The 72,089-nt window shown below is 46.0% G+C and overlaps 1 pseudogene; it reads left to right on the top strand.

Moving 5' to 3' along the window:
• Positions 1–15,267: 15,267 nt before the first annotated feature.
• Positions 15,268–21,642, top strand: LOC147822586 (DNA-directed RNA polymerase I subunit RPA43 pseudogene; annotated as a pseudogene).
• The last annotated feature ends 50,447 nt before the right edge of the window (positions 21,643–72,089 follow it).

Below are 72,089 nucleotides of genomic sequence, written 5' to 3'. Positions count from 1 at the left end.
AGAAGAGCCCTCAGGACCTTTCCCAGCACCTGCTGGGTCTGCAGCCATGGGGTACAGTGTGCAGGGTCCTTTTGCCTCCTGTGAGGTCAGCTTGGGAAGCTCCCTCCCACACTCCCGCAGGATACAATCTCCCTGCTTCAGATCAGCTGCTGCTGTTCTGGATGGGTACAGGGCTGTCTATAGGAACAGCGTGTGGAGGATTTTCTTCTGAAATGAATACATTGGGGCCAAATTAGCCCTTGCTTTGTCATGGTCTACAAGTTGGTTTCTAATTCTTTGGGTTTAAGATTCCATCCCAAGCACATAATTATTTCCCCCAAATATGGTCTTATGCTCCTGAGGGGCCAGACCGCATGTCTCTGATCCTGTATCTTGATTAGAAGTGGACCCCACACTTCAGTGAGTTTGTCAGCCAGCCCCGCACGCTCTGAATTAGCTGTCTTGATCCGGCAGTTGTGGTCATAAGCCCTTGGGTCCCGAAATAGCTGTGTGTCTCTCCCCGCCTTTCTGTCTCCACGGGCGTTTGTAGTGCAGAGCTCAGCAGCCACCATTGCCCTTTCTTTCCTCATCCACAGCAACTCTCCATGGACTCTGCAGGGCCTGGGCCCTGTGACCTCCAGGACCGTTTCCTCTGTGCGTTTGGGAGGGTGAGCCTCGCTGACCGGCAGGAAGGCTGCTGCAGGATGTGGTGCTAGGAGAGCTTTGTTCTCAGAAGGTGGCCCTGGTCAGACCCAGTTTTAGCAGAAAAATCAGGCCAGCGAGGCTTGTGTGCTGCTTTAAAACAAGCCCTGTGTGCATGGGATCCTGAGCCCCTGCAAGGCCAGCATGCCTCCTCCTGAAGAGAGCAGGGCATCCCAGGTGCCCCTGCCCAGGGCTGACCACCCTGGGCCGGGCTTGGGTGAGGAATCTGTTCCAGGGTGCAGGGCACCAGCTCACTTTTAAAGAGTTCCAGGGTAGGATTTTGGCTAAATCAAGATTTCTGTGACTGCAAAAATTACCAAGATCTCTGATTAATGCAACTACTCTACTTTGTGAGGGAGGACACAGACTCAGAGAGCTCAAGGTTTTCCCAGTCAAAGGTCCAGTTTATGGGGCCAGGACGTTGTGGTTTCCTCGAGTGACTGGGTCTAGGGCAGGGTGGAGGGAACATTACTGTAGAGGCGAGAAACCCAATGTGGCATCCGAGGGATCTGTGGCCAGAGGGAGAAGGAGGGAGGGAGGGAGATGTGTGACAGGCCCTGCTCAGCCCTCTGCAGCTCAGTATGGCAGTGGTCTCAGGCTGGGGAGGGTCCTGCTGGTTTCAGGTCCCAGGCTTCAGAGCGCTGGCCTCAGCAATTCTCCTTGCCCCTGCTTCGAGGCCCTGCCTAGGGGCTGTCTCCGCCCTGGATGCAAATCCTGAAGCCTGTGGCAGAACACAGCTCCTGAAGGGGCCCGACTGCAGGAGGCCCACACCCCAGTCAGACTGGGGGACATGGGCATAAACACAGTGACACCCCTCAGCTCTCTGAATACCAGGCAGATGGGAGCCGTGGTGCCACAGGGCACGCACAAGAGGACACACAGTGGCCCCAGGCACCTCTGACTGACGGAGGATGCAGAGGATGGTCTCTGTCCTGCAGAGTGCCTGCCTTCCCTTGGCTGTGTCTTCCAGCCTTGTTCTTTCTCTTTTTTTCTCATCTTATTTTTTTTAAAAAATTAATTTTATCGGTACATTTTAGGTATACAATATGATGACATTCATCATTGGGAATTTGTACCTTTACTTACTATATCTTGATTCTTATTTTTTCCCCAATCCCCTGCCCTCCCTTCAACCCCTCCACCCCTCCCTATTTACAAAGACTTTGTTTCCAGTTTTTCATTTTCTCATATTAATTCCATTCCTTTCTTTCCTTTCCCCTACCCCTCCCACTTCCCCTTCCCCTTCGCCCCTTTTCTGTCATGGGGATGAGTAACTCGAGGGACTCCTGGCTGGGGGAGGATCCCGGGGCTTCTGAGGAGCCAGGAGGAGGGTGGGCATGGAGCACAGCATGGTGGTGTCTGGTGGAGACAGCCCACTGAGGCATTCTGGGTTAGGCCCTGGATCCCACAGCCTCTTCCCCCTGGCCTCCAACCACCATTTTCACAGAGCTGTGGGTGGAAAGAGTCTCAGTCTGGCTCCCAAGGATCCCTGAGATCAAGAGGCATGCTCTGAGGCTGGGAAGGAGCCCAGCACTGGCTCTGCTAAGTAGATGGATCTTCAGTCTGCATCCTCCAGTCTCTGAGATGGCCACACAGGTGCTCAGCTACTTTGTGAAGAGAAGGTCCGAAGAAAGTGCTGGAGAGGCAGCCACGAAGTTCCTGCTCTCAGGAACACAGCCCTGCCTCCCAGTGGGGCTGACCTTAGGGAAGCAGGGTTTACAGTATGTTGTTTTCACAGTGACTAGCCTTTCCCTATGCTGAGAGTAGCCAAAAGCAGGCCCCAAACATAACCAAAGGGGGCTCCAGCTTGCAGACAATGGACAGGGAACAAATGTAAGGGGTTCTAAGGTAACCATGATGGGGATTTAATCCAAATGGAGCATTTTTGAAGGAAGGTTGCTGCTCAGGGAGGAACAGGGCTCCATGGGGGCTGAGGGCATCCAAAGAACTGGTGGGGGTGGTGCTCATGGGCTTCGCTCCTGCCTGGGCTCCTCTGCCGAGGTTTTTTCACTGTGCCCTGTGTGCTGCATGCTGGCTGGCTGTAAACGACATCTCAGTTAAAGATGTGAAAACACAAAACCACATGAATGTTAGGCAGAGGAAGCAGTGGGGTGCTCAGCTTGGCCTTTGTGGAAGCTAGTGGGCACAGGGCTTCCCTGGGGGCTGTGCTGAGTCTGAGTGAACAATACCTTCGTTCTGGCTCACGGTAGGGTATATGGCTGCTTCTGTTCCAGGTCTAGGAAGAGCTGGCTTTCCAGGTCTTATTTATTCATTTTATTAGTATGTGTTTGAGGTACCTGATGATTGCACTCATTCAGGTACATGTGCATAACCTGTCTTAATTCTTTTTATTCCCCTTCCCTTCCATCTCCAAATTCCCTTCTTATTTACTAAAGATTACTCTATCCTATTGTGTATCTTTTTTGTTGCTCTTTAAAGTATTTACGGATTTCTTGGATTTCTCATACAGGAGAAGTTATGCAATATTTAAGCTCTTGTGTCTAGTGTATTTCACTTAACATTATGGTTTCTTTTATATAAGTACTTCAGTAAGTGAAACAAAGCCCTTGTTTCTCACCTGGAGATAGATAAGCAAGGGGAGAAGCTGACTTCTGTTGCTACCAGAGACAGCAAGAACATCTAACCAAGCAGTCCCAGCCCCGCTCAGTAGCAGGAGATGGGGAAAGGGTCTGAGACAGCCCTGAGGTCTCAGCCCCAACAGGAAGATACACAGGATGCACAGGTCCAAGGCATTTCTTGTCCACACTGCCTCTGTCTCTTCTTCCCCAAGATTTTCTAGTTCTTAGTTGTCTCCTGTGTACCTAGAGCTGTCCGCCAGCCCTGGCCTTTTACTTCTCAGATACACTCCAGATGGCCACGATTTTCTCTCCTGCCTGCCCAGAACCTTTTGCACACTGTAACCTTTTAGGCAGCAATTGGGCAATCGGTTCCCTGGGGCAAGGTTGCGTTAGGAGACATCCGCTTCCTGCTACTCACAGGGTGTTCTGCTTAGCTGGGAAATGGCTTTGCCTTACATGAATTTGTCACCCTTGGAATTTTCCTTCAACATTTTTTTCTTCTTTGTAAAAAACTGCCAGGCTTCTGTTAATTTCATGACTGGGGCCCCACAGAGAAAAGCAAATTGTTGAATCAGCAATGTGAAGTACATATTGAAAGCCACACGTCATGGGCACTGAGGGGAGGCCAATGTGAACATCCAATCCCTAAGGAGAAGCAGGTTGGGTGGAGCCCTGGGGCTCCCTTCCCAGGGAGCATTTCTGTCTTGCCTCTGTTGTGTGCACTTCACAGAAATTCACAGTGAGACAGAGGCTGAAGATTAAAGCAACTCTACAGAGTGCATTTTGCTTTTGTATGTAGCAGTCCATGCAAGATGGTTTGATATGTCTGTGCTGACTCCTAGGGCCACCTCCATCATCTTCATCAGTGCCCAGGAGGTGAGGAGTCAGAGGAGCTTGGCAGGTGGGGAATCACCGGAGGCGTTCCAGGCAGGGCCCAGCAGGCACCCCTGGCCCAATCGACCCTCACTTGCCCACTGCTCCGCCTGTCTGTCTTCACTGCATGTGGGGATTATGGAGATGATGTCATGGAACATTCTGGAGGTCCCCAGTGACTCCCAGAGGGGTGCAGACGCTTTGTGTGGTATTTATTTGCAGCCTGGACTTCTCATCCAACAGCTGCTGCCCACCTGCCCTCTCCAAACACTGGCCCTTGGGAGTACCCGGAGGACAGGGAGAGGGATCCTCCTGTCCCAGATCCACTGGCTCAGAGTAAGTAAGTCATGTCTATAAGGTGACCAAGCTTTTTGCAATGGCTCAAGGTGAGTGAGATTCCATTGGCACTGGCTCAAGGTTAGTAAGCTTTTTATACCGATGCTTGATGAATGAGTTTCCATTTACACTGGTTTGTGGTGAGTGAATCTCATCTCCCCTGGCTCAGAGTGAGTGAATCTCATTCACACTGGCTCAGGGTGAGCGAGTCTTTCCTACATTGAAGAGGAACTGGAGACACTGGGCCTAAGTTTGGTGGGTGGCTGCTGGGCTTGCGCCTTTGCCCTCTGTGCTCCCTGCGGTGACTGTGGTCCTGCCCTTCACCAGGTATTTAAATGAAAGGAAGCCTCCGGGGTGCAGACAGGAGCTGCTGAGTCAGCGGGAGCTGGCCCTCACCCTTTCCCTGCTGAGTTTTCCTTGTGCTCCAGGTGGACCCAAGGATGACATGGCCATGGCAGGGTGACTCTTCCCCAGAACTGTGACAGGAGGCACTGGCCACACTAGTGTTCCTACAAGGGTTGAGGCTACCCCTGCTCCTCTATGTGGACAGGCTCCTCTTTCCATCCTAGCCACACTAAAAAGACACCAATGCGTCTGATTATATGACCTATGATATTGAGGTACTTGAAGAACTTAAAGATTCTTTTCCCCGTTGGTTATGACTTTACAGGACAGTGTTCAGCCATTTCCTCGGGTAGGCAAATGGGTATGTGGAGGGTCCTAGCTGGCCCTGGAGCTGTGAGGAGAGGGAGTCTTGAGGGTCAGGGTCCCTCTGTTGTTGCATGTTTGGCCGGAGTCCAATCGGTGGAACCTGTCTTCCTTGGCGCCTGGCTGGTGCAGTCCCCAGGAGCTCTGTGGGTGGATGAGACAGCATTGGGACATCAGGTGCCAGCCTGGAGCAGGCTTCTCCTCCCCATGACATGTCCTTCATTGCAGGAACCAGGCCGCAGTTCCCCAGAGACCACACATGGACAGGCTCATGAGAGGCCTGACCAATTCCCTTTGACTGATGCTGGGTGGCTTGGGATCCCAACCTGAGCTCCATAGGGAATGGGTTATTCAAGTCGAAGGAGCTTGTCCACGGTCACCCTGGACAGGGTGCCAACACAAGGCCCTCTCACTGCTACAGATCCCATGGTTTGCTCATTCCCCCTTCCCCATCCTGGTGTATTCCTTCTGCTTTTCCCAAGTTAGTTTGAATTTAGAAACAAAGTAGAAATAAGAAAAAATCACTGGCTCCCCAGAAAGACAGCCCTTTGGGAGTGTACAGCCCCATAGGCAGGCCTGGGTCGGCGTCGGCACGTCTGGTCAGGGCCTGTGTTCTTGGCCTCCATTCCCACCAAGATTGGTCCAGGATCTTGTTTGTGGAGCTATGGGGCCTTTTCATCTGGAGGAAGCACTTTGTTGCCTTGTCCCAAAATAGCTGCTGCAGGAATCGGCTGTATTTTTAGGGACACGGGAAGTGTTTGGGATGGGCCATGTGCATGCTTTTTTTTTGTTGTTTTGTATTTTTTTTCCTGGGCTGCTGGTTTCCTATTGCTTCTCAGAAGCAAGCCTTTCGTTACAGTGTGAGAGAGAAAGTGACCACCTATAATAAGAGTTTCCACAGAGCAGAAGCACCCCTGGTAGGGGCCCTCTGTACTCCTGAGACATCCTCCTCCATTATTTGGGGGAGGATTCATGACACTGGGTTACCTTGCTTTTTCACCTACAGTCCTGGGCATAGCAATATCATCCAGCAAAACTAGAAAACAGTCTCATGAGAATTTAAGAAAGATCTTGTTCTATGATGAGACTCAAGTGAGAAGAGAAAATTAACATCCCAGGAGAGAGGTTCAGAAGGTTCAGGGTTGGAAGGAACTTGGTTCATGGCTAAGAACCAGGGCACACGCAGGGTCCCTCCTCAGTCGACAGTGGGGCATTGGGTGAGGAGGGTTAGAATTCAAATGTCCAGACAGCAGGGACTGTGCCCTTCCTCACAGTCTGAGCGACAAGGAATTTGGTTCCAACAGTGACTGTGGTCTTCTGCACTGGGCCCTGAATAGCACAAAGAGGCTTCTGCTCACCAGGTGTCCTGCTTGTCTCTAGTACCCACTGTGACCAACCAGCACATGGCTCACTATGGGGGCATCCTCACTGTCAGTGTGGTTGACCATGAGGCCTCTGGTACCCTTGGTGTGGTATACTATGAGGGTAGTGTTGGCATCAATGTGATTTAGCTGCCTATGTGCCAAGCCAAGTACCCACAGTTGGTTCGTTGCCCATTGCTGTGCCTTGTATATAGATGTCCCCCCAAAGCCTCATGCATTTATGGGTGGCACTTTTTGGGAGTGGCTAGATCTAGAGTGTGGGAACATGGAGTAAGGGTGTGATATTGGAATTGAGGGTGTGTATTTCAGGATTAGGCCACTAATTGCTTTATCATAGTGCTGGGTATGGATAATGGGAGGACCCATCCTGGTTGTGGGTGGCACCACCTAAAAGGCTTGTAGCCTGGATGGGATAAAAGGTAAAAGGAGGCTTGCTGCTGCTGCTTGCTGCCTCCTGCCTACCTTACCATGGACTGGTGTTCCTATAATGCCCCTCTGCCATACCATCCTGCCTTGGAGCTAACTGATTATGGACTGAAATCTTTACAAACTGTGAGCTAAAATAAACCATTCCCTCTTTAAATTTGGGTGTTAGGTATTTTGTCTCAGCAATGAGAAAAGTAACCAAGACACTCATGCTCACTGAGCAACCAAAGATGTGAGCTTCTTGGGATGAAGTGAGTCCAGGGACCTTGCTGGAAATAGATTCTCTCTTGGGAGAGAGTAGATTGTGGCTCTGTGCTTCTCACTGGCTCCACACATTGCTGAGGCTAGTCTGGGGTAGTGGATATGTAAACAGTCATGCTTGAGTTATGTAAGACACAATTCCTTCTTTTTTTTTTTTTTGGTACCAGGGATTGAACTCAGGACCTTATACTTGCGAGGCAGGTGTCAGAACCACTGAGCTAAATCCCCAGCCCAAGACACAATTCCTTTTCTCAGGTCCTTTTGGTCTAACCAAGGAAGTTGGACAACAACAGGAGGGTGGATTAGTTGACTCCAGGTTGTGTTTGAAGGCCTGCTTTGTGCCTAGTGCTCTGGATTAGCATGGCAGACAGATCCCTGTTCCTCTGAAAGGTGCTGGCCAGACACAGAGCAGGACACAGGAGTGAAGTCAGAGCGCTGGCCTGGGGTATGGCATATGTACCTGTGACACACCCACCAATTGAGAAAGGAAAGGTCTGAGTAGGGCCCAGTGCTTGGGAGTCATTGCTTTGAGTGGTTTGAGCTGGTGACAGGCCTCTCCCAGAGAAGGTCCTATTGGGGACATGGACCTTGCCTCATGTTAACTTTGAAAAGTGAAGGGTTTAGGCAGATGCAGTGGGCAAGAAATGGGTTTCCCAGGAGGCAGGTTCTCCGCTCTACCTGGCAAGCGACCAGGGTAGAGAAGACACCAGCAAAAGTCTGTGGCCATAGGCTTCCCTCAATCTTCAAGATGAGCAGAGGCCTCATGCACTTCCTCTTCCCACTTCTCTCAAAATCAGTCACTTCTGGTTCTTCCAGTGCATCACTGAGCAGAAGCTCCCTGTGCACGGATCACAATTCTCCTTGTCACCATGGGGGTGGACATCTTCCTTGTGAGGTTTCCTCCAGGCTTCTGCTGAGTCTAACCCTGTTCAGTGCTTTCAGGGCAGAGGGAATTTTGCGCAGCCTTTTTGGTGTGTTTGAGGCCTCCTGTGCTCAGAAGCTGCCTGGTCTCTCTAAGAGCAGACACAGGAGGCTCTGGTCTGTGCAAGCAGGTGGCACTGAGTCAGGTGTGCTCAGGGAGTCAGGGCAGGAAGCCAGCTCTGGCAGGAAGCAGAGGCATTATTGGGGTTTGGGGGATACCTGCCTCCCCTGAAGAGGAAGAAGGAAAAAGTCTACTTAGACCTAAGGTCTTAAGATTGGAGGAGAAAGTTATTTTCATTAGATGGGAGGAAAAAGCATCCTTCTATATCAGGGATCAGTAGATGAAGGCCCTAGGGCTAAACTGCCTATTTTGTAAATAAAGTTTTATTGGAACATGACCAAGTTTAGTGTTTCATATAGTATATGCCTCATCCAAGCTGCAAAAGCTGAGCTGAGTAGTTGTGAGAGATGGTGGGGCCCAAAATTTAAGATACTCTCCATCCAGCTTTCTACAGAAAACTTATGGAGAGCCCCAGATCTGGATCCAGGGAAAATCAAAGGATTTAGCACATTCACACTTGGGCACTTGGGTTTTATTAGCTTTATTGAAAACACATTGGCAAAGTGCACAGAGAGGTGGGTTGCTGTGCATCTCCTTGTCTATAGGTGGGAAGCTGTGGTCTCCCACATAGCAGATGCCCTGAAATTAGACTTCTGGCTCTTTCTAGCACATGGGGCCTGGCCACAGAGTGAGTGGGGTGGGCACCCTGCTGTGAGTAGTTCCGAAAAGCTCCTGAGAGATGTGGAGACAGTCGGCTTAGTATAGTATTCTTGGAGTCACTGGCCTTGAACAGGCTTGTTTGCCTCTTGTCCTGTGATAGCTGCCAGTGGGGCAGGGCAGTTCTGGAACATTTCCACACACACCCAAGCTGAGCTGTTGAGACTGCTCAGCTTGCTCAGATGCAGCCAGGGTAAGGCCACCTTGCATGTGTGTGGCTACATCCTCTGTGGTACACATGGACTGAGGGGCAACCTTTGGGTAGAACATTCTGGAAGAGCATGGCAGTGGCTCCTTCTGGCTTCTCAACTTTCTGGGTGCTACTAGGCAGTAGGATTCCCAGATGTGCAGCCTCCCGAGGGGCCCAGTTGGGAAAGATGGCGAATTCCTGTCCTGTCCTGCAGCCTGAGCAGCCTGAATAATTGCACTTAGTACAGAACTAGAGGCCAGGACATCGGCCCAGCAGATTGCCTTTTCCTGACTCTAAAGATCCCCAAGGGGCCAGTTTTTATCCTCTCTCAAATGCCTGGCCCATAGCCCATGTGACACTGGGCCAGCCGAGCAAAGATCAAAACTGCAACTTCACCCAGAGGCCTGGATTTAGGTCCTCAACCGTGGTTTTGTGACCTTGGGCAATTACTTTAGTGATTCCCAGTTTTCTGTCTTTGCGATGGATCTGAAGAAGCATCTGCCCTTTGGTGCCTGCAGGAGCCACCTCTGGTAGATGCCGAGCCACTGTCCTGCTGGTCAGACATTAGCCATGTCAGTTACAATTGAGGCCCCTGGCTCCTCAGCAGCTGTGAAAGGGCAGATCAACTTCTATTAGCTGCACTTTTGATCAGTGTCAACACCACTCTAAAGGAAGGCTGGGATCACCTGTGTTCAGTGGCATGGCTATGCTCCAGGCGCTGGCTTACTCCAGGTACTGTGGTCTCCCATTACCTCATTTATCTGTGGGAAGGCCGTTTCCCAAGGCCATCGTCCTGCTTCTCTTTAATGCATCCGGGATGTTTTTCTTAGACAATGGCAGCATGTTGCCCCTGCCCCTGTGAGGCTGCAGTGTATTATGTTGCACTGGGGCTGGGTCCCAGGTACCTGGGAGCACTAATTACTGTTTCACAGACATTGGCATTAGGGGGGATTTGGTGGCTCACACTTTGCAGGTGGTCTGCTTGAGCCACCTCCAGTTCCCTTCATGTCTCATTTTTAATTTTTTAAGTGAAGTCTGGGTTTTCTTCTGCATGACTAATTTTGCTTTTAGCTCTTCTGGTCTTTATTGCCTGGGGAAGCAATTATGTAAGTTTTGGGCCCAACTCTGTATTAAGGTCCTGGCTTGGAGGAAGTGGGCCCTGAGGGCCTAGCTATGAGGACAGAGGAGGGTAAGCGCTGTGTCTACCTTGCCCCTGGACTAGAGGTGGACAGTGGCCTCTGAAGTCTGGACGTGTGAAGATGGCTCTTGCTGCCTGTTGGCCTCTTTGCCATGTGGCTGCCTGGGATCTCTTTGCACAGCACAGTTGGGGTCCCTGGTGTGGCAAGTTCCAAGGATCTTGTCCAGGGAGACTCAGGTGATTTGAGGTCATGTTCTGAGAAGCCCTTTGAGGGAGGCAGTGGCTCCTGTGTCAGCTGGGCAGGCTCCTCGGCCTCAGTAGCACCTAGTCTGAAGTGAGCACGGCATTGCTCATGAGCATCTTCCCTGTGCATGGCTCCAGCAAGCTGCAGGTCAAGGACATTGTAGTTTCCTCTATTTGGGTGACTTTCTTTGAAGGGTAACAGGTAAGATGTGTATTGGGAGGTTGCTTCTGCACAGATTGCATCCTGCAATTTTTCTCCACCTTAGGGCCAAGTGCCCTGTCCAAGGATGCATGCCATTGGGGCCTTGACAGGCCTGGATCTACCCCATGTCCCGAGTGGAACCACAACTCCAGCCTCAATTGGTGGCCCAACCCATGGGCACCCTGCAGGCCCTGGAGCCAGCCCACTTAGCCTTGGGTTGGCCTCTTCTCTCTGCCTTGGCTGTGTATCCACCATACTTAAAACATGTAAACGTGAAATTTATCCAGCATCTCTCTGGAGCTGTCATGGTGTATAGATTCCCTGAAAGTCAGGTCGAGCTCTGGGTACATGAGGGCCCCAGGCCACAGAGCCATTCCCGAAGAGAGCCACCCCTTGGAGGCCAGAGGACAGGTCCTCTCAAGTCACTTCAGCCTTGTACCTCATCATATGGCCCCTAGTCACCTGCCAAGGCTGCTGTTGTACACCAGGCTCTGCTCAGATCTTACTCATTCACTCAGCACATAGGTACTAAGTGCCAACTGTATGCTGAACAGTCACTAAGGCCTGGGCTGAAGAAGGGAATGAGAATGTAGCCCTTGGGACCACCTGCTATCTGAGATTCAGAGAAGCCAGGAGAGTGGTGGCTGGGGACAGGACCATCATGGTGATAAGGTGGATTGAGAGGCTGGTGTGACTGTTAACACTAATCTAGTAACTTCTTTGCATTAAGAAATGCTAGCAAGGGCTGGGGATTTAGCTCAGTGGTTCCGCTGCCTGCCTCACAAGCGCAAGGACCCGAGTTTAATCCCCTGTACCAAAAAAAAAAAAAAAGAAAGAAATGCTAGCAGATTAGTAGCACATGCTCCTGAGTGTGTCTGGATAGGTTATGGAGGCATGGAGGTTGTGGAGTTATGGAGTCTTTCACCCCTTCTTCTGTGGTACTCGTTCCCTGCTCTGTTTCCCTGCCACCACGAACTAAGAAGCTTTTCTCCACCACATCCTTCTGCTATGACGTTTTGCCTTGGAGCCAGCTGATCATGGACGGAATCTCCTGAAACCATGAGCTGAATTAAACTTCTCATCATTTAAGTGGTGGGTGCCCAGTCTTGTGTCTTAGTGATGTGAAAGCTGGCTGATGCAGCCAGTATCTCAGATACCAGCGTCTTCTCCCTTGGCACTGAGTCTGTCTGATTCCCTTGCCATGGGGGAGGACAAAGCAACCTCAGCTAGATCCAGGTCAGGGAGGTGCCCTGTGTGGGCCTCATGTGGCAGCTACTGAGTGGGGAGGGTAGAAGAAAACACTCTCCAGAGATGCCAGGTGAGGACAGGTGTTGCCAGGATCGGGTGCCGATGTGAAGCTGAGGCCCGGAAACGATCAAGGATCTCAGTGTCTGAAGCCAAGGCACTGAGGGCCAGGCTTAGAGTCCAGGGATTTTGGTAATTTGGCAGGTATCCCATGCCAGTCTGGGCTCCCGGAGAATGCTTTGCCCAGCACAGCCTCTGCCAAGGTTTTTTACTGGGGAACCTTCGATCACTCCTAGTCAGTGCTTTTGGAAGTTGACCCTGTCAGAGCTCTGGTCTAGTTGGATACCAAGCATTTCAGTCCTCTCTCTGACACTTTTCTGAAGGGTCAGCTGCTTCCCCTACAGCTGGAAGCCCAGAGAGCCACTTCACTGGGCTTTAGGGCTGCATGTCCAGTCCTGACCCAGGGAAAGTGCCCAACCAGTGACCCCTCGGGGCTTTCCCTTTTGTTTCCTGAAGCAGGCATGTGTGTCCTAGCAGCCCAGGGCATTGTCACCATGTCTGGGCAACCTGTATTCTGCAGGATCGGTCACCAGCACATGTCATTGTGACCTGGCATGTCCCACAGCAAACTACTGGGCTGGGTGCACACAGAAGCCCTGGGACAGGCACATTCAGGGTCTACATCCTTAGGGACCTGTGACAATCAGGCAGCAGTTTATGCAGGAGCAATGATGAGGGAGGAGGGTGGAGTGGAGAGCAAAGAGAATGGGCTCCATGTGCCCAGCTCCTGGGCAGACTGCCAGCACTCCTCTCGGAGCAGGTGGCCCCAGGCCAGGCTGGCCTTCAAGCTGGAGCCAGAGCATGCTCACCGGTCTAGGCCCCTGCACAGCTGGCTGCTGGAAATAGAAAGTAGTGTTCAGAGAAGCTGCCATGGTCCTTCAGGGTGTGAAGCAGAGGTAGGGAGAGTCCCTGCAGGAGAAGCATGGAGCACAACAACACTTGTGTCCTCTGTAAGTGACCCAGGCCTAAGGAGGGGTTCACCACCACCCTGACAGTGAGGGCTGAAAGCACTCTGGAGGAGGTAGAATGTGGAGTCTAAAAGGCATTTGCAGTCTTTAGATGAGCCTGCCATGCCCATTTCACAGATGAGCTCAGGACGAGCGGCCAGGATGCCACATTGTGACCATGGGCAGAACTCTGAAAGCAGTGTGGGCCTATAGCCCTGGCCGGTGAGACTTGCCAGGGTGGCTGGGTCCAGGCCCCACCAGGGCCACCATGCAGGATCCAAGGGGTGGCCTCCCTGCCTGGTTCCTCCTGCTGATCTGGCCATGGCATGAGTCCCCCTCCTACACTGGGTCCCCTCTCTGCCTTGGTCCTGGGAGGAGAATCCCAGAGCTCCCATCCATAGTTTTGCTGCCTCTTCTCTCTTTGCAGTTTATGTCTGCACATCTTTGCTGCCCTGCAGAGTGTTTTAGCTCAGCAGTTCAAGCGTCTGCTCCCCAAGGAAGTGTGCGCTGGTGTGCACAGCCAAACCTGTATTATGCCACAGCCATAGTTGCCTGTTCACAACTCCAGAGAGTCTTTGGGCTGGGATGCAGTCAGGAAAAAAGAGGACCTTTTTTTTTCATTCAAATGAGAATATTTTTATTGAGCTAATTGGAAAAATGTACATCTTGCAAGGTAAATTACCCACTCATTTGAATAGAAAGACAATAATGACAAATTCAGGTCTCTAAGATATAACTACCTGAGCATTAGTGTTTTCAATATAGATTTCTTATAACACATCACCATTGCAAAAAATTCAAATCTCATTCCAAAACAGCCTAGGGAAAAAATTCTTTAAAATACTGCATGTCATCTCAGAATTTTTAATGAGTATGCAAATATGAACTAAATAGTACTGTAAATGACAACTATTTATTATAAGTAACATCATTTGTACATTTTATTCTAGAATATGCTTGCTTCTGGATTTTTCTGACTGTAGAAATAATGCATATACCTTGTAAGATGTTTAAACTACTCTGAAAGAAAAATATCAAAGCACAAATGCAACATTGTCCCACCCCTCACAAGAGTCATTCTGAATAGTTTGATATGTATCCCTCTCGGATTTTTTCTTTTTCTTTTTGTTTTTGGTACCGTGGATTGAACTCAGGTCCTTGCACTTGCACAGCAGGTGGCAAAACCACTAAGCTAAATCCCTGGCCCCAAAGCACTTTTATATCAGAGAATTTCCTCATAAGAAATAATGGAAACTCAGATGATTCATTCTACAGCCCAAGAATATTCATATAAAATGATTACAATACTGTACCATAATACAAAATAAAGGAAATACAAAATATAAAGAAAAATGAACAAATTAACCTTTGCTTAACTTGGAAAGCCTTCATGGCTGGTGTGAGGGAGACAAGAGAGAGGAGGGTTATTGTGTAGGTCAACTTTCACTATCACTAACAGAATCGCTGCTGTCTGTTGGCTTCACAGAATCTTTTTCTTTTCATGCAACTTTAATAAGGAACCCATCCAATGGTACTTGTTTTTACCTCCTTCTGGGGATTTCATGGAAATGTGACCTTGCATTGTCTTTAAACAGATTGATTGCTTGCACTGCTACAGCCTTATTCAGGTGGTACTTTTTATAAAATTTTGCAGTTTCTCACATTTTACACATGCCCCTAATCTCATTTGATGTGAGGAAGTGAAGGATTCCTCCACCCTTTTTTCTCCTCTTCTGCAGATGAGCTCTCCTCCATAATCTCTCGCTGTTGGGAGATGATCACTCACAATCGGAGAGAGAGAGAGAGAGAGAGAGAGAGAGAGAGAGAGAGAGAGAGAACCACATTGGGTCAATTGTAATCATGTGATATTTAGTGTTACCTGTATTGCAGGACAGTGCTCATTTACCAAGTTAAAGTTTGTTAAAAATGTTTGTGTTTCTTGCAGAACACTCACAGAACAAGTTACTTGCAATATAAGCTTTTACTCTATAACAACACACATTATTTATTTTACAAAAATGATGCTATGTGAAGCATTCTGTCAACAAACTGGCTTTTCTGGTAAGGTATTATGTATGCCTTTGAATATTGTAACACATAGTTTTACCTAACTCTTTCTTATGACTACACTATATTTCATTTTATGGATATTGAATTGCTCTCATTTTTTTACAATTATGAACAATATTGTACAGATATTCTTCTCTACATCCATGTTCAATTTGTGCATATATTTCCGTGGCATAAATCTCCAGGAGTGGAATTGCTGGATCAAAAGAAATGAGTGTGTAGTATTTTGGAAGCTGTTGTTAAATGAATCTTCAGAGATCTCCATGGGCAGGTGGCTCCAGCCTCAGTGCTGGATCTCTGTTATTGTGATGTGGGGAAAGCTTGCTCCCTCTGTGCATCTCTGTTGCTGCAGAACAATGCAGCCAGGGCTTAAGCAAGAGCAGCAGTCTGTTCTGTGTGTTTCAGTCTCCAGGGGTGGGTTTAACTGGGCAGGGGCCCAGATTGTTGCAGGATGGCAGTGGTTGGTGGTCTACAGGGGTTTTGGGTGAGAAGGCGTGGCTCTCATCCTCCAGGGGCAGACCCACCTGTACACATGTTCTTACATTTCCAGCCAATTTCAGCAGGAGTGAGGTCAGGGAGGCCTGACCCTCAGGGCATGTTATTCCAGCACTACTATCAATCACAGTGTATTAAATGGCACTTACTTATTATTGGTGAGTTTGTTGCAATTTCTGTATGATTATTGCCTTTCCGGTGGTAGTTGATTGTTGCAATATGAAGGAGCCCTTTGTGTTTCTGCATGCTCGGTGCTGTGCTGTCTCATGTCTAAGGGTCACACTCTCCTCTGTAGTCCCCTCCAGTCACACAAGCCAGCCCCAGTCAGCAACCACAACTCTGTACAGGGCGTGGGCAGGGCAGAGTTATCAGGCACCTCTGCAGTTGGCCACCACAGATAGGCTGTGAACATTGACTGCCTTCCTCCTGTGTTCTTTACTGTCAGTCTTTTTTTTTTTTTTTTTGCTTAAATTCTTTTATTGGTACATTTTAAGTATACAATACATTTACATTTATCATTGGGTGCTCGTACCTGTACATGATGTATCTTGGTTCTTATTTTTTTCCCCATTACCTGTGCACCCTTCACCCCCTCTACCCTTCCCTATTTACATAGATTTCATTTCCATTTTTTTCTTTTCTCATAATTTTTCCTTTCCCTTCTTTCCTTTCCCTGTCCCTTCCCACCACCCCTATAGCTTTGGACCTTTTCCTATTTCAAATTATTGATTATTCATTTTAATAATTTTAATCCTTATTTACACTTTCAGTTTCTCACACTAGAGAAAGCATTTGGTATTTACACGTGTGTCCTATTTATTTCACTTAAGAGTATGGCCTCAATATGCATCCATTTAGCTATAAATGTCTCTAGTTTCTCATTCTTTATGGCTGAGTAGTACTCCATTTTATAAAAAAAACCCCACATCTTCTTTATCCAGTTTCCAGCTGATGGGCACTTGGGCTGTTTTCAAGCTTTAGCTATTACAAACTGTGCCACTCTAAACATGGGTGAACATATATCACTGTGGTATGATTCTTTTGGGAAGATACACAGCAGGGGAATAGCTTGGTCAAATGGGACCTTTAGTCCTAGCTCTTTGAGGTATCTCCATACTGATTTCCACAGTGGTTACACCAGTCTGCACTCCCACCAACAATGGAGAAGGGTTCCTTTCTCCCCACACCCCTGCTACCATCAGTCTTTAACAGGTCATTTTCTGAACATCTGCCATTTTTTGAATTTGTAGTCTCTCACTTGGTATTGTTTGGAGGAAAATTCCTAGGAACATTTGAGGACAGGCACCAGAGAAGCATTTTTTTTTTCGGTACCAGGGATCAAACTTGGGAATTTGCGCTTGTGAGGCAGGCACTAGAACCACTGAGCTAAATCCCTGGCCCCAGAGAAGCATTTTTCTGAGTTTCTTTATACTCGAGTAGTGATTACAGGTCCCTAGATAGTGTTCCCATGCATCATTTCACTTTATCCTCGGAACAAACACAGAAGGTGAGATATTCTGACCATTCCAAACTGTTGAAACACTGATTTGCACAAGCTCACACAGTGAGGGAGCCCGTGCATGGTAATCATCTCATAAATTGTCTGTTGACTGTTTGGATTTGGAGCTAAGCCCTATGTTCTCCTGGCTGTTGCAGGGTCTTCTCTCTTCTCCAGGCATCTCCCCGAGAATTACCCCAGCTGGGGCATCCAGGCCTCTGGAACACCACCCCAGCATCTGACTCCAGCTAGCCTTCCCTGGACCCTGGCGTCACTGGTCCCTGGCCAGCAGAAGCCCATGCCTGGGAGGCTGAGGAGTACTCTACTCTGGGTCCTGCTGCAGACACACACATTCCCTCTGCTCATTTCAGCTGTGCAGTAAGATGACTGGCATGGTGTCCCATGTTTCAAAAGGAGCCAGGCTGTGTGTCGCTGCTACAGCCTCAGGTCAGGTGAGGCCATTCCTGCCAGTGCCACAGGATGCAGACACGGAGGAGCCCTGAGCCTGCCTCACTCTGAAGCTGCCCAGAGGCCAGAGGCTGGGAACTTGCAGCCTCTGAAAGGCAAATCAGCCATGATGTCAAGGTGTCCAAACCTCTAATACTCTCTTGTGCAGGGGTCCTTTCTCAGGCTATAGAGGAATTTTATGTTCACTATGTGGAATTGTTTTTTCTTTACAAGGGAGCTTCCATACTATGTAAGATTCAAGCTCTCCAAACTCTGAAAAAAACCTCTGCTTTCAGATGAGAAAATCACTTTAGGTTTTTTCTTTCTTTTTTTTTTTTTGGTTACTTGATTTCTTCTGCTAGCCAGTGTCCAGAGTAGGTAAGGCAAATAATTGCAAAATTACTATGTTGTCTGTTAATTTTAGTTTTTTGTTTGGACCTACATGGAGAGTAGAGAAAGTTCTGAGGGGCCTGTGCTCTGCGAGGGACAGAGCAGAGGTAGATTGTTCATGTCTGCCCTGGGCCAGCAGGAGAGAAAGCAGAGATGGATTGAGAAGGGCTGAAATGGGCAAAACAAATTAAATCCTGTGTACAGCCTGGCCAGAATGGAAAAGAAAGGCAATTTCAATACAAGTCAGTGAAGAAATAATTTTACTGCCAAAATTCAATTTTGAACCTGCACTTGGGGTCTGCTCTGGGTAGGCTACCTCTTGCTGGATGTGCTGTTGAACTTGACAGAAGCTGGGTCAGTTGTGGCTGGCTGCTGTAGGAGGCCAAAATCCAGTTCACGTCTGGCTGGCAATGAGATGACTCCCCGTGGGTGTCACGGCTTTAATGAACAGAATGGCATACAGTGCGGATGGAGAGGACTGGGGTGAAGGGCTCTAGTCCTGGCTCACATAGTGCTCAGCTTAGGGGTACAGCCTGTATTTCTTTCTTCTTTCCTGTGCTGCATGGCATTGGCATTAGGGGAGCACACCAGATCTGAGGATGGGGCTGTCCCTTGACCCAGGGCCACGGCCCAAGGAGGGCACCAGAACCTGTTGCTTTGTCTTTGCCTGACCTCAGAGGCAGGATGGTGGAGGCCAGTGCTGAGCAGGGTGAGAGCCAGCCTCCTGTCTGAGGGACCAACAAGGGTCTGGGGTCTGGAGCACACTGAGGTGAGGCAAGGCAGAAGGAGCATGGAAAAAGCCACCTGAGGTTGTCCTGACTCATAGGCATGTCCCATCCTGTGCAGCATAGGCGTGGGTCTGGCACTAAGCAGCCTATGTAGACCTGGAAACCTGAACTGGGTAGAATACTCCAGTGCTATACAGATGGGGCATCATGGAAGGCTTAAATCTGTGTTCTGAGAGTCTGAGCTGCAACAGAGGGAGAGCAAGGTGAAAGACAAACATCAGAGAAATAGTAAATCACCATTAACTCAGTGGCTTAAAACAACACCACTTGTTATTTTGTTTTCTGTGGGTCAGAATCTGGGTCTGGCTTAGTAGGATTCTCTGTGTTGGGTCCCACATGGCCAAAATGGCCATAATTTAAGCTAAGAACAAATCTTAAGACATGGAAAATGTTGAAAATCTGCCATACATATTATTTGGCCATAACCGTATAAACTAGATATAAATAACGAAGAGATACACAAAAATCTCCAACCCCTTTTTACTAGTCATTTTCTTGTTGCTGAAACACAGTACCTGACACCTACAACCTAAAGGAGGAGAGATTTAACTTGACTCATGGTTCAGGGAATTCAGTTCAAGCTTGCTGGCTCCCGAGCAGAATAGGCATGGTGGGAAGACATGGCAGAGGCAAGCTGCTCACTTCATCACATCCAAGAAGCAGAGAGAGATAGAGATTGGGGAAAGATGAGGAGGCCCCTCTGTCTCCAATCCAGAGTTGTCCTGGGGACACTAGCCAGGGCGCTAAAGAAGTGTATGAGTAGAAAAGAAGCAACACTCTCCCTTTTCATGCATAACCTAATCCTCCACATGCAAAATCCCAAGAAACAACAAAAACTGTAGAACCAATGTTTAGCAAGCTTGCAGGACACATGGTCAACATATAAAAATCAGTACCATATAATAAAATAAAAATCAGTTCTATACAATAGTAATAAAAATTTGGCAATTGAAATTAAAAGAATACAACTAATAATACCACTGAAAAGAAAAATTAGGTTATAAGTATAACAATATAATTATAGGATCTTTACTCTAAAAACCAGAAAATGCTGATGAAATCAGAAAAACCTAAATCCATAAAGAGACATGCCATTTTCTTCACTGGAAAACTTAGCATAGTAAAGATGTCAATTCTCTCCAAATTAACCTATGTGATTAATGAAATTCCAATAAAAATCCCCATCAGATTTTGTATATAGAATCTGATTCTAAAATTTATACGGAACAGAAAAAATATATAATAGCCCAAACAATTTTGAAACAGAATAAAGTTGAAGGAATCACACTATCCAATTGTAAAGGCTGTAGTCATTAAGGCAGTCTGATATTTGCACAGAACAGAATAAGCAGCCCAGAATTAGACCTACAAAGAGGGACAACTGACTTCAGACAGAGTTTAAAGGTATTCAGGGAAGAATGGCTGTTTTTTGACAAGGTTTTCAGAACAACTGGATAGCCTTTTGCAAAAATATGAATGTTGACTTAAATCTTGTGCCATATAAAAAAAGTAATAACAATATATCATAGACCAGAATATATGTATAACCTTTAGAAGAAAGTCAAAGAAAATCTTCAAGATCTGACATTAGTCAAATAGTTCATAAAACACACATCAAAAGTATAATCTATAAAAACATTGATAGGAAACCTCAGCAGCCGCATGGCTGCTGGTTCCTCCGAGGCTCCGCTGCCCAAGGGGGCCTCGGAAGGGCTGATGGTAGGGCCGGCTGGCCCCCTGCCTTGCCTGGAGCTGCCGACCTATGCTGCTGCTTGTGCGCTGGCGAACAGCCGCTGCTCGTGCCTTGTGGCTAGGCCACACCGAAGGCACATCGCCCTGTTGCCCCGCTACCTCAACCGGAAACACACCGGGATCCAAGAGCAGCTAGATGCCAAGCTCCAGCGCTATTCTGAGAGCCTTTTAGGTGTCCCTATTGCGTATGATAACATCAAAGTTGTGGGTGAACTAGGAGATATTTATGATAATGAAGGACACATTCATCTTAACATTGAAACATTTTGTTGTTTTCTGCCCTGAACCAGGGCAAAAGCTTACAGGTATAGTTAATAAAGTGTCTTCTAGCCACATTGGCTGTCTAGTACATGGATGTTTTAATGCCTCCATTCCTAAGCCTGAGCAAATATCAGCTGAGCAGTGGCACACTGTGGAGGTAAACGTGGGTGATGAACTAGAATTTGAAGTATTTTATCTAGACTCAGATGCTGCTGGAGTATTCTGCATTCAAGGAAAATTAAGCATCATTAGTTTACAATCTGATTGCTTTGAAAATTTTGAAGAAGTAGCAGAAACTGTCACAGAGGAGGCTGTTGAAAAAATTCCAAAGAAGAAAAAGAAAAAGAAGAAAGCCTGGGAAATGGATAAAATGGATGTCAATGTAACAGAACTAGCAGATATAGTAGATGTGACTCCAAAGGAAGAGGAAGACCTGCAGATTAGTAATAATGTGAATGACCTCCGGGAGGAAGAAACAAAGAAGAAAAAGAAGAAGAAGAAAAAGCACCAGGAGTATCAGGATCAGGACCCTGTTTTCCAAGGCAGTGACTCCAGTGGTTACCAAAGTGACCATAAAAAGAAAAAAAAGAAAAGAAAAGAAAACACAGTGAAGAGGCTGAACTTACTCCAGTTCTGGAATGCTCACCTAAGAAGAAAAAAAAACCCTAATTTTCTTCAGGGCATTTTAAGTATGATAACATTTGTCGAGATTTACACAGAAAAGATAAATAAATGTTTTGAATGATATGAAATGCTTATGTGTGCTAATAGTTTATAAAACAGGGAATACTCAAGTAGTAGTTGGAGGATTTTTGTACTAAAATCACAAAACTGACTATAAATTGGTTTAGGTAATACCAATATTAAAGTACCACTTTACTGTGTATAGAAAATGGTAAGTGCTGCTCTCATTCTCAATTCTTCTATTTTTCCAGATGTTACACTCTATATAAAATTATTTTTATACCCTTAAGATTAACAAAAAGACTTTATGGAATAAATACTTTTATTCTGGTAATGGGATTTTTTCTTTAGTTAAACATTGTTTTTAGTTTGCTTTTTTAAAAAACTCAGTACATGGCCAGGAATGTAGCTCAGTGACACAGCGCCTGCCTGGCAAGCACAAGGTCCTGAGTTCCATTCCTGGTACAAAAAAAACCCAACTCAGTACATTTTCCAGTTTTTAGTTTTCCTTTATCATAGCTACAGTATTTCTGTTGTTTTAACATAAAGATTGCCAAAGGAGCCTCTGGAGTCTCTAGAGCTCTTAAATACTATACTACTGTTGAATGTCCGGTGAGAAACAGTATTCACTATTATATCTTTCCATGTTTGTCTACATGTTTTTTTTTTTTTTTTTTTTGGTACCGGGATTGAACTTGGGCCCTTGTGCTTGCGAGGTGGGCGGTGGCACCACTGAGCTAAATCCCCGGCCCTTGTCTACGTGTTTTAATTCTTGAGAGATGGATACAAGCAGTTCTTTACTGTTCATTTGTGCCTCAGTCATTCTGATTTTGTTGTGTGTTGGGGAAGAGAATATGATGAAATAAGATAAATAACATTCTGACTAGTGGGAAATTTTTGTTGCTTTTTGTTTTGTTTTGCAATACTGGAGATATAACCCAGGGCCTTTGCACCAAGCTCCACTGCAGCCCACCCCACCCCGCTTTTTGATACAAGGTCTTGCTGAGTTACACAGGCAGTGCTTGAACTTGTGATCCTTCTGCCTCACCCTTCCAGAGAGAGCTGGGACTACAGGTGTGTGCTATCACATATGGATACAATTACTTTTTATGGATTGGGGTAGGCTACTAGAAAGTGTTTGACAAGGAGACAGTCATTACTGCTCTCACTAAGAAAATGTGGAATGTGGGAATGTGTCATAACTAATTGGAAAACACAAAAATGAAATGATAATACATGGCCATGCATTTAATAGATATTTGACCTCATTGAGGCCTGAGTACATAACAGAAAATAAGATAGTTATAGTTCTTTCCTGTACAGAGTGTAGTATCAAAGGAGAAACATGCACATACACATACATGCACTTATACAGTATAAGTACGGAAATACAGAAAATTTGTAATTGTGCCAAATGCTATGAAGAAAAAGATCAGCCACTCCTGTTACCTATGTTTGTATCTGCAGTTGGATGATCTGCCACTTTTGTTTCTGTTTATCTGGTACCAAACATAGCACTAGTCTCACAGTTTAGTGTTTGATAATGAGCAAATTCTGCTAATGGTATACTTCATCTAATCTATAAGGCTATGATGGAGACTTTGAAAGTTGTTGACAATTCACAACACTTGTCTATAAGTAGATGCCAGATAGTAGAAATATGCAAGCTAGTGTCTTTTCTTTCATTACAGTTAAGAGTTATGTGACTGTTGAGTTTTTGAAATGAGTTGCCCAAATTGTGATACGTTGTTAGTATAAGGTACATACAAGGTTTTCATGATGTACAAAAAAAGTAATCTGTCGCAAGTTTTATACTGGTGAAGTCATAACTATTTTTGTATAGTCAGGTAAGTAATATACTAATTGTAGCATGTTTTCAATTTATTTTTCTGTAAAGGTTAAAGATTGTACATGATCTTACATTACCTTTCTTTGGAGTCCTAACCAGAGTGAAATGTGTGTTGAAAAAAAGTTGAAATAAAAAATATTTACTAAGATTTAATGTAGTGAAATACCCACAAAATGTTTACTTCAAATTTGTCATTGTTGGACAATACAGAAAATTAATTTGAAATGAAACAATTCCAACTGCATTCCGTATATCAAGAAAGATGGCAAATTTGTGATAGTCATAGAAAAATACATTACGACAACAAAATAAGCAAATTCCCACTCTGTTTTTATTTTGCTTCAGGTGATGCTTCTTCCCAGTTGTTTTATTTTAAACACTATGAAGAAAGAAGGGGTAGCCCCTGAGATTTATCATCCTAATACTCATGACTGAAGATAAAAATTTTCCCTCTGGGACTACATTATGTCATATAGCACAAAAGTTTTAGCAAAGGGATAGGAATCAAACTGGGCCTATCCTAACCACATGGAGCTCTTTAAAAATCAGAAAATTTTCTGCAGCTGGTGGAGAAGAGGAAGTGAGAGAGTTTTGAAACATAAGAAAAACTTGATAGAAGGGAGAATCTTTCTAATTGAAGATGGAGGGGGCCATTTGGCATGGGCCAGAGATACTGAGAGCTACTCCTGCCAACAGCCAGTAAGAAAATGGTACATCCACAAGGAACCAAGTTCTGCCAATAACAAGAATGATCCAGGAATTAGATTTTTTTTCCTAGATCCTCCAGGTAAGAATTTAGTTGACACTCCAATGTCAGTCTTAATGAAACCCCAGGCAGAGAGTCCACCCCAACCTCGTTAGGCTTCTGACTGACACAACTTTGAGCCACAGAGTAGGTGTTCTTTTAAGCCATAAGTTTGTGGTAATTAGTCAAATATCCGTAGCAAACTAATATAGCCATGTGCTATGTATTGTTTCAGTCAATGTCAGACTGCATCTCTGATGATATACCTATCACCATATATACCAGATAGCCTAGGTGTGAAGAAGGCTGTGCTGCCTACATCTGCCTAAGTACATTTATAAGGTATACAACAGTGAAATTAAAATACATTTCTTATAATGTATCTCAGTTGTTAATATATGACTGAAATAGCCTTTTGGTACAGTTTGGTTAAAATATTGTACACTTTCAAAGTTGTATCTATTGATCTTTATAAATGTCTTGGATTTACTGAAAAAGTAGATTTCATCTGGAAAATGCTTTGCGGATTTTATTGGAGCTGTACTAAGTTGAAAGCTTAATTGCAGCACGGTTGTATTCTGTATTTAGTTTTCCTCACCAAGAAACATGTTAAGATGCTTCAAGAAAAAAAAACATTGATAAACTATACTTCATTAAATGGAAAACTTTTGTGAAGGAGATTGAAAAGACAAGTTGTAGACTGGGAGAAAAGTCTGTGTATCACATGTCCATCAAAAGGCTTGTACACAACATGTAATGAACACTCAAAAACTCAATAATAAGCAAAGACCTCAGTTATACATTGGCAAAATATTTGTACAGACATTTCACTAAGAAGCTATAAGGATGCAGAGGAGCACATGGGAAGATGTTTTCCATCATCCATCCATAGGGAAATGCAAATGGAAACGACTATGGGATGTGGACACCCGCTATGGAAAACAGCTCAGCGTCTCCTTTACACCTAGATATGCTCGTGTGCCTCCATACTTACTGTGAGAAATGAAAACTCATGCTCACCGAGACACCTGCATACAAATGTTTACAGCAGCTGTATTCATAATGGGCAAAACCTGGAGTGAACTCAACTGCTCTTCAGCAGATGAATGGATAAACACACAGGCACACCTGTGCCATGGAAACCACTCAGCAGTCAGGAGGAACCCTGCGGACAGAGCTCAAGGCATTTTGCTGAAGCAAAGAAGCCAGACTCTGTGTTACACCAATTATCATTCCATCTACAGAACTTCCCCTGGAGACAAACCAGAGAGGGCGGGAAGAGGTGGTGCTTGGCACTCGGTGTTGGATGTTCCACAACCTAACTCTGCTGTGGTCGCTCAGGTTTGCACATGTTAAAGTTCACAAAACTGTGCACCTAGAAAGACCGATTCCATCGTCAACAACAACCCCAATCTGCAGCTGTTCCAGGACTACTGCCAGGACAGAACCTACCAGGGAGGGGTACCCAGACTCCTCCCAGGGAACCCTGAGGGAGGCTTGGGGAGGGCGCTGGGCAGACCCAGGACACACTGGTAAGACAGGCCACGCTGAAGGGGAGGTGCTTGGCTCCTGTCGATACCCCTCAGGTGGAAAAGCTTGGCTGGGGGAAGGGCTCCAGATGAATGGCAGCAGGTGTGGGCTGCTCTGGGCTTGTTCCCAAGGCTTAAGAGGTCAGAGGTGCTGGCCTTGCTCTTCTTGAAGGGAAGCAGCTCCCTGTCTTCCATGGAGGGGAGGGGGAGTGGGCTGGGGTCCATGGTCTTTGGAACACCCGTCCTTGGCCAGCTGGCTTGCCCACTGCAGCCTGGGTTCTGGACCCAGCCTCAAGTGCTGCAGCTGTAAGAGGGTGCCCAGCAGGTTGAGGGCAGCTCATTATGTATTGTTAATTGGGGGAAACATTAGGTTAATTTGACAGAAATATTCTCTGAAAGGGAATGTGCAGGGAAAATACTCAGGAAACTTACAGTCAATAGCAAGAAGGGCTGCAGCCAATAATAGTGGTGTCCCCACTGATCCCAGGTCCAGCCCTTGGGGTGACCTTAGGAAGCACAGCAGCCTTTGAGCAAGGCCCACAGAAGGCCACCGCCTGCAAGAAAAGCATCTGAATGTTCCAGGTGCCAATTTGCATACTGTTTTGTGCTTATTTACTGAGTTGAGAGACTCCCTGGAAATCCCCAGCCTTCCTCCCTTCTTTCTCTGTTCTCCTGAACCTCAGCCACAGCCCCTGGGCACAGCTTCCTGGACCCTGTGAGCTGAGAAGGGGTCACGCAGCCATCGACAGTACTGAGCAACAGTGCTGACAACTTGGTTGGTGGCAGGTGTGAGCCTGCATCATGCACAGCATATCTTGTACATCTTAAATGCTTAATAACGCTGACTGTGGCCACCTTGCAAAGGTACCCTAGACAGCACTGGGATTTCCAGATGGAGTTCCATAAAAAAGATATTTAGAATCTGTAATTTTGTAATACGAGCTTCCTTAGCCATTAACATGCCTCAGAAAAACAAGCTTAGTTCTCTGTCCTGTTGCTGGATACAGATTGTGGAACTTGTTCTTCCAAGAGGCCCTTGGACAGAGGACAGGTTCTTTGGCTTGAGTTCATTCTCCTTAAAACCAAGGACTGTGTTTACAAAACAGAAGATTTTCTCCTCCATTTCCTGTTCCTGCAGTTCGTGGCCCCTTGCCCAGGACCCTGATGCCCTGAGGCCCGCAGGCCCTCAGCCAGGGCTTATTGCAGGGTGGATGTTCCAGATGCCCTGCTGGTTGGGAGAGGAGACCCAAAGGAGCTGCCAGGCTGACTTCCAGGGTGCCAAGGAGCGGCCTCCTCCTCTTTCCCCTCTCCCCCTCATGTTCAGCACCCAGGGTTCTGGGGCCCTGTGATCCAGAATAACAGCTACAGTGGTGATCCACAACCCAGGATCTGTAGCCACAAGAAGCAATGCTGAATCGGATGCAGGTTTCAGTGATGTAGCATCCTATCTCATCAGCAGCACAAAGGCATGTGCCCTCTAGGATGGCGTGGACTTCTAGGTGTCCTTGGTGACAAGAATTTTAGAGCAGACTCTCTGGTCACCAGGTAAGTTATGAGTCTCAGAACCTTGATGTTTTGCACATCAAGTGAGAATAAAGTTATATATCTGTATGTGTACCTGCACTATATCTGTATCTGTATCTGTATCTGTATCTGTATCTGTATCTGTATCTGTCAGCTTTCGCATTGCTGGACACATACCTGGCACCCACAGCTTCAAGGAGGAGAGGTTTGATTTGGTTCATGTTTTAAGGAAATCAGTCCATGGTCACTAGCTTCAAGGCAGGAACATCATGGTGGAATGGCATGGTGGAGAAAGGTGCTTAGTTCATGGTGACTAGGAAGCAAAAAAGGAGAACAGTGCTAGAAAGGAAGGGCCCAGGGACTAGAAAGGCCCCAAGGCCACACCTCCATGATCCACCCAGTTACACCCAGAAGTGTGCCCCCCCAGTCCCCGGAGCAGATCCCAAAGTCAATCAAGTTGACACTCCACTGTAACAGGCACAGGATCTGTGTCTGTGTGTGTATCTGTATCTGCATGTGTGCCTGCATCTGTATCTTTATCTGCATCTTCATCTGTATCTGTGCTGGTATTCAATTCTGCTGCTCCACTTTTATCTGCATCTGTCAGCATCTGCATCTCCTTCCCTATTTTACAGAAGCTTTACTTCTCCCAGTGATTGTGACGGAGATCTAGACTCAGTTTCAGAAGTGCCTCTGATGCTTGTTTGCTATTGAGTCATGAGGGACATAGAATGGAAGTCTAGTCTGGGAGTTCATCTTGGTCTTCTCTCCCATCAGTGATATCCCTGTTGCTCCCTGTCAGATGTTTTTAGGTACTTGTACCTTGGGACAGTGTCCATGTGATGAGAAGGTCAGCTGGGCCCTGCCCTCAGTCAGTACCATCTCAGTGGCCCTCTCTAGGATCCCATGCTGCTGGGATTCTGGAGATGAGTGAAGTGGAATGTTTCTGAGGAGGGGATCCTATATTGAAAAGGCACATTTGATGTCTTATCCTGGTTTGGAAGAAACCAAAAATTCAAATTTTCTAATACAACAACAAGGATCCATACAACTGATGTGTCCATTTAGAGGTGTCTCAAATCTCAGCATGTGAGGGAAGAGGCAGGGGGTGTTTCCTGCTCTTCACCATGCCTGTACTCAGGAGAGCCAATGAGCTGGGTGGGACCAGAGAGCACCCTGTGGATGAGACTCTGATTTCTCCAATGTGGCCATCACTGAGCAGTCATCCTGGCCAGGTGGGCACAGGAGGCCAAACTAAGTTTGGCTTTTTGTTTGAAAGAGAAAAATTACTCCAAAATCACATTTCCTACAATGAAATCATTAAGAAGTGGCCTTTGCTGGTTCTGTGTCCACCAGTCATTCATCGCCTGCCCAGCCACGGCCTGCAAACACACCGTCCAGGTGTGGCTGCCCAGACACCAGTCTTCCACACTTGGGGTATGCGTGGGGGCTGCTGCCCTGGCTCCCTTCAGGCCAGTCAGCCTCACTGCTGTGCAAGGAGCAGAGTTCTGTGGAGCAGGACATGGGAGTTAGGAGCTGGCATTTACTGAACACCTAGGAGTGCAAGAATTTGCCCCTGGAGTTAGCTTGATCCGAAGTGCCTTCTAAGTCAGGCAATAAGGCCTTTTGTTCCTGTAATTTGCCTGTAGATTCTGCAGCAGGAGGAATCCTATCTCCAGCCCTCTTGGGCCAGCACAATAGCACCATTCTCTCCTGGCGGCTGCTGAAGAACAGTTCCTGTGGAGGATGGCTTGCAGTTCTTGCCCTGGTTGATAAGAAACCATCATTACAGCTGCCCTGCTAGTTGGGGGAGTTAAAGAGTAAAGAGTTAAAGAGTAAAATCCACATCTCTGCATACCCAGTAATTAGCAGGAGCCTGGGGACCACAAGGGGCTGTTTGGACTAAGAGTGTGCATTCAGGGTACTAAGACAGTCTGCTCCTGAAGAAAGTGGTGTGTGGCGTCGTGGTGGCTGACCTGTGAATGTCCTTCTGTGATCAGTGCGATCACAGTTCTCATGTCTGTGTGCCCAGCGCTCTGTCAGACTAACATTGGTCAGAGCATCTTGGCACAACTCTCTTCCTACTTAGGGACTCCAGTTGTGCCAAGCTGCCTGTGGTGATTCCCACATTCCTATGGTGGTCAGGCAGCTTCCTCCTCAGAGGTTGCTCTGTTAGAATTGGTGCTGTCTTGGGAAAGCGGGAGGCCAGGCCCCCGATATCCTTCACACACCTGGTGAGCTGTCCTGCCTGGGGAGCGTGCACATGTCTAGCTGCCTCCTGCCTTCAGTGACAGAGGATTTGTGCTGTACATGGCCCTGCGGCTCCCAGTCAACAGAACGGCCCGGCTGGCAGCCAGTCCAGGTTGAAGTAAGCCTACTTTCTCATTTTTCAAGAGATTATTTTTAATCTTTCAGCCAGATTGGATGGTATTTCTAATGAACTAGTGGGAAATGGACATGAATCTGTGTCCCTTAATTCTTGGGCAAACCCTAAAGAGTAGGGCTACTGGTGTTCTTGTTTACTTTTAGTACTTAGAATCTGGGTTCTGGTCTTGCCTTCATCACTTGCTCACTCTGTGACTTCATGCAGACCTGAGGCTCCAGGATCCTGACCCGCAGGACAATTCTGCCTGGTTACCCAGCTGAGAGGCCTGCAGAGGAACGAAGGGAGGTTACGGCTAGCTGGAAAAAGTCAAAATGGGCTACAGAAATGGCAGATGTTACTATTGACCGTGGTAAATCAGAGGTCATTTGAATAAAAATAATCTTGAAGTTCTCTGTTTCTTAGATGAGGTGAGAGCCCCATGGAAGAGCATGGGGAGTATGGTAGGCAGAACCTCTCCCTTTGACTGCAGAAAGTCAGTCCCAGTCTCCAGCTGAGCCCACTGGTCTTGCAGCTTGACAAAGGTGCCTCCAGTAATCCTCACGCTATGGTAAATACTATGTTTACCCCAGTTTCCCCTGAAGGAGTACACATCAAGGCTGGTAAACACTTGCCCAAGGTAGGCAATGCTGGGCACCAGGGCATCATCTTGGTCTCTGAAGAGCAGTGCAGCTGATCCCTGCTAGCTCCTGTCCGGAGGGGCGCCTGAATCCACTGAGACTGGGCCTCATGCAGATGAGGGCACATATTCAAATCTCTCTCCCTCTGAAGCCTCACTGCAGTGTTCTTCAGAGGGTTGGTTCCTTGGAACTTTGTCTAGGGCCTTAGCTCAGGTTTGGAATTCCACCCAGGAGAGATGAACTGAGCACTGTGAGGATGGGTCATACCCAGCTCCCTACTACAAGCAGCAGCACAGCACTGATGCAGCTGAGGAAGCCATGCTTTTGGAGGGGCCAAGGGAGGACAGAATGAGGGCACCAACTCGCTGAATAGCTGTCCTGGCTATGCACCTGGTAGGAATGTTAGGATGATCTTGGGCCTGGGATATGGAAAAGGTCCTCAGTGTAATGACACCAGCAGGCTCGTGTGAGGCTCCCTGCAACAGGTGGACATTCTGACAGGAAATGTGGACTTGATGCTGGCTGCCAGCATTTGAGTACCCTTCCTGGGTCACTCCACAGGGATCCTGTGCATGATCTTGTGGATGAAGCCTCCTGAGGAGCCCTCTGAGGAGGCCCTGAACACAGTTATCACTACCTGTGCTTATCCAGAGCCTGAGGTACAGGAAGGTTAGGGACCTGTTATGGTTTATACCTAGATGTCCCCAAAGCCTCATTGTGTTCATAGGTGGGGATTTTGAAAGACGATTGGATTACAGGGCTTTTAGATGACTTGCTGTTAGGAGGTCAGGTCTGATTGGAAGCAGTGAGTCACTAGGACCCTTGCCTGGAAGGGTTTATCTCCCCCCACCCTGCCCCAGCTACTCCTATCCCTTCCTCTACTTCCCTTCCACCATGTCGTGAGCAGCTCTCCTCTGCCATGCTCCTCTGTCATGCTGACTAGCCCTGGAGCCAGCTGAGATGAACTCCAATGTGAGCCAAAATAAACTTCTCCTCCTTAAGTTTTGAGACTCAGCAATGAGAAAGTGATTCAGACAAGACCCCACTCCTGCAAACTTCCTTGTTACTTCAAGGTGGGCCCTGCAATCTTCCCTTTTCTTTCTGCTCTCAGCCTTTAATTTGGACATTTATTTAATTTAATATTGCTGTCTGTTTATGGCTCTATTGCTCAAATTGCTAGGGTTCCTAATAAAAGATTTTTTCAAAAAAATAAAAATTGAAATTTTCATTAAAGAATACTTATTAAAACAGTACTCATAGACATGGATTAATGAGATATAAATTCATAGACATTCACCATGATATTCTTTGTTAAACTTAATAGTTATGAATTACTTCTTAATCTACTTATGGGCTTTCTTTAGGGCTAAATTTAATTTTTTGTAGCATGTTTACAGATTCAATATTTGCAGGAAGACTCTGATTCTTCTTTGGAACCTGAGAATAGTCTATCAATAGCCATTTTGGGCAAGGAGAGGAACAGTGTGTGAGCTTTTTTCCTGTTTCTGTGGAGGATGTACAGCATTTGAGACCTTCATGTCTAATTTATATGGAAAGTGAGATGGAGAATACAGACTAATAATTAATCATCATAGGAAAATATGGGCAATGGAAGATAGGAGTTGTCATTTCACACATTGCATTTCTCCAGGTTTACTTCTTGAAAGTTATCTCCTAATTACTCAAACTACACAGTAAGGAATGCACATGTGCTACCCTGGCTTCTTGTGTGAAAGAATAAAACTCAACCATAAATAAGAAAAGGGAAATAATGTTACAAAAGTAAAAGCCAGTGCCTGTGTTTGCTTGGACCATTTCCTTGGGCCTGTCTGAGGCCAGATCCTGCAGAGGAAGCAGATCCATCACTTGGGGATGTAGAGATGTGGAACGGGGACCTTGGCGGGGGACCTTAGAACATCAGCCGATCCATCACAGCACCAATACATTCTTTTTTTTTTTTTTTTTTTGGTACTGGGGATTGAACTCAGGACCTTGCACTTTTGAGGCAGGCACCGGAACCACTGAGCTAAATCCCCAGCCCTATCAATACATTCTTATAAGTCACCAAACAGCCTTTAAGATAAACACCAGACACACAAGCTTAAATATTGCATGGTTTCTCTTATATGGGAAACCCAAAGTATAAATTCATTAAAAAGCAAAATGAAAGCCAGATAATAGGAAACAAAGGAATAGATATTTTGTAAATGGGAAGATGATCAAGAGATGGAGGGAGAAGGGAGGGAGGAGAGGGGAAGAGCACGCAAAAAGAATTAACATGTGTTATGTACATGTAGCAATGCCACACAATGAATGTAATCATTACCTACTGCAAACACGTACCATTAAAAATAAAAATCAAAAAAGGAAAAAAATCCAATATGTACCTACTCCCCATAGTGATTGTAATTGATATGTACTACAAATATGTACTAATAAAAAAATTTAAAAAAGGAAAACATCCAAGAAATAACTAGAAAGTAATGTGTTGGCTTGGTATAGTGTTTAGGGGAGGGGATGTGTGGAGAAAGTCAGCAGTCCAGGGGTGTAGTGAAGGCTATGACTTGGGTGCCCGGGAGGAAGAATGCCCAGCTCTTGATGAGTAACTATTGACTTTTCCCTTCCTTTTACAAGCCACTGTTCAGTGCTCGGAAAGTCAGACAAGTTGGTAGGTTATACTCAGAGGGGCATTTGGAAGGTTAAGATGAGCAGCCATATATAACTCACAGTTTAAGAGAGACATCCAAAGATTAAAAGCTAGGCAACAAATAGAAGTTGAAGCAATCAAGCAAAAGAAGGGTGCCCAGATGCTCAGCAGCATCTTACCTCTGCATGGCTCTTACTGTCCAGCTTCCTCATGACATCACTTGCCCTGCAGGCCCAAGTAGACCACTTCCCTGTTAGCACTGGCATCCCGTGTATGGGGGTAAAAGCCTTGAGTTAAAAGTCCTGAGTTACTGATGACCATTCACTGTTATGTGAAAAGAAATGACATGCAAAAAAGGATGAATGACCTGGAAGAGTGAGCAGACAGGTGGCCCCTGTTTGTAATAAAATGTCCCAGCAGTCTGTTTGAATATGCTAAAACCCTGGCTTTATCGCTTGTTGACATGCATTGACATTATTCAACCTCCACGACACTTAGCTTCCTAATCAATAAGACCCCAGGTGGTTTTGATTATCAAATATGTTAACACACACATGTGTAACGTGTGACCTGTCACATGTAGTGACCCAAAAGTACCGGCTTTTCTCATGCCCAGGTGTTGGGTTTTTGAGGCTAAGCCTCAGGACTTGTTTCCCTTCTCAAGAGTCCCCAGTTAGTATGTCTCTTTTATTTTTGCCACCTAAGCTGCTCTAAATTGGTTCTCTATAGGTACAAGCAAAAGATTTCTACTTAGTACATCTTATGCCTGTAACAAATTCATGTCTTCAACACACACGACCTTTTCGCTCATACCAAACACTGTGGGATTCTTGAGAAGATCTATGTTTGTGGCTATTATCTGTAGACTGAGGTCCTGCTTGCAGATACTTTTTCTGAATATATGCCGAAGAGTTGTATCAAACCTACATTTATTAGGTGCAATGGCCTTTCCCCTTCCGCTGCCAGGATGATGTGAGGTAAGGGGTGGAGAACTGGTTTTCTGTTGGTCTTCATTTCTGTCTGTGTCTTTGAGGGGTGAACCGGTTGTGCACACTCTGGTGTTGGATCCATGTGTCTTTGAGGGGTGAGCTGGTTGTGCACTCTCTGGTGTTGGATCCATGGTTTCTGTAGACAAGATCATGGCTGGCTGCCAACTCCAGGACTAACTGTAGGACCACAGATCCAGGAGTGAGGTGTGTCTCTGAGGGTATGTGGATGGTGAGACCCTAGGAGGGGCCATGCATGGGAGCCAAGCTGAGAGCTGGCAAGGAGAGGCAGCAGCTGAAGGAAGTCACAGAGCCTTTCCTGTCTCTCTGCTTCTCCTCAAAGACCAGCAGCTATAGCACCTGGTCCTACCCACATTTCCACCTCCCTGGCCAGTCCAGTGAGGGATGAATGCCCCTTTGCCTCCTTCTCAAGACACCAGCTTGTCACCAGGAAGTTCCCTGGTAGCTGAAACACTGCAGTCCCAGGGTGCACAGCTCTGTGCCTGGCTCAGTCTACTTTTCATTCAGCTCCATTCTGAGGACTCAGTCTGGGTCTGGCAGTGGCTCTTCTCCAGCAGACATGGCCCAACAGAGTGGGTTGACAGAACACAGGAGCACAGGGACACAGGACTGGAGCCCACCAAGCACAGACTGCATGGGCATGGTGGGCCAGATGGGCATAATGTCCAGAAGAGGCTGAGGGACTATGAATAAACCATACTGAATCTCCTTAAGGAGGGGAGCCATAAAAATAACCAGGTACAACTATTAAGGGTGAAATAATAATGGTAAGTAAGGAGATGATAGGAAGGAAGACAAATAGCCTAGTAAATACTTGTGAAGGAAAAGGCAATGAGATGAGAGATGAAATGGAGAGACTCTTTGACAAGGTAGCACAGGTGGACAGAGATAGGAGTAAAAGGGAGGGAGATGGGGGGAGAAAGAAAGAGGAAGAAGAGGGGGAGGGGAAGAGGAAGAGATGGAGAGAGAAGGAGAGGGAGAGGAAGGAGAAGAGGAGGGGGGAGGGGAAAGAAGAAGGGGGCAGAGAGAGGGGACAGAGAGGGAGAAAGGAGGAAAGGGAGAGAGAGCTGAGACACAGAGATATGTGTTTAGCATACAGATAAAGCCATACTTAGATGTGTTTTGCTTTAAATTTATCAAAAATAGGAATATCAGAAAATATAAATGGGATTTATTTAAGAACTTTGAAAAATAATCAGTAGAACAAATCCAGAGAACAGAAAGGTAAGCAGAAACAGGCATATGAGAGATCAATGAGACAAACAATGCAGAAAGAAAACAAAGGAGACACAGAATAATAGCAGTGATTGAGAAAAGGGCAGCCTGTTGCTTTTTAAGGGGATCTGGCAAGACTGGGATGGAGCAAAATACAAATAAAAATGCAGAGAACCTTAGCATAGAAAGGAGAGGCAGAATAACTTTAGTTACAATAGTCACATAAGGATTTAGCTATAAGAGAAATAACAAATTAACAAAAAAATATTACAAATAACTATAACACATTCTGAAATGTAGAGAAAATGGATACATTTCTGGAAAATAACAAAATGCCAAGTTGGTTCCAAACCTAGGAAACTTGGTGTGTGATGAGCACTGAAGAAACTGAAATGGGGTCCAAATCTCTCTTTTCAGATCCAGTGTGGACTTAATTCTCATGTAGCACAGTTAGTCTGGAAAGCAGTTAAACAGTGAAAATATGTATGCCCACCTTAGTTGCAAAGCTATTAAAATCTAGATTCCAAAACCAGATAAGAATAATGCATGAAAAAAATCACAGGTTAATTTTACTTATGAATTGCAGATATTTTTCCTAAATAAAATATCATCCAATTGAATCTAACTTTGTATTTAAAAAGCAGTACATCATGGACAAGTTGGCTTATCTCAGGAATGCAAGGATAGTTCAACATCAGAAAAATCTTTTAGTACAACATTGATGGGCTGGGAGAAAAATCATGATTATATTAATAAATGTAGAGAAAACATTACTAAGTTTAGATTCTGTTCCACATCAGTTACAAAAAACTATTTAGAGTGGGGGGTAGAAAGCTTTACCTTTGTGAGCCCCTGTGCCTAAATCTACAGCAAACTGTATCTTGATGAGGAAAACAGTCCTGTTAAGATGGAAAACAATAGTAGGAGTTCCTCTATATTGCATAAAACAATGTAAGCATTCTTACAGATGCTATGGGGACAGAAAAAAGAGAGTTTAGGAACTGGAAATGAAGTGATAAATACTTATTTGCATGAAATATAGCCATTTAAACAGAAAAATAGAAAACCCATTAGACTCAACATGCAAATGAATTAGAATTAACAGGAGAGTTTGCCAAGTTTTTCCAGGTTTAAGATAAGCTCACAAAATTACACTAACCCAGTAACCAACTAAAAACTTAAATGAAAATAAGATGCATACACACCAGTAACACAATTCCAAAGTCTCTCGGGAACTCATGCCCCAGTCCTCCAGGGACAGAAGGGAACTTGGTGAAAGACCATTAAAGAAACTGTGAGCACATAGAAAAAGTACTTTTGGGTGAGAGATCTTGGACACTAGGACTTGTTTCAAAGACAGAACTCTCACCTGTGCTCCTGTGAATTCAGTGCAATTTCAAACAAAAAGTAAAAGTCAGAATCAGTTTTATACCTCAAGCCACCTTGTGCACAGTAAGAACACAGTTAACAGACAGCAAAATATTTTGTGGTTACATGTTCAAGTTAAAGCTGAGCACAGGAGGAGATGGAGTGGTGATGGGAGGAAGGGAAGGGATGGATAAACATCTAAATATTTTAAAAGCACCAAGTGGAGTGAGATTCACTCAGCCTTTTGCATGTGAGGTCTGGAATTTTTCTAAATCATTACTTTTCATATAAAAGCGTTTGTTTAGTGAAAGACAGTAGCTTTGAGGCAGGAAGGCAGGGCATGGCAAAGCTGGTTGGGGGAGTAAGCAAGACCAGATTCCAAGATACATGTGCAAAACAATTCTCAGGACCCCCTAGGTAGACTTCTCGTGAGAACACATGATGTGTGGAATGAACAAAAAGAAAGTCACCAAGTGCTCTCTATGGTGGTTTTCCTCACGATAGCCTGCCCTGTGCCCCAGGTGTACTTTTGAAAATTTTGGGTTTAATTTTTCCTCTACTTTATTCCGTCCAAGCTTGCTCTGGAAAGCCAGTTTCTCTCTTACCCTTTATTTTTAGTTTTTCCTACCTCTTTAATTTTTCCTACTTCAAGTAAATGTGAAACTTTGGTAATGTTTGGCTTGTTTTGCTCAATTCTTTGTTCAAGATGGAAAGAACCTAGAAACCACACCCAGAAGGAGACTCTAGAACCCTAAAACCTGGTAACAGCTTCACCTGGTATTTAATTACACTGTATAATCTCTTAGCCCTGAAAGAAAAAGTAAGTAAAATTCTTGCAGAACAGTATACTAATTGCCAAAGAAGAGTTTTTTGTACATTTTAAAATGATAATTCTAGCTCTACCTGGTTTTTACCTTGTTTGATGATTTTAGTACAGTGGACTCTCAAGTTATGACTGGCCTGACATACAAACAACTTGGGTTAAGACTGGAATGTTAGTTTTAACTTACGATCAACGTCTTGAGTTACCACCCAAATGCTGACCGCTTGTGCTTCCAGATGGTCTCAGATACAGATTTAGCCCTTAAGAGTTCTGGAAGGAACATTACAACATCCTTTCCTGTGTAGGGTTAATAGAGAAATCCTGGGGCAGTGTCTCTCTCAGAACACTGAGATCTGCCTGTGTACAGGAGACTTTGAAGGCTGTGTAGAGGAGCCCGAGCCTTCAATTGACCAACTGCAGTTATAACCAGCCCTTGCAAACAAATTGAGTTCATAAGTCAAAGGCTCACTGTAAAAATTACATTTTTAATGAAATAAAGACAGCAAAAAAAAATAAAGGGGGACATGGGTAGCAAAATGTATTTATCAGAAGTCAGGCAGAGAAAAGTCATGAGCCCTCTTCTACTCAAGCAGAGACCAGGACCTGGCTCATCAATGGGCTGCCATGTGCTAGGGACCTGTCCTGGCCCCAAAGTGGATGGTTGTCATCAACCAATGATTAACACAGATGACAGCTACCTACAGGTGTCACAGGGAGAAGAGTACAGTTTGCTGAGCCATCTTGGAACTGCAGGCTGCCGTGGAGAAAGGTGAGGAATCTGGGTGTCTACCCAGCTTGAAGGAAGGAGCCATGGGACTCATGGACACACAAGAGCAAGAGAGCTAAGATGATAGGTTTGCACCATGACACTAGCCCAGGCCCCAGCTCCCATGAAAAGCAAGGTGCCAGTGACACCATACAATGGCTGTGCTGCAGTTAGAACCCATTGAGGGGGCCATGCAGTTGGGTGGTAGCAGTGATGATCCTGGCCATGCCCGAGGGGAAGATACTATATCCCAAGTCTGTTCACTGCTCAAGAACCCTGTGCTGAAAGACAAGCAGTCCTGTGGGAACGCCTCCCAGCTGTGATGCTCGGGGAAACTTGCTTCAGCATTGCAGTGGAATAGTGGAAATACAAGGTTATATGATACATTTCCATCTTGGAGGGAGGTGTTTGTGCTGGTATAGAAAAGAAACAGCTTAAGTAATGGGCTTCCAAAAGATTTCCATCATGTCTTTTGCATATTCACGTTGTACACTTGTAAAGTATAATTACATACTTATTGTTGGAAGGAATAAGTAGAGGAGTTACTATCTTTGAACACAGGAGTTTCAGCTCCCATGCCTATTCCTGTGTTGCCTGGTTGGCAGATTCCAAGGTCAACCCTGGTTGAAACAGTTTGATGGAGATGATTACAATTGTCAGTCATGTTGCAGTTGCCTGGGAAATCCTGCTCTTCCTACTCTTCTTTTGGCCTCTGAACTCACCATTGAGGTGGCTCTACTTCCTAGGAGCAGATCACTCCTGGCCTGGAGCTACACCTAGGAAGAAAGCTGGCGTCTCTGGTGAATAGCCCTCCTCCATGGTCCCAGAGACGGGGACAGTATCTCCCCATCTGATGGTTTTTCCTTCCATCCTCTTCTCCTTATCCAATGGACAAGAGCTTTAATCTCAGAACCACAGGCAAAGAATTCAGAAGAAATTGCCCTGAAATCAGAAGGGGGAAAACAGGACTTGACTGAGAAAGTGTTGAAATCCCTGTCCAAAGAATGATGTTTGCCAAGGTGGCTCCCAGCTGCCTTACTGGCCTGTGAGAAGTTTGAGGACAGAAAGAAGGACTCTGAAAAAGGAAAGAGGGTGGAAAGAGAAAATTGTGCAGTGCTCTTCCCTACTAGCAAATCTGGTATGCAGCCACTGTATGAGTTGCTCATTGGTACAGATGGCTCCCTTTGGGACCAGGACAGGCCCCTAAAGCTGGACAGCCCACCGATGTGCCAAGGTCTCTGTCCCTGCTCATGTGTAGGCAAAGAAGGCTCCTGGTTGTCATGTTAATGCCAAGTTTATGAGCAGACTGGCCCACTGCCACCACTCGGTGAGCTGCTGTATGCTGCTGGGGGTTGCATTGGCTTCTGGACCTCTCCCCATCTTCCCATCCCCTCTAGGGTCTTGGCCTGGGAGGCCCCTGGTCAAGTGGAGCCCAGTCCAGGGACATCTCTGCTGGATGCCAGACCAAGGATAGAGCCCGTGCAACACCCTGTACCAGGAAGCTTCAAAATCTGCTCACAGGCAGTTCGCAGTTTGACTGAGGTTTTCTACTCCCAGTCAGCCTTCCATTGTCTCTTGTGAAGGATGATGCTGGACCTAGGAAGAAAATGCAGGGGGAGGGAGAATCTTGTGGTGGATTGACTAATGTCCAACTTGTATCACTCAGCTGAACTGAATCAGCATGGTCTGGGCATGGAGAATCCACATGAGGATTGTTACCAATAGCCATAAAAAGAGGACTGGAGGGGAAGATCTTAGCCTGTTGATTTCCTTCCTTCCTTCCTTCCTTCCTTCCTTCCTTCCTTCCTTCCTTCCTTCCTTCCTTCCTCTCTCTCTTTTCTTTCTTTCTTTCTTTCTTTCTTTCTTTCTTTCTTTCTTTCTTTCTTTCTTTCTTTCTTTCTTTCTTTCACTGGGGATTGAACTCAGGACCTTGGGCTTTGCAAGGCAGGTGCAGTGACACTGAGCTAAATCCCTGGTGCCTGTTGATTTTTTAGGAGAAGCTTGCTGCCAATGGTTTTTCTGATGTGAACTAGGCTGTTCTCGTTGGAGGAGGAGCTCAGTGCCTCACTGCCACTGGGAATGGCTGCTGTTTTCATCGGGGGAGCTCTGATCTTCACCGTGAGCAACATTTCCTGGCTCCAGTGTGGATCCCTCAGCTTGGTGGCAGAAATCCTTCATCGCACCAGGGCAGATTTTCTGACTTCCACTACTGGCCTTTCAGCCTTCCAGGTGCAGATCCTCAATAAGCATGAGACACTGCCGTGGGCTCTAGGCCACTGGCTGGACTCGAGGAGGACACTGCCTTGGACTCTAAGCCTTTAGTTGGACTTGTGTGGGAAACTGCTGGGATCCAGGCCCTCAGCTGAATCCTTTGGGCTTCTAGTGTGCGGTTAATCTCTTACACTCTTTGCATTTGACTTTTGGGGTAATTATCCTAAAATAATCTTATAAGTTATGTGTCCTGTATTTAATGTATTCCTTTGCCAAATCCTGCTGACTACAACAGGTCTCCTCCCTTTATAAACTCCAGTAAAGTCCTCTGCACAGGAGGAAGCCACCTAGACTGGCTGTATTGACTGAGCGAGTGCAGTGCCTCCACCCATGCCCAGAACTCACAGTTTCTGCCTGGGTCGGACAAAGAAGAGCCTCAGAGAGCATACCCCACAGGGCCGGGATGCCGAGGCCAGCAGAGATAGGAGAACTTTGTTTGGCAAGCAGGGGAACTAGGCCCAGAAAGTTTGGTGACTTTCCCAGAGCCTGTCCACTCAGTCCTACTGCCTCAGCCTGCCTGCACCCCAGAAGTGAGAACCCAGCAACCTTTGTGACTTAGATCCCCCTCTCTGTGCTGCCCTCTCCAGCCCTCAGCAGACAGAAGGGGGCAGTGAACAGCCGGGAAGGAACTGCAGAGCCCCCACTGCAGGCAGCTGCCTCCTCCCGGGGCAATATGGCCATGAGGAGCCCTGTGTTTTCTGTTCTAAATATGGACTAAGGAAGACAGTTATTTTTAGGAGGCAAATGGTAATGATTAGAGTTGTAAGATTTAAGTATTCATTTAGTCATAAAAGCTGAATTCACAGGCTACAGAAAAACAGTCTTTTCCTCTCATGATGACAGGGTCCTTTCAAGGATGCCATTGTTCATCTTCTCATGAATGTCATTAGGTCTCCACCCTTGGCCCCTTTGAGAACAGGAAGGCAACTGAGATCACCCATCCTGCTTGGAGGAGGCAATAAATCTATGGCCAAGGGCATGACGCCCACTCAGGGACCACATCAAGATGGCCATCACGCCCTCCACCTCACTGGGCTCACTGGCCCTCTAGGATCCATCTCATCATAGTCCCTGTCCCTCTAGGACCCACCTCACCATGGTAGCCACCCCCCAGGACCCACCTCATTGGTAGCCACCTCTTGGGGCCCTGAACCTCTAGGACACACTGTGGGTACCACACCTTTTCTAGATCCTACCTTGCCATAGTCATTGTACCCTCTAGGACGAGCCTCACTGTGCTACCCATCTGCAATAAAGACCTAGTGGTATCTGAGGCCTCCCTCCCCATCACAAGCATAGCTGTGTCCCTCTAACTGTGTATCACATTGCCAGCCATAAAACAGGCTATCTGTTGAAGGGGCCTTTGTGATCACCCAAAAGGTTAAGCTTAGGATACCTAATAAGAGTGCTGCAAGAGACTTGTCAGTTCATTAGTTAAAACAATTAGTCAAAGAAGAGCCATGAAGTAGGAGATAAAAAAGAAAACTGGCAGTTTAGTTGGAGGAGCCTGCCTTGGGGTTTGCTGAGGTTTGTAATGACAAGGACCAATGCTCTTTGAACTGTGTCTATACTATCCATGGGACTAGAGTGGATGGAGCAGGTTCTGCAGGAATAGGAGGTTGTGAGGCTTCTGGAAGGGGTTTGGTTGTAATGCTTAGGCAGGCTTTGAACCTACCTCTCACTGAATGGGGTTTATTCCTGCTCATGGATTACATCCCTGACAGATCCACATAGAAATGGTTTTCTTAACACAAAAGCAAGATTCCAATAAGTGTGTGTCATAGTAATTCACGGAGACTTGGGCCATCTTAGGAGGTTGTCTTTGGGGCTAGATGGGAGCCCATTGTACTCCACAAAAGCTCTCAGCCCAGGATTACAGAACAGAGGTCCTCAAATTGTAAACCCCAGGCACCTCCACATTAGGCCATCCCCTGGCTCCAGCTGCAATCCTCTTCCAGTCCAGGCCTAGGTGTGCAGGTGGGGCTGGACTGGGCCCTGAGGCAGGTCAACCAGACAAGACATAAGCAGCTCTGGAGAAGCTCAACTTCTGGAGAGGGAGGAAGGAAGTTCCTGTACCCCACACAGGTCAGTCAGCTCTGACTGCAAAATCATATCACTGGCAGAGCAGGTAGGAAACACCTGTGGACATCTGACCACAGGACATAAAGCTGTCTTCAGAGGAAAGGACTGCCCAGCCATGAGTGTTTCATGGGACTGGGTTAGAAAGAGGGAACACAGGGAGAAGATGAAGAGAAAGAGGAGGACCAGAATAGGAAGGGAGAAATGACACAGCCTAGAGTGGGGCAACTTGTAAATATCCTAAAACAGAGAGTCTACTATGCAATAAAGCCTTGGCCACAATCAGGAGGGAGTCACCCTGCCAGAGCAATAGTGAGGGTCCTCTGAACACTCCCCAGTGAGCACATGGACACAGCCATCTGAGAGCCCCACTCAGAAACATAGCCATGGTCGTCTAAAAGATCCCCATCAGAGCCACAGCCAGTCCTCTGAGTTCCCACCAGTCAAAGGATGGTCATGGTCATCTGAGAGCCCCACTGAGTCAGTCCCCTGGTCTCAAGTCATCTGAGCGTCCCCCAGTCAGAGCCACAGCCACGGTCATTTGAGAAAGCCCTGACCCCTGGTTATAGCCATAGCCATGGTCAACTGAGAAGCTACCAGTAAGAGCCATGACCACAGTAGTCTGAGAGGACCCCTGTCAGAGCCATGTTTGTGGTCATCTGAGAGTACCTCTAAGTCAGAGCCATGGAGGTAGTCATCTGACAGCCTCCAGAAGTCAGAGCCATGATCCGAGTCATCATGTTGCCAAAAACTTGAAGATTCCTTTATTCTTTTCAGACAGAAACCATGAATTGGCAAAGTGCAGCTGTGCTAGCAGTCCTGGTGTCATCAAATATTGCTAGATTCCAACAAATGACACAGCCAGGTGCTGGTTCTTGCCACTGCTGGACACTGCCATATGGCACTGGCTTGTACTGACACCATAGGTCAACTCTGCTGAGTGCTGGCCTCTGCCTGCTCATCTTCACTGGCTGCTGGAGTTCTTCAGGATGAACAGCCCTTAGTGTTTATTGTTCTTTCTTTTGCGATGACCAAATTGGCCGCATTACTCAAGATAAGAATCCTGGGTAGATTTATAGAACTTCCCGAGCTCACACTACCAGAGAAATAAATCACAAACAGTTTCATGGGACCGCAAAATGAGTTTTTATTTTAACAAGGCCTGTGCTGCAGCACAGAGAGGTCAGTACCTTGAAGGAAGCCCTCCTAGACTAACCTGAGAAGTGTGTGGGGAGTGCTGCTTATATATTAGCTCTAGGTCTGTGACTGGCCCCAGTACAGGCCCATGATTGGTCCAAGTATGGGGAGGGTTCCAGGACAACCATAGCTGTCATGGCTGCAATTTAGTGAGGGAGCAGAGAATCTTCTGGAAGGCTAGCTGTGGGGATTGAGGATGTTAACAATGGGCCCAGATTTTAGCCATGCCAGGGTGCCCTGTCCCCCTTCTTCAAAGAGGCAGCCATAGCATCTGTAGTGGCAGGAGTGGGGGGAAGGACATTGTATTGCCAGTTGAACTATTCTCATGTTGGGGTGGACTGGGAGAGGGTGGCCACTAGATAATCAGGGAGGAACCAAAGCTAGCAGTCCCAGTCCATTGGGCAGGAGCAAGAGAGAGCAAAGGGAAGTGATGGGGAGGGGTGTACCAGCAACCAGCCAAGCCATGCCCTCTCTGGTTAGCATTAGGAAAAAGGACAGTCAGGTGTTTCTCATCTATCTCACTCCCCCCAGCCCTGAGAGATTTTATCCTCCTTAATCTTTTTTTTTATCCTCCTTAATCTTAAGGGGAGCTGAAGGAGATGGTTCATCTTTTGTAACTACTTCAAAGCTGATCTGGGGCAGTTGACTCTGCCTACTGGAGAAATAAAAATCTCTCACCAGCTGCTCCAGGGATATTGGGTTCTTGGCTCTTCCTCTGGAGACACCGGTTGGAAGCCAGCTCAATGTGGAATCTCTTTAGTCTGAAAGATATAAACGTTACTAACAGGTTAAAGACACAGCGTAGTATAATTACTGCTGAAGGATACTAGCGAAGCTTCCTTTCCACAAGTGCCATTACAACTTGCCCCTCTGCAACAGCAGGCATCTGCTCCTCTGATTGTTTCTGGTCTAGAAACTGCCTCTGAGACTGCTCTTGGCCTTCTTCACAAGGACAGCTGTTACCAATACCTCTTACACCTTGAGTTCTTCCACCACCACTCTCTTCAAACTGGCCATTTTCTGTTAGAGCAGAAATTTGATACCAGAGACACCCCTTGCCTTGTACATTGGGGAACTTTTTTGTTCAGAGACAGATTGCCCCTTTACCTATAGTAAGAGTTTACGACACACTGAATCTCTAAATTACCAGTACCTGCTCGAAACCCCAGTGAACCCTGGACTGGAATTAGCCAGTGGCATTCACTTCCATTTTGATTGTCCTTACAAATGGACCCCAGAGGAGATGTGCTTAGAGTTGGAAACACATCCAGACTAGATACCTCCTGGAATATGAATAGCAGCAGTAGGTACAGAATGTGATTACTTCAAAAGCAAACCTTTCTTATCTGCCAATGTCATTTATTCTCTGGCTATAAGGTTTCTTTTGCACTGAAACTGACACCAGGGGAACAGAGTGAGAGTGAGGAGAACAGAGTATATGATTCCCTCCTCTAGGCCTAGAGGGACTTTAGAAGTCAAAGTAGAAATGGCCTCGGAGACAACACAGAGTTTAGAGTGGACAGTTATGACTAGCAGATTGATAGCTGTTAGTGTAGAGCAATATATAACATCCACTCCCTCTCTTTCACTCTCACTCTCAGGGGCCATCTCTCTGGGAATTAAAGCTCCCAATTTTAATTGGGAACAGACTTTTATTTAATGGCAGTAGTGAAATATCCTGATTTTGATGGGAGGAATTTTAATCCTGGAACCTACAACCCATAATCATGTATATTCACACAAGGGCATTACACAAAACAGGGTAATAGTTTTCACCCATGCAAAAACCTCACCAATTGAAGAGTTTGGTAATTCCCACTGGTCATGAGAGGGAGCTCTCCTTTTCTACAGCACACACTCACACCCAGTTTGTGTTTGGCAGCAAGTACTACCTTGCTTAACTACAGATAGAGGAATTGAGCTCCATGAAACTGTAAACTGTCTTTGCCGTTGGACAGTTGGACCTTTGTAGTCTGCTCCTTCTCTATACGTGCATCCCCCCAAGCCCCAGCACTTCCAGCAGTGGGACATTCCATATGCCCAAGTGGTGCTACCACTCCAAAATGCTGTTCTCCTCCTCACAGATATCCCACCAAAGGGCATGGTGGAGATGCAACAACAGGAGGTGACTGAAAAGAGGAAGGGACGACACACTGCACTGCATAGATCCAACAATATGACCTCAGTGTTGTCCCAGATGTCCAGAGTCTCCCCAGCATGACTGCCTAGGAAGCTCTTCAGGTTACAAAACTAATCTTATCTATCCAAAAGCCAGAAGAGAATATAACCAGGCTGCTGAACCTCACCATACCATTGTTAAGAGATAGATTTCTCATTTGAGTGGAGAAGATCATAAATTTATCTGACACAGACTCCCTATAGCTATGGTGCAACACAACTGGCTTGTAGGAACACCCTGAAGTAATTTTGAGATACCCCTGAATCTAAGCCCCTCTATTTTCTTGAGGAGAATACTGGGCAACACTGCTTTAGAAGTTGATCAATTACTATAGTCAGTAACCTTCCTGGCTCGAAGGTTTGGGCTGCTCTTTTGAGTGAAACATATAGCCAATTTCACTACCAATATAAATTTCCTTTCATAAGCTTCACCCCTTGCAAACCTTCTGTAACTTATTTTAACCTTCTGGCAACACTTAATTATTCAAAATTCTTTCTTATTGAAACATATTCTCTCTTCATATCCATCTTTCTTTACATCTCATTAATTTCCCCCCTAAATCTACACCCTAAAATGCTCCCACAAAACTGTGACTTAAAAAAGGAATTAAAATGTGTAATGTAGATGTACAAACTCCTCACAATAAATGTAAACATATACTAATTAAAAATAATTGTATAAAAAACAAAAATTAAAAAACAAGAGCTAGACAAAACCATTTTACCTTTGACAAAATAAAAATGTTTCATGCCTTCCTATCGCTTTTTCATGAAAACAGAGCTCAATTTTCCTTCATATAGAATTTTTAACCCACAGAAAAATCAACTCTGAACTGTTCATATCTTGTAAAGAAGAGGCTGATATTGCAACAAGTGGCCTCTGGTCATTGTTAATGTCCTTTTGCCCCTAAGAAACGTTGACACTAGTAAGGGCTCTATACTTCCAAAGATTGGCTGAGGTACAGCCTCGTAGCTCTTCTCACCAGGGGAGCAGCTGTAGCCACTGCTCTTAGACAATCAGGTCATTCCAATGTGCTGCGTCCAAGTCCCTAAAAAATAGGGTACCAGTCAAGGGACATCTAGTCTTTGAGTAGGGGCTTTTATTGTCACCTTATATGTGTTAGAGTGACAAAGGGTAACAGTAAGAGTTCTCCATATCAGACAAACCCAGACATCTAGGTATAACAGAAACCAATCATTCCCTCCCAAAGGCCTTGATGTGCCACTGTACACCCTTTCACTTTATGTGCTTGCCACAACTCATGTAATGGGGACTCAAAGTAAGGGCTACGGAACTTGGTGACTTACATATTTACATAAGATAAACAAGCAAAACATTCTTGGCATAGTGTTTGTAGCAAACATTCTAGTGTCCAAAAGGGAAACTGTTGATTTTCCTTACTTGCCATATCAGCGGTTTTGCAAGCCCCTCCAGAGCAATGATGGTGTCTCTTGTTTGTGGTAGATCCTGGACAACATGTGTACTTTTTCCATCCAGGTGCCAATTCTACTTTATGGGTGAGTGTGTGTGATCCAGGGCTTCAAATGTGTTATTTATTGCCCTCCTTTTGACAATATGCACCCAGGTTTCTACCCATACTGAGTAAGTTTTGAAGGGTCATCTGAGATACCATGAGGTGGGGGTTGAATTAAAGCAGCCAGAAGCTGAACCTTTTTCTTAGACTTCTTATCCTTGGTTGCCTCTTCTGCCTGGACTTGGTTATTACAGGCCTTGAAGGCCTCTTCCAGCAAGACCAACAACAGAGTTTGGGATCCTGCCAAATGTTTGTAACTTTCTGTTAAAATCTAGAGCAGACTATATTATAAAATGTGTGGCCTTTAGGGGTTTCCTCTTGACAAACCCTGGGTCAGTGCTAGTGTGCTTTTAGAAGGCCACTGACAAGCAGTTTGAAAATAAAACAGGATTCTCCTCTTTCTTGTGTTACACCTTAGACCCCATCATAAATGACAGCCTTAACTTGATAGCTTCCCATTCCTTCAGAAATACAAGTTACAAAATATTCCATTATCCTCCCATGGATTAAAAATTTCAGGGTTCCATTTAGGGTCAGTATGGGGGACTGCATCCTCCCCAGGCTTTGAACATTGAGGCCTGGGGTGTTAGCTGCCAGCCTATGTGCTACTTTAGCAGCCTTTTCTTTCTTTTTTTTAAATGAGGATTTATTTATTTTTTTTCCCCATTAAGTTTATTGGTACATTTTCAGTATAAAATACAGTTACATTCATCATTGGGATCTTGTACCATTACATGAGTCTCTTGGTTCTTATTTTTTCCCCCCTTCCCTTGCCTTCCCTTCACCCCTTCCACCCTTCCCTATTTGCAAAGATCTTGTTTCCATTTCTTTTCTCTTCTCATATTTTTCCTTTCCCTTTTTTCCCTTCCCCTACCCCTCCCAATTCCCCTGCTCTTTTAGACCTTTTCTTCCTGTTACACAATATCAGTTATACATTTTTTAAATTACAATATTAATATCTAGGAGACATTAACACAGATTTTACAGAATTTAAAAGGATATAGAAAGCATATTACAAAAATCTTTTTCAAAATAAATTTGACAACTTCTAAGAAGTACCTTGGAAGACAAATTAATGAAACTAACTCTGGAGGAAATATAAAATTTGAATAGCACCTATTAAAGAAAGTATATTCCTAGCTTGAAAACCTGCCTATATGACAACAGCAGGCTCATAAACATTTTAACTGATAAATTATATCAAACAATTGAAGCAGAAAAAAGAAGGAACACTTCTCCCCTCATTTTAGGAACTCAACATTGTGCTAATCCTAAAACTGGATAAAGATAATAGAAGAAAAAAGTATGAACATAGATAGAAATTTGTTTAACAAAACAAACTATTGGAAGTCAGATCTGGCAGAATGTAGAAAGTGGTTTTATTATAGGGATGGTAGTATTGGTTCAGCATTGGAAGATCCACCCTCAAATGTCATCATTTTAACAGAGGAAAGGAAAAAGCCATATGAACCTGTCACTAGTTGGAGAAAAAGTATTGGACTAAATTCTACAGCTGTTCATGGTAAAAGCTATCAGGAGACTCGAAGTAGAAAGAACCTTCTCAACAGATTAAAGACATGTACTCCATACTTCCAGTGAGAACGCCTTATTATAAATGGAGAAGATACAATGTTTTCTCCTTAAGATGGGGAACAAGGCCAGATATGCTTACTCTTTATCTGTCCATTAAACTTTGAAATCTAGTCCCCACCAAAATAGTCTGGCAATAAAATGACTCAACTAGGATAGGATTTGGCACAGCAGAAGCAAAATCTTTATATGTAGATGAAATGATCATCTACAGAGAAAATACTAAGAAATCTCTAGGAGTCCCTAGAACTTGTACTTGAATTTAGCAGGATTAGAAAACACAAGGTATATATAAAAATTCAGGTCTGTGTATACTTGCTATAAATGAAGAATTGGATATTGAAATTTAAAAGTTATGTAGGAGTACAAAAGACCTAGAAAAGTTAAAAACAAAAAGAAAAACAAAAACAGTGTTGGAAGACGTTTAGTACCTAATTTTAAGACTTCTTCTAAAGCTACAGTAATCAAGGCAGTGTTGATGTAAAGAAAGCCATATAGATCATTTGAATAAAACAAAGAATCTAGAAATAGAACCACACATATATGGTCCACTTAGTTTTGAAAGATTATTTAACATTAGCATTTTATAGAATATAAACTCAATTCAAGAGCCAAGGAAGAGATAGTGTCTTCAGCAAATGGCACTAGAACACGTGGTATCTGTATATAAAAAATTAACCTCAACCATTTTTTTCCATACATGAAAATAACTTGAAGGGATCTATGAACCTAAATATGAAAGCCTAAAAGTATAAAACTTTAAGAAGAAACTATAAGGGAAAATATTTATGAATGCAGGGTAGGCAAGAACTACCTAGGATACAAAAAACATGATGTATAAAAGAAAAAAATTGATAAATGAGATTCCATCAAAATTTAGAACTTTAAATGAAATCATTAAAATGAAAAGTAGTCCTTAAACAGACCATATTTACAATGCATATAACCTATGAGCAGAATATATAAAGAATTCTTAGAGCTCATTAATAGACAACCCAATTAAAAAGTAGACATAGGAAGATGATAAATAGCCAGTATAGCACAAGGAATGGTGTGCAACTCTAGAATCAGAAAAATACTAATCAGTGCAATAATAAGATTGAATTATACACTCATTAGGGAGATGAAGTTCAAAGTTTTAAAAGTCTTGTCATAACTTTTTCTTTTTGTTGGATTTTCTCCCTTTGCGTTTAATTTGTCACACCCAATGGATTCATTCTGCTGGGTTTCCTTGGGTTGTGATCCTCATAGTCTTTTCCTAGGGTATTGTCCAAAATTTTTTGGAGTGCCAGTTTGGTATTCATGAAGTTCCTGAGGTGCTCTTTATCATGAAAGTATTTTATTTCTCCATCAGTTTTGAAAGATAGTTTTGCAGGGTACATCCATCTGGGTTGGAGGCTGTTTTCCTTTAGGGCTTGAAATACATCACTCCAAGTTCTTCTTGCCTTGAGGGTTTGCATTGAGAAGTCTGCTGTGATTCTGATGGGCTTTCCTTTGTATGTGATTTGTTTCTTTTCTCTCAATGCTTGTAGAATTTTATTCTTCTGTTGGGTTTCTGGAATCTTAACTATTATATGCCTATGTGTAGATTTTTTTTGATCAAGGCTAAAGCTGGAGTCCTATATGCCTCATTTATCTGTATGTCAAGTTCTTTTCCCCTCCTTGGGAAGTTTTCTGCCATCACTTCTGTGAACAGATTTTTTATGTCATCTGCACTCTCTCCTCTTTCTTCCTTGACTCCAATTAGTCTTATGTTATTCTTCTTTGCATCATCTAGCAGCTGCTGGATTGATTTCTCATGTTCCCTTACAATTTTAAAGCAATTTTTCTTTTCCTCCTCACTAACTGCAATCTTGTCTTCTATATGTGAATTCTATCCTCACATTGGTTCGTTCTGCTGTGCAGACTTTCGATGGAGTTTTTAATCTCTCGGAAATCTGTTTGTATCTGTTTTATGGATTCCATTTGTTTCCTATGTTGGGATTCCATCATGTTCCTCAGATCCTCTATTTTTTTTATCTGTGTCCTCTCTAGATTTATTAATCATGTCTTGCACCATGAGCAAAATCTTTGCTGTTTTCTGAGTAATTATTTCTGATTTCATTTTTCCCAGATCCTCTTTTGTTGCCAGTTCAGAGAGTCCAGGTGGTTGAGTATCAGATTGTTCCATCTTGTTTCCCTTTGCAGTTGCTGTAGGTGATCTGGAACTCTGTTTTTGAGGCTTGTTTATGTGTTTTCTCATTTCCACGGTGGGGGAGGTTCTTCTGGTGCCCATGCGGCTCACCTTCTCTGCCCTAGGAGCTTGGGATGGTGGTGGGGGAGCTTCCTTCTGGGTGCTGGGACTGGCTCACCTTCTCTGCCCTAGGAGCCTGGGATCAGCAGCCTTTTCAAGAATGTGTTCTTTCTCATTAAGAGTGCAACAGTAAGTTAACATGCAGTCATGTACCTCCAAGTCAGGGCAAATATTGCACTTAACTTAATAAATTTGTCTCTAAAATGTCTTACTTTTCTAGTTGCTGAGACAAAATACCTGACACCAAAGGTAAAAGGAGGAAAGGTTTATTGCAGCTCACAGTGTGCAGAGGTTTCAGTCCATAGTTGGCTAGTCCCAAGGCAGGGTGGCACGGCAGAGGGGCATCACAGAGGAGAAATAGTTCATGGCAGGCAGAAGGCAACAAAGTGCTAAAGTAGCAAGCAGCAAGTGACAAGCAACAGAAGTAGCCTTCTTTCTGTCCCTTATATTTTACTAGGCTTCACACCCTTAGGTTGAGAAGCACTCACACCCAGTGTGTGCTTTCCCATTATCCTTACCCAGAACTATGCCAAACCAATCAGTGGACTAATTAAGAAATCACACATTCTTGCTCCCAGCATCACACACTCTAGATCCAGCCATTTCTGAAAAGCCGCACCTATGACCAAATGAGGCTTTGAGGGGACATCTGGACACAAGCCACAACACTAAACTTATCAGGGTTCTTGGAAGAACTACTAAAAATTTCTTTACGCTGAACCATGTCTGTCACTGAGAAGAGAACATGTACTCTGATAACTTCCATCCCCACTTGACACTTCTCATAATGGGAGCAGATTCCCCTGGGGTACTAATTTGTATCTTGATCTCAATCCCAATGGAGATGAATTTGATGGGTAGGCATTGGTAGGGATGAAGGCAAGGGGTCCTTTGCTTTGGGTATGGGAGAAAATATAACAGTAGGCGAAAGAGCACTATCAGCGGCTGACAGCCAAGCCATGCTGCCCTGGCAAGCACTAGAAAAACAGTACAGCCAGGAGCTTCTCAATCTGAAAGCTGTACTAAATCAAAGCCCAGCCATGGCCATCTGAGACCCACTTCACTCCAGCACCTGAGCTTTGCACTCATCCAAGAGAGATGGTTGCCAACACTGCCATTTACCACGTGTGCAGAAGATGTGTGATTGACAATTGGCTGAGATCAGCATGCCAGAGCTCACTAGCACTCAGGATTTGGGTCTTCCTTGGTGAAGTCTCAGCACAACCCTCTCTCCCCTCCTGTCTCTGGAGCTTTGTTGGAATCCTGCAAAATTGTTTGCTGGCTTTGCCCATACACCAGTGCTACAGGCTGAGCCTGAAGATTCTCCTTCACTTCCTCCTTACTTCCTTTCTCCTCCCTACTCCCTTTCTCCTCCATAGATTAGATATTGTAGACCCTGGATGGCACAGCCTCAGGAGACAGTTAGATTATGTATCCTTCCCTGTTCCCTTCTTGAGCATGACCTGATCATGAAACAATCATGCTACATTCCGCCTAGGCCACGTAGGCCATGTAGAACTATTTGCCCCACCTTCTCTTCCTGTTTCCCTTCCACTATAAATAAAGAGCACGTGGAACTCCAGGCAGCCATTAGCTCATCAGGCTATGGTTCCACCTGGTCCCAGCTTTCAGGCATAATCTTTGTATGTATCTTTCTTGTTATTCTTCAGTTTTCTTCATTTCCCACTGCTCTCCCTTGCTTCAGACCCTATGCTGTGTGGGTCGCAGCACACAGAATCTTTCTCTAGTAAGACTTTCTGTTTACCTAGAGATGATGTACAGGTGATTATCTAGCCCAGCCACAGGGTTTCTAGGACCTGTGGCCCTGGTAACAGATGGCCTATGGATGAGCCTCCAGGAGGTCCAGCATTTGACTGTGGAGGGAGAAGGAAAGAGACCAAGGTGGGGAGGGCAGGGACTCCCTCTGTGACTGGTCCCTCACATGGATTCAGCTGGGGCTGGTGGCTGTAGAGGGAAATATCAAGGAAGTAGCTGCTGGGTCCCCAGCTCCCACCACAAGGGAGGGTCTAGTTAGGATTCCCAGAGCAAGCTTTCTCATTCCTGGTGCCTGGGACCTTCCCACAGCACAGAGGAAATCACAGGGTGCTCTGCCATCTGAGATCAGATACTACACTTCCGATGATGCTAGAGGAAAATGGTGGGAGGACAAGGACTTTTGTTGTCATTCTTCTCTTGAAACTATAAGAAGTACTTGAAGACAGCAAATCAAGAAGCTGGGTTTATAAAGATTCTTGCAGCCATACAAACAGGGTATGTGGGTCCTCACACGCATGCTCACAAAGCACAAGGTATTTCCAGGCCTCAGTTCCTCAGCCTGATGCCATCAGCCCTGCTCCATACCACTGGCTCCACAGCCAGGGAATCCGGATGGTTCTCTAACCAACAGGCAGTAAATTGCATCTCAGAGGACTTGGGGTGGCTGGGCACAACTCTGCTTGGTGGCTGCCCACGGCAGAGTCACAGCCACAGAGAAACACATGTGGTCCATGTTGTCCAAGTGTGAGTTGAGCCAGGCACGGTGGTGAATGCCTATAATCCCAGCACTCTGGGAGGCTGAAACAGGAGGCTTGCAAGTTTGAGCCCAGCCATGATCACTTGGCAACTTTAGTGAGATCTGGTTAATGTAAAAAATAAAAATAAAAGATATTGGAGATGTAGCTCAGTGTGAAGGCCCTGGGGTCAATCCCCATTACAGTGAAAACAAACAAACACAGAGAGATACTGAGCAGGGCCTTGAGGTCTACACTATATGATTCATCCCTGAAAGTGTCACCCCTGGAGTGCTACACTGGTGGATTCAGGCTTTGGACCCTGGTCACTGCTGGGGACACTGACAACAGGTAGAGGATTGGGGAGGCATCTGGGACTCAGTATTGTGATGCTGCATTCAATGAGACAATCTGGAAATCCCCGAACCTCCCTGAACCTCTGGGTTTGGACCTATAAAATGGGGCTAATGGGCACCAAAGCCACTGGAAGAGTTAAGGAGACAAGACTGCAGGGTTAGTCCCACTCCTGGAACCGAGCAGGTGCTCATGGGTCACAGGAGCTTCTGTGACAAATGCACTCAGTCCTTTCTGCCAAGGTGCACTTGAGAAGCAGCAGAAAGTGTGGCACGTGGGGGAAGGGAAGACCAGGGCCAGAGAGAAGCTCAGAAACAGAGGAGGGAAATCACCAGGCTCTCACCGGCAGCAGAAACCAGTAAAAGGACAGCAGCCATCATGCCACAGCCACCTAACTACGCGCACACCACAGGGAGGGCCAGCCCCTTGGAGGGCATGTCTGTCCCTGAGTTGCTCTGGACTGCAGAGGTCTTGGCCATCCATCTGAGCCATTTCTCCCACACCATTGTCTTTGCTCTGTGCCTGGCCTCCCTCAGCCCGAAGTGGATAAGCCCAGCACAGACATACCCCCTAAGCCCTAGAAGCACCGCTTATTTGATGGTTTACTTCCATCAGCCAGAAGAGTGTGCCAGGAATTGAGGGAGTGAGGGAAGTGTCAGCCACACCCCAAGAAATGAGAGAATGGTGCTTCCCAGACTTAAGCACCCAGAAGGAAGAGCAGCTGTTTTCACAGAGTGGTGCAGATACAGCAGGATGGAAGATGGAGGAGGCATGCTTTCCAGATTGTCTGCCGAGAAGCCTGCAGTGAGCTTCGTGGAGCGAGAGGGGTGGGAGATTCCTGTAAAGAAGGAAAAGCCTGCCCAAGAGCCAGAAGGAATAGAAGAGCATGGTCCTCTCTGGCCTGCTGGGGCAGTCAGGTGGAGCTGGAAAGCCAGGTCGGAGGGCAGTGGGCAGAGTGGCCCGAGTGGCACCTGGGGAAGTTGCTGAGGGCCAGCTGGGGAGCCATGGATGCCAGACCAGGACAGGCAAGAAAGGAGCAGGAGGGAGGGCACAGGTGGGGGAGAGTGGGTCCTGGAGTACAGGCCTATGGGTGGGCGGTGGTGCCTGGTGAGAGCAAGGAGATACCAAGGGTGAACCCTGTGGAGAACTTTTCAGACACCCTGGAAGACTTGGGCATTTCTGCCACACAGGACAAAAATTAAGACTGGAGAGAAGTCATGGCCCCCACAGGCTGAGCGTGTCCTGGAGCTGCTGGCTGGAGACCACAGGAGTCCAGCCTTGCTCAGCGCCTGCCCCATCTGATCTCCTGGCCACAGCTGGCATGGGCTTCTCATCTGGGCTCCTGCATGTGGCCCCATGTGACCTCTTCCTCTGTAAGACCCCACCTCCCTCCTTAGTCTAGAGCTGTGGTTGCTCCTGTGACCCAGGATGCACATGGCCAGCAGGCAGCCTGCACCCTTCAGACAGTCCTCTGGGAAGCCTGAGGCCTGCTGGGAATCCCCAGGAGAAGCAGCCAGGCGGCCTGGTCCCCTGTGGCAGGGAAATGGCTTTGCCATCCCTAAGGAGCTGGAAGTTCTCACTTCCCCAGCCACCCTGCTGAGCTGAGGCGGTGCCCACACTATACTGCATGCAGGCTGGCAGGTTTGGAGAAGGACCATCCAGGCCATGTCAGACCCTGCCTGCACTGGCTCCGGGTGCAGCACCCTGAGATAGAAAACCTGAATTGTGTACTTCTTGATGTGGGCACCCCGAAAGGACTCCAATTTTCATTACATACCCTGTTATGTGCCTGTCCTTCTTGACCTTTTGTAATGATGTTTGATTAAGTGAACTTTGCTATTTGCAGAATGCAAATCTTTAAACAATTTAATTAATACAGGACTGTGTTTTGCTTCACTATGTCTTAGAGCTTTGCTTTGGCTTCCCACCAAATAACTGCCTACCACAAGGCAAAAAGTCCACTTCTTGGCTATCTACCTTCAGGCTGGGCACCAGCTTGCTATAAGGAACTCAGGCTTCTTGGTCGGTAGGTCAGGGCTCTGCTCTAAATGCTCACAGTCTCTTGGTTCATGAGAGGCATGCCCATGCTTTAGCCTTGTGAATCAATTTCACCAGTTACATTTTTACTGACCATGCAAGTCAGGATCAAGTCTCCTGGGATCCCAGATTAGGGCATCAGTGGAGGGCAGGTCATGGAATATCAGGGCTCCCACCTAAGAAGTGCAGTGTGTGACAGAGAGCAGGGGCCTTCTGTAGGTGGGGGCCTGTGGGAGCTGAGGGACAGGTCTTAATCTGTGCATGCTGGGTGGGCCCCACACCAGCCACAGAAGGTGACTCTCAGCTGGTGCAATGGGAGATTGTGGCAGTTAGGGGTGAGTTTCACTTGGTGGCTTTGGGATCCACCCCTGGGGACTGGTGGAGTACACTTCTGGGTGTGTCGGCAGGAGACATGGAGGCATGGCCTTGAGGTCTGTGTCTGGTCCCTTGCCCCTTCCACTCTGGCACTGTTCCCCTGCTCTGCTTTTAGGCTGCCATAAGATAAGCAGCTGTGCTCTTCCATGCCCTTCAGCCATGATCTTTCTGCCTTGGAGCAGCCAACCATGGACTGAAATCATGAGCAAATTAAACCTCTCCTCTTTTAAGCTGTGGTGTTGGGTATTGTTTCATCCATGAAGTGACTAAGACAGAGATGGAGCTGAGGATATGAAATCCTTTATTGTCAGGTGTTGGATGCTGGTGTGTAGCCAGTTCCCTTCAAATGCTTTGGAGGATGTGTAATCTGGAATTGTGATTTGGAGGGAAATGCATCAGGGTCAAGTTTAAATTATGCCTCCTCTGTGACCCAGAATCTTTCTTCAGGATTCACCCAAGGAGCTCCAAGAGCCAGCTGCTGAGGCACCAGTCTCAGGGGCTGGTACAACAAGGTCACCTCTTAGCCCAGATCATGCTGTCCCAGACTCCCTTCAAGAGATCACACTCTTGCCTGGCTTTAGGTGGAGCTGATCTTGCCCTCAGCTTGACCCCCGGAAGTGAGGTCCTGCTAATGCAGACACATGAAGGAGGGATCTGTCTTGGTGGCCAACAGAATACCACAGGATAGGCCAGGGCTTCGGTCAGGTTGGTGGGCTGGTTCAGGTGTCCAGCCAGGGTCCCTTTGGGCAGCTCAAGGACATTCCCAACTTATGCCTTCTAGTTCCTCCCCTCCTGAAGCCCCTTCTCTTTCATCACCTACCACTCACGCCACAACCTCAGGAGTTCCTGGTGCATCCCCTGTTGCCTTACCTGCCCAAGTGCCATCCTATGCCCAATCACCTTCCCCTTGGCCACAGAAGCTTTGGCTTGCCCAACCTTCTCTGGCCTGCCCACATCTCCTCTTTCCCAATGACACGTAGCCCAGAAGGTTCCTCTCCTAAAGTGAATGATGGCTGTGGCCTGTGTTGGTTCCTTCCTGCCACTGCCTTCTCTTGTCTTTGCAGCCAGACTTACAGCTTGCCAGGGAAGACCCTAGGTTTGCAGGTTTTCTAGTGGTGCCACAGGGCATGCAGCAGGTCCAGGGCTGCCTTCTTGTCTCTGGGGACAGAGGCCAAACAGGGACTTTTGGTTGGGTTGTCAAAGAGCTCCTTTCTTCCGAGAGCTTGGCAGGGTCAGTGTGGACCCAGGCCGACTTCTCAAAAGGGACGGCAATGTTTCTTGCCTTACCTGAGGTCCCCATGTTCCCCACCAAGCTCTGGTGGAGCTCGGGTCCTGTCCTCTCTGGACTGGTGCCCCTGCCCTCTCCAGCTCTGAGCTTTCCCCCAGTCCCCCATCCCTCATGACTGATAGGCCTGGAGTGTCCCATGGGAAGCAGCTACCTTCTTGGCATCCTCCCCAGCTGGGCAGAGGCCACCCTCGCTGAAGCATTCTAGGTGGATATCCTGACCTATGAGCATAAGCCACTACGACACAGACATTTGGAAACACTTACTGGAGAGATGCAAATGAGATTAACAATATGTCCCCATTGCCAGCAATTTTTATAGTTTTGTCTAAGCAGCATTCTATTTTCAGAAATGGAAAGAGGGGCCCACAGCTGTGTGCCATGATGGCCTCCGGAAGCCACAGGTCTGACAAGGAAAATAGGTCACTGAGGCCTCGGACAGTGATCTCACAAGAGGCCTGGAATGGAAAATTCAAGAAACATGTTAATCTAAATCCCTTTTATTCTTGCTTTTAAAAAGTTTTCATAAAAAGAGGCAGCGAAAAGCCATCACTTCATCCTCTTGTTCATCACACACCTGTGGAACATGCTGGCCAAACCCAGCCTGCTGTTGAGGGCAGGGGCAGAGGACAGGGACAACAGACATCGGGTTGCAAGGGAAATAGGGGCAATGCTGAAATAGGACAGGCTCTGAGACGTGGCAGGGCCCAGCCAGGTTCTCAGGAGCTCTGGAGTGGAGCTGTTGACTCTGAGTGCCCCTCAGTAGTGAGGTGGTGTGGTAGGAATGAGGTAGGGGTGGGCAGGTTCACAGACGAGAGGAGCTGGGACACTCGAGGTCCCACAAAGCCTGGGTAATGCCATTAAGTGTTATGCAATTGTTACTCAGGACTTCAGGGAATACTGGACAGACAGAAGTAAGTTATTTTAAGACATATAATTAGCAGAAAATAGTACACAGTACACACATAAGCAATGTAAACCTGGGGGTTCTGTGAATACTGAAGATTCTGGGTTACTTGGTCTGCTTACCACAGCTGAGCTATTTCCGCTCTGTCTTGCTTCTTGGGAGCATGAGGCTTCTGGGTGCATTTCCTTTGGGTCTGATGTTTGTTCCCACGGCCACTTGTGCATAAGTGACTGTGCTCTCGTGCCAGCCACAACCCAGCCTAGTCCCCCCTCCCCACTTTGTCTGAGACAGGCTGAGTGGCCTCTCTTGGGGCCACTCAGCTTCCCCTTTTGGTGCGTTGCTTTATCTAGTTCTCGGAGGGTACTGTGTGGCACCCATGGCCCCTGATTTCCCAGTTGTTCCAGGGCTCTGTGGTATCTGTGCTTCCTGCAGTACTGCACTGTGTTGACCCATGCAAACCATTTGCCTGCCCTGGAGACCCGCAGGCAGGGCCAGACTTCCAGATCCAAGCCTGATCTCTGTGCAACGGTGTGACTGAGCAGCTGCTTTGCCTTGGTGTATCTTCCTTCTCTGGGCAGATGCTGAGTCTGCTTTTCCGAGCTCTGGTAGTTGAGTGGATTAACAGGTAACAAGTTGGCAGTCTTGGAGCAGGTAGGGGCTGGGTCCAAGGGGTGAGCAGGCCGAATACCACCTGTAGTGAGTGTCTCAGTGTCCTGATTAATTCATTAAGAACAGTTTGCTGAGTGTGAATGTCAGGCTGTGCCCTCTGGTTACTTATGACAGTGACATAGGCTGAAGCCATTACAGACAGGGGCCAGCCAAGTCTGAGTGCCAATTTACGACCAAGGGCATCTTCTTCTCCCATGGTGGTCACTCAACTTACTGGATTCCTCTGTCTTATGACACCTCCTCCCCACTCACAGTACACACATGAGGCCTGCACTCTACTCTGGAGTGGACCTTGGAATGCTGGTATCTTTTTTAAGCCATGCAATTCTTATCCATTCCTGAGAGAACTCTGTCAGCAGCCAATGTGCCAGACTATGAGGAGCCCCTCCTTGGCACAAGGTCCCTGGCATCCACCACTTTCTGGTGGTGGCATCACTCAAAGTGAGAAAACTTATAAAATCATGTGGTCAACCAAAAATCCCACCATGAAGGTTTATATCAAATACCCATACAAAACCACTAATTGTATGACATCTGTGTTAAACTGCTAAACTTCTTGTGCTTGTAAATAAAGCTGTTCTTTGGGGGCTTGGACACTCTGAGGCAGGCCTGGGGTGCAAGGAGATGCTTCTTGGGGCTGGAGTCCTGTCTGCAGGTGTCCTAATGGCTTCACCTGCAAGCACATTTCTGTAAACATGTGCAGGGAAGATAGAATTCTAATGCAAATCGAACATACCTATTAGTCCAATGCTGAAAGAGGAGGGTGAGACACTCAGTGAAATGGCTGGGGGCAGGGACACCTGTGCCCCTGCAGCAGATTTAAACCCCTAGCTGGGAACTCAGGCTGGTCCAGGCGAGGTTCTCTCCTCCCACCCGTGTCATCTGACAAGCCCAGGGAGCGATGAACACGTTCCATAGGATGTCAGGAAGGGCTTCATGTCCCCTTCCTGAGCTGCCTTGCATGCTGGCTCTGACAGCCAGGGGGCCCAAGTCTACGGTTCGGTCTCCAGGCACTTGTGGGAGTTGGCTGGATTCTGGCGAGTTCATCTTCCCCTTGAGGTATTACTGGCAGGGTCAATGCCAGGAGTGCAAACACTGTCTTCTGACTGCCTGGAGAGGCTTTCATGCAGAAGACAGCATTCTGGGCTTCAGACTTTGGGAGCCCGAGGGCACTGGCTGGCAGTGTCCTTTCTCTGGGACCTTTGTGGTAACATGTCTGCTCCTCAATGGATCTGAAACTGCTTTCTCCGGGACAACTGAGCACAAGGTCTTCCAAAGGCTCCTGAAGCCAGGTCCCACCTCCCACCCAAGGTCACAAACAGAAATGCGCAAAGCTTGGAGTGACTTCTTAACGAGGGGCTGCCCCAGCTGGCACAGAGGTTGTGCAGCTTCTCATGAAATCACCTTCTGGCAAAGAACGGCTGTCTTTGGAGGTCATTAATGGCCAGTTCATCAGCTGCAGAGGGTAAGTGCCAGGCAGCGCATGGGATTCTGGAGCCAAGAGCGGTGACAGACCTGTGAAGCTCACTCAAGTGGCAGCTGGAGGCCCGGCCCATTCGCAAGTGCCTGACAACGGTCACACACTGTGGGATACTTGTAAGGGTGAGTTCAGGGCAAGCTGTGCAACTTGTTTCCCACCAGCACTGCAGTCTCACCTCGGGAAATGCTCCCTAAGTTGAGGTGAATTTTTACATCTTTGCTTTCAGTTTCTGGAACTTGACAAGTGTACTTTTCTCTCCTTGCTCATTGCTGAGCAAGGAAGCAAGAAGGGAGCTGTCCTGTCTGCATGGCAGCTATCTTCTGTCCAAAGGCTGTCCAGCATTTGCTCTACAGAGCTTCTCCCCTCCCAGCCTCTCTTTTATGTGACATTCTCTTTGTGAACAGGTGTGAGGGCTGAGCTTTGAAACTCGAGCTTCCAGCCTGGCCCCTGGAGCAGGAGAATCAGGGCTAGGCCAGCAGCAGCTGCCGGCCTCCTCCTCTTCCTCCCCCTCCTCCTCTCTTACTTCTCCCCTCTTCTCCTCCTCTCCTTCTTCCTCCCTTCCTCTCCTCTCTTCCCTTCTTCCCTTCTTCTCCCCAGCTCCTTATCCTCCTCTTCATCCCCCCACCTTCCCTCTTCCCCTCTTCTTCTCAGCTCTTGCATCCTCCTCTATTGCTCCCAGAGCTGAGCACCAGCTCAGGAAGAGGGCGTGAGCAAGCGCAGGGCTGCAGAGCCTGCTGTGCTAGAGGAACAACTCTGGAGACCCGTCTGGCCCAGGGGTCAGGAGGTCGCTGCAGGCGGGCGGGGCTGAGCAGCAGATTGGGAGCCCCTGCCCCTGCAGCCCCACTTAGACAAACAAGCAGATGGCAGGTGTCAATGGGGACAAAGAGCCATCTGTGCAGCGAGGCTGCCCCGCCGCCTCTCACAAGGGCTTCACCGAGCCCCACGCCAGACACTGTGCCCCAGCCTGAGCCAGCAGGGCCCTCTAGAGAGGAGGTAGCCAGAGGCTCTGAGCTTGGCCCAGTCCTGTGCCTGCTAGGATGGACACGGCCACAAGCCCCTGGCCTATGCTGCTCACCACAGGACTCCTGTTTGCTTAAAGAGGCTCCCTGGACAGTGAGGGCTCCCGGCTGTCAACAGAGGCAGGATTGCAAGGTTGAGGGGATTTATTATCCACACACCACCCCCAGCATCCACTGTCATTTTCTTTGTACAGTCCCATGTGAACATGTCCACCGAGGAGATCCTGAGCAGTGGCTCTGCCCACGGGGGATGTGTGAAACTGTCGTGCTGGGGGCAGGGGTCTACACTTCCCTTAGAGGTTTGGCTCACATAGACTTGCACATGAAGCAGAAATGACCTGTTGATCATCCTGAATTTCCTTCTGGTATCTGCCTGCCTCCTGGGCAAGTCTGCGGTCAGCCTAGATGACAGTTGGCCAATCCAGCTCTTACCTTGGCCAGTAATCTCCCCACTCAGGGTTGAAAATCTTGGTTAAGGAGGTGCCTTCTTGTAGGAGAGTTGTCAGTGGGGACACTTAGCATTCTCCCCAGGAGTCAGGGGCCAGAGCTTTCCCAAACCAGTAACACATTTCTCTGGGTTACAATGTTACAATGAGAAGGCCATTTCACAAGTTCTAGGAGGTTCCTCCATCTTGTATATCATCTTGAGACTCTGGACAGACTTTTGTGCCAGCTCCTTCAACATGTTTTCCTCTCCTGACTCCAACCTCTTTTGGCAAGCAGACTGTCTTCCCTGTCTTGGGGTTACCTTTGAGCTCCTTATCATTACCTAAAATGAAGGACTCTTGGTGATGAAGGATTCCTAATGATGAAGGACTCTTGGTAATAAGGGACTCTTGGGGATGAAGGACCCTTGGTGATGAAGATTCCTTGGAAATGAGGAACTCTTAGTGATGAAGGACATTTAGTAGTGAAGGACTCTTGGAGGTGAAGGACTGTTGGTAAAGAGAGACTCTTGGTGATGAGGTACTTTTGGTGTTGAGGCACTCTTGCTGATGAGGGGCTTTTGATGATGAAGATTCCTTGGAGATAAAAGACTCTTGGTGATGAAGGGCTTTTAGTGGCGAAGATTCCTTGGAGATAAAGGACTCTTGGATCTTCCTTGGAGATAAAAGACTCTTGGTGATGAGGGACTCTTGGTGATGAAGGACTTTTGGTGAAGAAGATTCCTTGGAAATGAGAAACTCTTAATGATGAATGACCCTTAGTAATGAAGGACTTTTGGAGATGAAGGACTCTTGCTGATCAGGAACTTTTGGTGATGAAGATTCCTTGGAAATGAATGATCCTTAATGATTAGGGACTCTTGGTGATGGAGATTTCTTGGAGATGAATGATTCTGGGTGATGAGGGAGCCTTGGTGATAAAGGACTCTTGGTGATGAAGGCCTCTTGGTGTTGAGGGACCCTTGGTAATGAAGGACTCTGAGTATTGAAGAACTGTTGGAGATGAAGGATTCTTGGTGCTAAGGGACTCTTGGTGATGAAGATTCCTTGGAGATGAACAATCCTTGATGACGAAGGCCCCTTGGTTTTGAAGGACTGTTGGTGATGAAAGACACTTGGTGATAAAAAAACTCTTGGTGAAGAAGGACCTTTGATGATGAAATATTCTTGGTGATGAAGGATACCTGGTGATGAAGAACTTTTGCTGATAAAGAACTCCTGGTGATAAAGAACTGTTATTGATGAAGGACTCTTGGTTTTGAATGACCCTTGATGATAAAAGATGCTTGAAGGGACTCTTCATGATGAAGAACTCAGTAATGATGATTCCTTGGAGATGAATTACCCTTGCTAATGAAAGACTCTTGGCATTGAAGATTACTTGTTGATGAAGGACTCTTGGTGTTGAAGGACTATTGGTGATGAAGGACCTTGATGCTGAAGGATCTTTGAACATTTCAGTCTTCTGTGCTTGGTTTATTTGGTAAAATATGACAAAGTTATATTGAAACCATTAAAATAACTTGAGTTATTAAAGATACTGTTGTTTAAAATGCAAAGATGGGACAGTGGTTGTAGCTCGGTGTCAGAACATTTGCTTAGGATGTACAAGGCCTTGGGTTTGATCTCCAGCACTGAAAAAAAGAAAAAAACACGAGTCAGATTTTATTTTTATATTCAACAGTCAAAATGTTTCACATTCAATAGTGATTAAGTAAAATGGATCAAAGAAAAATAGGAAAATAAAAAGAATTGTATAAGCTGTGCTGTGGATGAAATTTGTTGAAAGTGGGCATATATAGGTGTTTATTGTGGAGAATTGTTATTTCACTGCTTCAGTCTGAGTTGTGCACTCCTCCCCTGTCTTCATTATTTTTCTTGCTGCTGAGACAAAATACTTGATATCCAAAGTTAAAGGAAACCATTCATGGCAGGCAGAAGGCAGCAAAATCAGTAGCAAGAAGCAAGCAACAAGCAGTGACCCTCTTTCTGTCCCTTATATTTTATCCAGGCTACTTATCCTTAGGGAGGGTAGCACTCACACCCAGGGTGGGGCAGCCTTAATTCTAGCATCACACTGTGAATCAATCTCAGCATCACATCTTTGAACCCAGCATTGCACACTCTAGATCCAGTCATCTCTGAAAAGCCCCATCTATGATGGCATGAGGCTTTGAGGGTACAGCTAGATACAAGTCATAACATTCTACCCCTGGCCTCCCAGGACTCATGTACATCCCTTTATGCAAAAGTCATTTAGCCCATCTCCAAGAGTTGCCAAAGTCTAATAGTTTCAGCACTGCTGAAAAGTCCAAGTCCAAAGTCTCCTCTGAGATTTAAGGCAAACTCTTAGCTGAAAGGGCCTATATAAATGCAAAGAATGCTAAACACTTCTAACATACAATGGCACAAGACACACATTACCATTAAAAAAGGTAGAAATAGAGGAATACAAATGAATAAGACCAAAGCAAGTCCAAAATCCAGCAGGGCAAACATTAAGTCCTATAGCTCTATGTAGAGCATCCAAGGAAATCTATGGCAAGATGTGAACTCCAAAGAACTTGGGTGGCTCTGGCCCTATGTACTACCACTGGTTGTAGCTTCTCTCTTGGGCAGGCTCTGCTGCCTCCTTGTAGTTTTCCTCAGACAATCCACTTTCTGGCTTCTCCAAACTTCTGGGGTCTCCACTGCACCTTTGGCTTCACACTCACAGCTTCACACATTGCCTTCTCAGGGGGACACTGCCTAGCCTCCCAGGCCTTCTTCTGAAATCTGGGTGGAAGCCTTCCTGACCCTACAACTCTAGCATTCTGCATGCATGAAAAACTTGCACCATGTGGGCAGTGCCAAGGTTTGCCACCAGCTGGAGCAGTAGCCAAGCTTCCTTCTTTCTTGGCTGTAGGGGTCAAGTGCCTATGAACTAAATTCTGAGGAACAACTTCCCTAGCCTGCCATCATTGTGGAACATGGTGCTCTGGGGCTGTCTCCTCAAAGCAAAGTCTGCTTTTTTGCAATTTTGAGGCTGAAAAGGAGAGACCCTATTGGTTCTTGTGACGTCCTCAGCCCATCTTTCCTATTGTCTTCTCCTGAAATACTTGTCTTTTTCTGGCTAGTCTTTTCAGTGACGATTTCTCTTCTGTTCCATCTTTGCAGGCTTCAACTCTATTGGAGCTTCCTTTCTGGCCAAACTCACATTTTGAATCATTCTGTTGGGCTCTTTTCTCTTGATTCTCAATATAAATCTGGCTAAAAGCCCTCAATACCAGCCATGCCATGACCTAAACATTAGATTGCCTTGAAATTTCTTCTGCCAGATTAATTAGTTGGCTGGCCTTAGCCTCAGTCTCAAGCAAAGTCTCCAGACTTGGGAAAAACGCAGACAAACTTCCTGCCAAGGTGTAACACACTTGTTATGAAGTCCAACAGCTAATACAGTCCTTCTTCCCAGCAGAAATCTTCTGAACCTTGTCTTTACCAGGAGCATTTCTATCAGCATTCTGGTCTTCTAAGCTCTGATCAGAATCTCCCATCAAGTACAGATTAAGGCATTCTGGGGCTGCTTTTTCAGCTGGCATCTCCAAATCTTTCCAAATTCCTCCCACAAGCCAGTTCCAAAGGCTCGTAAACCACATGGTCAGGTATAGTTAGAGCAATGACCTCACTCTTGCTAGCAAATTTTGCTTTAATTACTTTTCTCATTGTTGAGGCAAAATACCCAACACCCAAGGTTAAAAGAGGAAAGGATTATTTCAGCTCACAATTTCAGTCCATTGTTGGCTGGGTCCAAGGCAGGGTGGGCTGGCAGAAAGGAATCACAGAGGAGAAACAATTCATGGCAGGCAGAAGGCAGCAAAATCAGTGAAGCAGCAAGAAGCAAGCAACAAGTGACAAGCAGCAACCTTCTTTCTGTCCCAGGGTAGCACTCACACACAGGGTGAGGTAGCCATAATCCTAGCATTGCACCATGAATCAATCCCTGTGTCACATCCCTGATCACAGCATCACACAGCTTAGATCCAGTCACCTCCAAAAAAGCCTCACCTATGATAACATGAGTGTTTGGAGGGACATCTAGATATAAGCCATAACATCCCCCATTCACATCTTGAAGCTCTAATCCCCAGTGTGATGTTGGCCCTTCAGAGGGTAATGCGGATTTGATGTCATAAGGATGGGGCTCCAGTGAAGATAACACCTATGGACACCATGAGCTCTCCCTCTCTGCCATGTGAGGACATGGAAAGAAGAAGGAAGTACACAGGCCAGGAAGAGGATTGGGAAGTGAAAAGGCTGGCACCTTGATCTTGGGCTTTTAGCTTCCAGAACTATGAGAAATAAATTCTTATTGTCTAACATACCTATTACACACACTCATAACTTTTTGTCCTTCCTGCAAGTATAGCTAATTATAAATGAGAAATGACAATTTCTGATTAAATGCTTTTATATGCAAACTCACATGCCATGTTTGTTAATATTTATTACCTTTAATGTGATGCATGAGCTTCCTTTTTACATCCCTGTCTAGTTTTGATTGGATTGGTGGTATTGGCAGGGTCAATTATATCTATTTTTATATTTTTTCTAAGAATATTCACAGGGAAACCAGGATCATAAAGTGTCTTCAAGGAAATGGAAGGCGAAGTTTTAAAGACAGTTTCACCAAGCTCAGTATACTCCATTTACCTTTTCTTTTTTTTTTTTTTTTTGGTACCAGGGATGGAACTTGAGACCGTGTGCTTGCAAGGCAGGCACAGGTGCCACTGAGGGAAATCCCCAGCCCTACATGTCACTTTTATCTAAAATGAAGCACTGGATATTTTATTTTCAAAATCTGCCTTCAAGCTGGGTGTAGTGGAGCATGCCTGTAATCTTAGCACTTGGGAAGCTGAGGTAGGAGTATCACTGCCAATTTAAGGCTAACCTGGGCTACATAGTGAGTTCAAGGCCAGCCCGAACTACATAGTGAGACCCTGTTTCAAAAAACCAAAAGAAGAAAAAAAAATCTGCCTTCAATGCTTCATCCTGCAGCAACCAGGTCCATCAAATTATATTTAAATTGTTAAGCCTTAATTTATCAACAATGCAGGTGTTTGTGCATTTGGGTTTTGCTAGACCAAGAGTCCTTGGGGTATGGCCTTGTAGAACCGTGCTCCACTCATACTCCATGGCACCTATGGATTGACATTTCCCAGCCACATGCAGTGGCAGATGGGTGCCAACACCACAGCACTCAGCTCTCCCTACTACACTGTGGATGGGAAGCAACACTCACCAACACTCTAAGATGCTTTGAGTCCTCCCTGCCTGCTCTCCCTCCCCACTGGCCCAGGGGTTGTGGGAAGGGATGGGAATGGGCAGCCCTGGGGCCTAGGCCTGAGTAGTGGGTAGGAAAGCAGCCTTGACAGTGGGGAGACCGAGGAGTGCTGGGAGGCACATGGCTGTGAGTGTAGTCGGGTCCTATGAGGGTTTACTGGGGAGCCCATCATTGGGCTTGTGTGAGTTGCCAACAGGGGTGCTGGTGGCTGCCCTGTGGGGTGGACTGAAACACGAGGCCAGTGGACATGCCTCATTTGACAGCATAGGCTGGGAGGAGGGCTGGGCTGGGGACCCTGTGAGGATGGGGTTGCTGCTCTCCTCACATCCTGGGATGCATGTTAGGATGCTCAGCAGTGGATGTGCCCTCCCATGCAGGTCCACATGTTTTTGACCCCTTGACCCATGTGTAAGGCTTGGCTGCTGCTGATGGACAAGGGCTCCTTACTGCTCACAGCAAACCTGCTGAAAGGCAGGCAGGCATAGCGGGGTGAGTGACTCCTGATTCTCCTCCATCCCTGCTTGCTTCTGGGTAAGGTGAGAAACAGGAGGTCAGCCTAGGGGTGGTGAGTAGGAAGACACAGCAAAAGAGCCATGGGCCCTTCTCAAACCAGATATCAATAACAACACCAGCAGAAGCCTCATTCTGGCCTTGCCTGTGGCCTTAGTTTCCCATTTGCAAAATCAGAGTCAGAAAAGTGGGTGGGCTATTCAAAGCAAGCTTGTGTCTACATGTTCATAAAGGCAGCCTTGTGTTCTGCACCCAAAGGTTCTTGCCTCTAGTTCAATTAATCAGGGACAAGAGTGAAAAGACAAAGATCACCACTGCCAGGAGGGGCACAGGTGAACTCACAGATTCTATACAAAGCAGAAAGATACTGAGAGAATAACATGAACCACCTAATGAGTGATTTCAAAAGAAAAACTATTACCTTGGCTAAAGATGGCATTTAATTTATCATACCAGTAAGTTCAACAACATGACATAAAAGGACAAATTCTTTGAAAGACACAAAGCACCACAAGTCACTTAAAAATAAGCAATAACTTGAACAGTATTGTATCTACTAAGGGAACTAATTTTTAATAAAAACTTCCCACAAGAAAACTCCAGGCCCAGATGGCTTCACTGGAGAAATGTTCTAAACAGTAAAGGAAGAAGCAACACAAACTTTCACAAGGTCTTCCAGAAAATCCAGGAGGAAGAAATATTCCCCGAGTTAGTCTCTAATGACAGCACTGCTTTGCTCTGACGGGAAGATCAGACAGTGGCAACACTTTAGTAAACACAGGCACAGCCTTCTTAACATTTCCTGAAGTCACAACTGAAATTTGCAAAAGTGATAACAAATCCATGACCAAGGGAAGTTAAGAATGCAAAAAATTTGACCTAATCAAGTAGTCAGTATAATTCACCACATGAAACAAGTAAGAAAAAGCACACAATCACCTAAAGAGATACAGAAAAGCCATTTGATAAAATTCCACATCAATTTCTGATAAAAAAATTCAGTAAATTTATAAAGGGCATCTATGAATAACCTAAAACTAACTTAATAAACCACAAAAGACCCCATGCTTTCCTAAGGTAGGAACCCAGCAAAGATGACTCTCATCTCTTCTGCTCAGCCTCACACCAGGGGCACCTGCTAGTGCAAGAAGGCAAGAAAAAGAAATACACAAAACAAGGAGGTAGAACTGTCTTCACTGCAGGAGACATGGCTGTCCATGTAGACCATCTTGTGAAATCTGCAAAGCCTATCTGAATCAATAAATTGGGCTATAAAATGTGTGGAATAAAAGGCCTGTGTGTAAAAACCAATTGTAATTATGTATAGTTTTGACAAATGAGCAAAAATTTAAATTATAATACCATTTGCAATAGCATAAAATGCAATACTATGGGTCAATTTGAAAAAGTATGTGAAAGACTAAAAATCACAAAACATTACTGAAATGAAACATATTCTAAACAATTGGAGAAATACGGAATGTAGATAGAAGACTCAGTGACTTATAGATTCAACACAATCTCTATCAAAACCCCAGCTTTTTTTTGGTAGTTGACAAACTGATTCTATAATTTACACAATGATGCAAAGGATTTGGGATAATCAAGCAACTTTGAAAAGAAGAATGAAACTGAAGGACTTACCTTGTCAATTTTAAGACCTAAAGTAAGGTTATGCACCAAGGAGGGAGTGGCATTGACATTCTGATGGCCATATAAACCATCACAATAGAATCAAGGATCAAGAAATCAACACATTTATAGACAATTGATTTTCTTTCTTTTTTTTTGGTACTGGAAACTGAACACTGCCTTCACACTGAGCTATACCTCTAGACTTTTACAGTGGACCCTTGACTTACCAACTCATTTTGTTCTCAAGGGCTGGTTGTAACTCAAGTTGGTCAACTGAAGGCTCAGACCTCTCTAATCAGCCTTCAAAGTCTCTCTCCTGTATGTAGGCAGATCTCAGGGTCCTTAGAGAGACATTGGTCCAGGATTTCTCTGTTAACCCCAAACCGGAAAGGATGTTGTAATGTTCCTTCCAGAACTCTTTAAGGGCTAAATCTGTATCTGAGACCATCTGGAAGCACAAGTGGCTGGCATTTGGGTGGTAACTCAAGACTTTGGTCATAAGTTAAAACTGAAATTCCTGTTGTAACTCAAGTTGTTTGTATGTTAGGCCAGTCATAACTTGAGGGTCCACTGTATTTATTTTGAGACAAGATCTTGCATCATGTTAACTATTGTTATTCTCTGATTATTTTGTTATGAAATTTGTCTTATTTTTTCATAGAAGAGTGCTTTTTATATTTTCTTTATTAATATCTACTTGTGTTACATTCAAATAAAAAACTTAAGAAAATGCACATCCATCATTATGACACCTATGTAAATGAACTCAAAATAGATCAGAGACCTTAGTGTAAAACTTAAGAAGAAAATAGGAGGAAATTTTGTGATCTTGGTTAGGCAAAGGCTTCTTAGATATAATGCAAATGCATGATTCATAATTGAGAAAGAGGGTGGAATGCATTGGAGTTCATAAATGAGAAAGAGGATGTTTTGGAGTTCATCATATAAAGAATTTCTGCTATGTGAAGCATATTGTTAAAGCTAAATGATAAAAGGTAAGCCACAACTTAAGAGAAACTATCTTCAGATCACATGGGAATACACACAGAATATACAACTCTTAAAACTCAGTTACAAGAAAACAAACAGTTTGATGAAGTTAAGCAAAATATCCGAGCAGACACTTTACCAAGGAAGATGTATGTACAAATGCAATCAAACACATAAAAAGATGCTTGACGTCATTAGTCACCATGGAAATCCAATTTAAACCACAGCAAGATGCCACTGCTCATGGGTCAGATACTTCGATTAGAGCCAGGCCACACCATGCTGCCAGGGTGAGGAGGGGCAGAGCTCACACCTGGCTGTGGGTGTGAGACAATGAAAGCATTTTGTCAGCACCTTAGAAGTCACACATCCACCTGCCATCTGACCCAGGCTTGCTGCTCCTGGGCACTTACCCAAGAGAAATACAAGAGAATATGCACAACAAGATTTGCACACAGGTCTGCAGTTAGGTGAAAGCTAACATCAGGAAGCAGCATGGCCAGGGGGACAGATGTATGTGGTGCGTGCACGTGGGGAGGGCCACTTTACACAAAAAGGAGTCAGCTTGATGAACATGACACCAGGTGAGTCTCAAACTAATTATACTTCAGGAAAGCAGCCAGGTGAAAGAACATAGGATAGACTGCATTATCCCACTTATGGCAAATTGCAGGCTGTATGAACTAGGTACAGGCAGGAGGCAGGTGAGCAGTAGGAGCCTGTGAAGAGGGCAGTCGCAGTCGAGGAGCTGCTGGGTCATGGTGTGCTCCTGCTCCTGCTGTGGTGACGGCTCACAGGGACACACACATGTCAAAGTTAATTGGATTTTATACTTCAAAGTGTGCCATTTACCATATGACAATTAATAAAAGGCAGAGCGATAAAGCCGCTTTAAAAAATTAATGTCATGAAATATTATCAGAGTCCAGGTACTTGCCAAACATCACCTTGGTTAGACTGAGAGATGGGAGGGGCCACCGAGCTTCCTCATACCATTCAAGCTTCAGAAAACCATCTTCAGATTCCTTCAGTTCTCCTCCCTGGCCTTGTCTCAGTGTGCACTCACCGTCTCTGTTGCCTCTGTAACATCCACTGTGGGCCAGCCTGGGAGGGACGTTTCCACAACAGTTTACCCTGGTGGGCAGAACCCTGCTTCTCTCCCAGCTTCTATGGTGCCCTGGGCTTCTATGGCCCTGCCTTTCGCCCCATCCTCACATGTCCTCTGCCCACCTCAGCTTCCCCTTCTGGACACCTCCATGCTGGACGAAGGGCTTCCCTACTTAAGCATGGCCTCATCTTACCTAGTTGCATCTGCAATGACCCTATTTCCAAATAAGGCCATGTTCTGAGGTTCTGGAAAGGGCATGGTTTTTAGGGAGTTCTGTCCAACCCAACAGAGAGGCCCCACAGCCATCTCCCGGTGTGTGCAGAGATGATCCTGGCCACCATCCTGTGGGATGGAAATAAGAACAGGGCAGGGAAGGATGGAACATGCACTGAGCAGGAGGGTGTTGGTGGCCCTTCTGTTTCCCTGTGGCTTGGCTGGCTTGGGAGGTGAGAGCAGTCTTGCTCCTTTCC

This window comes from Heterocephalus glaber, unplaced genomic scaffold (assembly GCF_053883595.1).
Source record: "Heterocephalus glaber isolate CG9 unplaced genomic scaffold, H.glaber_assembly_v1.0 deba00001610, whole genome shotgun sequence".
Classification (NCBI taxonomy): Eukaryota; Metazoa; Chordata; class Mammalia; order Rodentia; family Bathyergidae; genus Heterocephalus; species Heterocephalus glaber.
Note: the sequence above shows the minus strand (reverse complement) of the source record. Positions and strands in the feature narration are given on the sequence as shown.